Raw genomic sequence first — 72089 nt, forward strand, 5'->3', positions numbered from 1 at the left:
TCTGCAAAAATTCAACAAAAATGTCTAAAGATATCAGAATCAGGTTGATTCAATTTAAAATTCACAACCGCTTCTATTGGACACCCTCACGGTTGCACAGACTTGGTCTTAAAGGAGCATTACACCCCTGGAAGAACTTGCAGTCACTCAATGTTAATCATATATATATTAATGATCTAGTATAATATAGTAGATAACAGTAGCAAAATTTCAAATTTGCACCCTATGGCCAGAAAAATATAGAAGTCTTGACTTTGACTGGATGACTGGGGTTTGGCTGCATTACTACAATGACCACAATGCTTTGGGGCACTGCACTTCCTTGTGGGGAGGAGGCTGCGTGGGGGCGTGGTCTACATTGTAACTTTCCCCTCCCAGTTCTCACTACAACAACATCAACAAACACATACAGCACATTGCATTGGCCAGTGTTGCCATGTCTGCTTATTATAAGCGGCTGGTTTCTAAAATGTAGTTGATATTTGGGCTCGTTTCCAAATGTTTTGATTGTTGTTTAAACCAGTGGTTCTCAAACATGTTCATGTACTTTTCCACGGACCCTCATCTGTGCACTGCGCGCCAACATATTTGCCAGGGAGACCCTACCAAAAATGTGTTGTTAAAATGTTTAAAAAATATTCCACATTTTGCACTTTTTTCCCCTCAAGATTTTTTGGAAAATAGCAGATCTACAAGCTCACACTGCGTCACATCGTTACGCGTTGTGAGCTTGTAGATCGGCAATTTTCAAATAACCCATGTCTAGGTTTCAAGTGCTCTTGGCACAGGTATTTTCTTTTGGGCTTGTTTTCATATACCTGGTTGCTTATTTCTCTCACAAGATCTGGCAACACTGAATGTTACGTTCCAACTCTTCCGACTTTTTTGTCTACCTTTGGATCACAAAACACGACATCGAAGCCATGTTCTTTCTTGGATCACGTGAAATACCCATTGCAAGTTTGCTATATCTATACCAGGATGTCAGTCCCATCATCACCGTGTCTTTGTTGCGCCAGCAAGCCAAGGTGAAACTATTAGTCTTGGCTGCTGTTCTATTGTGTTCTGTATTGATTTCATTGTATCTTATAGTAAACTAAATATATCATGTATAAATTAGCATAGTAACACTAAACGTGTGTGTCTGTGTGCGCGCACGCACGTGCATAATTTTTTTTTCTACATTCCATCCCACCATGTAGACAGTCCGGTGCTGGTGACGTGACGTCCATCTTCTACTTGGGAGTCGGGACATCCATGGAGATGCAGCATAGTAGTCAACAATATCATAATAAAACAAAACGTTTCATACTCATGTCATGTGTGACTCCTTATTTCTGAGAGCATAATGTTTCACTGTCATTTCCAGTTATATTCTTTGGACTAAACTTATAGAAAACATGGGCATTACTTTAGAATGACATGCTAATGTTCAAATACTCTTGTCATACACACAGCCTAATCGTTTTTTTCCTCTTTTTTCAAATGAGACCGTTTCATGCTTTCAATTGGTGTATATGGATAATATTAGGTTTTACTATAGCCTATTGTATCTAAGACCAGTAAAGTTGAATCCAATGTGCTGGGGTCCCCAGAAAAATTATGATTACATGTAGAAGTAAATACTAACAGAATGTACAAGAGTTTTTCACTATTATATCTGTAATGCAATTATGTACCATTCTGCCAAATGAAAGACCATCTCCTATCATGAAACAGTTCAAAAGAACCCTTATAGAATTGGGGTTCACATTTTGTCATTATGAATGCTTATACAATGTAGAATGTACCGTGATCAATGAGTAGAGCAAGCAGGGTGTAAATGTAATCGTTTTATTTAGAAAAAGAATATGGTTGTATCTCAAAAGGCGAGTCCCAGGGGTCTTCATCAGCCGAACGTTACTCCATTTCCGCAGGCAGGCGAAACAACATTCTGTCCTGTTGAAAAGAACACATTAGATTACACTTGTAGATTAAATAGATATCATCCCACGTGAAGCCTAATCTATACTAATATTGCATGCAAGCCGCAAATAGCAGACCTACAAGCTCACAAAGTGTCGAGTCTGACGCGTTGTGAGCTTGTAGATCTGCTATTTTCGGGACCCGGCGACGTAGCCCTGAAACATGACTGTCATGGGGGAACTTCAACCTGGTGTTTGCACTTTCTACATGTACAATCCGTACATCTACATAAACGTTCGGATTTCAAATAAAAAGTGCTTATCCCATGACCACGGATGTTACAATTTGAATCGGGTGGGTCTAAGTACCACCCACTGAGCCATAGTCGTCTATTAGACCTCCGTCTAAAACTGGGTTATAATTGGTCTAACAGTGAAAGTTTTTTAGCGGTCTAGGCTTAGCCTAGACGTTGATTAGCTGTTTTTTAAGCGTCTATATATAGACGTCTATATTATAGACGTCATTTCAACGTCTATAATATAGACGGTCTATAAATAGACGCTTAAAAAACAGCTAATCAACGTCTAGGCTAAGCCTAGACCGCTAAAAAACTTTCACTGTTAGACCAATTATAACCCCGTTTTAGCCTAGCCCTTAGACGTATTTTAGACGTCTAATAGCCCGAAAAATGCTCAGTGGGCAGTATCTTCCGTATTGTTTAATAAAAAAGCATTTTAATCCGATCAGTGGCCATTTATTATGCGACCCTTATGCGATCGGTTGGGAGGTTTATGAGAAAATGACCACCGATCAGATTAAAATGCTTTTATTTAAACAATACGGAAGATACGGGTACTTGCACCCAGCCAATTCAAATTGTAACATCCGTGGCCATGGCATAAGCACTTTATATTTGAAATCTGACAAGAGACAAAGCATAAATTTGGCTTGTCACACAAGTGGTTTAGCTTTGCATTTGGCTAGCTATGGAACGACAATGTAAACAACACTGCTCTGCGTGCATGCGTCTATCAGAAGTCAACTACACATTGTATACTACTACCCTAACTTTATTAATCTCTAACATTAAAGCAATCAAGTACAATTACACTTGGATTATTATGTCAAATTGGCATAACGTTTACAGCAATCATTACTTACTCTATAAAGTAATTAATCCAAGCTGTGTCCAGCATGATTTCAGCATACAGCCTGTTGAATTCCTCTGCGGTGGAGCTGCTCTTCTGTGTTTTATGGTTCAAATAAATATCTGTTGTGTTAGTATTCCTCCCACGGAGTGTTTACCGACGCGAGCAGGGAGAAAGAAGGCTGATCCCAATCTTTGGGAGACACCCCTTGGGGTGTGTGTGGGGTTGGTCTCACTGAGACACCATGTAGTGCGGACATAGGTGAGAACCCGCGGAAAACGTCATTTGACGCTATGGGCAGCAAAATCGGCGAAGTTCCCCTTTAAGGACACAGCTGAGTGTTGGAAGTGCAAGGACCCATCATCGGTGGGCACCCTAGTTCACGCTCTTTGGGACTGTCCCGTAATTGAGAGTTTTTGGAAGCAAATACATAACTGTATCTTAGAAATGACAAAGGTTGATTTTCCCTTCTGCCCCAGGCTTTACATACTGGGTGACCCAAAGCAGGTTGCCCACTGTGATTATGTGGATTTCATCCTGACTGCTATCATGATCGGTAGACAGGTTCTGATGAGGGGTTGGAAGGATGCTGGGAGTCCTTCTGTCCAAGAATGGTTTGTAGAGATTGGCAAAGTTGCTGCTTATGAGCAGATAACCTATAGGAGGTCTGACAGATTGGATAAATACATCCGTAAGTGGGGAGGCTATATAATGTATATTGCTAACAGGACTTGAGATGTGGTGGTAGCGCAACATACTGTTATTCTTTTTTTCCCCCTTTTACCTCATTGAATATAATTTATGTAAAGGAAATACCCAGGATTATTTGGCATTGTTTTTTGTTTTGTTCTTTTTAATTTAATGTATTGTATTGTATTGTATTGTATTGTATTGTATTGTATTGTATTGTATTGTATTGTATTGTATTGTATTGGTTTTTGTTGCATTTGTTGCATTTGTTGTCTATTTGTATGTCTGCTTCTGGTGTTTAACTCATTTTTTCTCCTTTTGTTTATATTCTACTTTTTGTGTATAACAAAAAATGAATAAACATTGAATCATAAAAAATATATATATATATCAGACCAGGCAACAGTGCAGAGAGGGAGATAGGAGAGCATATATTGGATCGGGGATGACGGCTAGCGCAGTCTTCTCTTAAAGGCAATGGCTTCTGGCACGGTGATTGGTTTTATCATTGTAACGCCCAAACCACACCTATGCATAATGTAAGGGGTAGCTCAGGTGTTTGGCGGGTGAGGGGGGTGCCACAGAATACCAAAGTTTGCGGGGAAACGCCTCTTGCCTAGTCCTAAATCAGTAATTAGTGGCTTAATCAACTTGAACCTGGAATAGGGCCGCTAGAGTTTAAGTGGTCGCATGGTATTATACGTCACAGACGCATCCCTTGAGGTTTTCAATACCCAGAAAACTGGCGAAAGTGGCCGTTTTCAGAAGGTCCAATCTGCTCAGTGAAACACATCAACTATTAAGAAAACAAGAAGATATGTTGACAAAGACACTCCATACATTTGGAAACATATTTTTATTTAAATCAATATCGTCTTCATTTAATGCAGTTTAATTTAAAAAGTAGGCTAACTCTCATATCCTCTCATAGGGAATGCATTGGCAGGTGCAGTTCATAGTTCTAAAGGACCTCGAGTAGCGGCGCTGTCTCAAAAGTGGGCGTGAATTTGTAGGCCTTCCGCTTCCGGCCGTGTGTCTCTATGGAGACACTCCACTATATATATATATATATATATATATATATATATATATATATATATATATATATATATATATGATATATATATATATATATATATATATATATATATATATATATATATATAATGATGCAGGGTTCAATGACAATGGAATGACGCAGCACAACAAGGAACCGTATCCACGGTAACGCAGTCAATGCACCACCTGCGTAGCCTGCTTGATAATGTTGACTGGGCGAATCAGAATCTGTAATGTGTAGTAGTATGAGTAGTTGTGCCGAGAGAGGAATGAGTAGTTGTCACTACTCACAATGAGTAGTTGTGCCGATTCCGTCGTAAATTCCCAATGGACGGCAGGGGCGTCAATTGGGTATGGCAAGGTATGGCAGGTGCCATCCCTTGGCTCCAGGAAAGAAAAAAATCTGAATAGTAGCCTAATGCAGGTGTAAATAAGACCATTGAGTTTGTATTGTGTTATAGGTACTAGACCATACCCGGTGAAGGGCGCAGGCGAAAGTAGTTGCAAACTTGGGGTTATTGCACGTCCTGTCGTGCGGTTTCTCCCCCCCGCGCGTCCCGTCGTGCCGCCCCCCCTCCTCCCCCGCAGGCTAGCTCACTGGCAGAGCGTGACAGACGTTGGTGTTGCCATGTTGGCCGTTTGTAAGCGGTTTAGGGGCAATATTGGTGGTAGTGTGTTTTGGCGTTGGTTGTGAAAGTGCAGGTGGGTGTGGGGACGTGTTGTGAGCTTGTACATTGGCTGTTTTCCAAGAGGCAAGGTATATGTGTGAAGGCGCTTCGTTTGGCCTTCTTTTCATAGACCTTGTTGCTTGTTTCTCGCGCGAAACCTGGCAATGTTATCTCCCATTGTTTGACACATAAACGCTAATAAGAAGCTGAGATTTGATGAAATTGAAAAACGGGCTTCGTAGCTAAGTTCAGATGGTAATGGTCAATGGCTGTGTGCAAAATCAGAGCAATTGCTCCAGCCACTGAGGAGAACCGGGCAGCTTCACCATGACCCGACTACAGACAGAGTTAAATTATAGGAGTTATATAGAGATATTATTGTTATATAGAGAAAGCTAAGACTCTAAGATCGATAAAACACATACGAGTCTTAATCTAAGGCTATAAAAATCTCTGAGTAGGGAGGGAGTCTAGGTCTAGCTTTACACAAGTCCTTTAGTTGGGATAGAGTTGAGGGTATTCTGATACTGTTTTCTAATATTTCAATATAATGTCCTAATGTATGCTGATCTCTCATGTAGTTTAGTTTTTGCTGCTGATGTATAATCAATAATGTCCTCTCTGCACAGCCTACCAGGTGTTCTATTAAACTATAAGTACTGTTCAACTTCTGTTTGAATAAACCTAATGCTCAACATATTACATAAAGTAACTCTGTGATTGATTGATTGATTGAATATTTTATTAGGCAAAAAAATATAAAACAGCACAGTTACATTTAAAATACTTTGTCTAGAAGGTCTGTTCAAAAAGGTCCTTGCGGTCTTGTTTCCAATGAGGTCCTTGTTATTCAATTCAAGGTCATATATAGTGGCACCACAGTTCAAATATCAATACAAAAATACATAAAAAGATAACACTATGTACAAACAAAAAATAAAAAAAGCAGGGGAAAAAAATGATAATGCTATATGTACAAAATAAAGGGGGGGGGGGGTCGTCTGTCTAAATGAAGCATAGCGTTAGTTCACGCATGCATTCTGCTAGCTCCTCCTCCACCCCAGCCTCCACCTTTTGATTAGAGTCTGGCATAGGCATTGGCCCCCTGAAAGGTGAATTGTCAGGGTTGTTTTAAATGAGCCCAGCGAACTGCACTTTTTGAGGGATGGGGTTAGACCATTCCAAACCTGGGTGGCAGTGCTGTAGATGGAGAATTTGCCCATGTTTGTTTTATGGGTGGGTGGGTGGGTGGTACTAGAGGGAGCGTTGTTAACGCTCCTTCTAGTTTTGTGACTGTGGGTGTCGCTAACCTTTTGGAGGTATTTACTCAGATATGCGGGTATAGGGGGCATATCGGGCAAATTAGCATTTACAATTTTGAAGACCAATCCCATCTTTAGTTGTTTAACCCTGTCTTCTACCATGAGCCAGCATATAGGCTGGCAAAATGGGTGGGAGAAAGGTGGGTCATGGGCTCCAGTCCGAGGAGTAGCCGAATCAGTTTGTTTTGGGAGGTTTGAAGCTAGTCTTCAGTGACATCGAGATGTTGGAGTACCAAGAGGTGCATGCATAGTCAAAGAGGGGCTGAATCAGGGCGCCTGAAAGGGTCCTGAGGGCATCCTTGGTGACAAAAGAGGAAACTGTGCCCATAAATCTGGTTCTCTGGTTAACTCTTTTGATCACCTTTGTAGCCATGCTTGCAGGCTTTGTAGGCATACCCTTGTGAATTGCTTTATGAGCTGTGTGGACTTCTGTTTCCGGAGTTTAAAAAAATATATGTGAGAATAGCATTCAGCACAATTTGTGCACCATAATACTTTAAAAAATCAATACTATGAGCTGTTATGCCTGAACAGGCTGTATAGTTTATTATGTATTATGATTCACTTGTAATGCAAGCATTATAGACATAATATTTTTTTCTAAAATAACAGGCGTAATAATATAAGCTTTATTTGTATATCACCTTTCATACAAAACAGATCAGAGTGCTTTACATTTAAGACATAAGAATAACAAAAACAGATCAAAACTAGAAAAAGTGCTCCTTCGAGCACAGGTCTCCGCCAGGTCAGGTACGTTATTGTGGCCTCCTGGTGGCGCTATAATAGGCCAATGTGAAAAGGGTGGCATTTATTGTTAGGCCTTTCACGGCAATCGGACACTGCATTCATGATTTGAGGCATTTTGTTCCAAAGATTTGTTTTGCTAAACTAGACCTGCTGGTGGCGCTATAACAGGCCAATGTGAAAAGGGTGGCATTTCTTCCTCGGCCTAGTGGGAATGTGCGTGTGAAATTTCACGGAAATCGCAAGCTGCGTTCATGATTTGAAGCATTGTGTTCAAAACGGACCAATCCTGCAAACTATGGAAGGTAACCTTAGGCAATGAGGAATATGGAAAATCGGACAGATCTGTGTTGATCACATGACTATAGAGATACTGTGTACCGATTTGCATGACGTTTGGATAAAATCTGTAGGAGTAATATAAACAAATGGGTTTTGCACAAATCGGCCTCCTGGTGGCGCTATAACAGGCCCATGTGAAAAAATTGGGGATTGGCATCCAGGGAGTATGTGTGTACAGTTTCGCAGCGACTGGGCCAACGGTGCCGGAGATTAGCTGCTAACGGACGGACAGGACACACGGACACATGGACGGACGGACACATTTTCCCAGATTCCATCCTCATTGGCTAAGGTTGGCTTCCAAAGTTTGCAGGATTGGTCCGTTTTGAACAAAATGCCTCAAATCATACATACATAACGTACCTGACCTGGCGGAGACCTGTTCTCCGAGGAGCACTTTTTCTAGTTTACTTATTTTTTTTTGCATTTTGTGTGCATGGTTTTAATATCCACTGCGGACTGACTTACCACCTTTACTACCTCTATGTTCCTCTTCCTCCATGGTAACTGATTGGCGAGACTCCATGATTGGACCTCACTTCTGTGTATGTCCCCTAGTACATACAGTATAATATGTCTATTCATATTAAGTTGATTTACCTAATGAAGGTCAGTTTACCAAAATCTTCTCTGTTAAATACAGTTTTTTTTAGTGAAGATAGTGTGCAGGACCACTTCTTTTTACTCTAAACTGGCTTCTCTCTCCTAGCCTGGCATGGCCAGACTAATATCACTGCGTAGATATTAGTCTGGAATCTCTGTGTGGAACCTGCATTTACAAGGGGTGGATAAAAAAATGCCTCTGGTGATAAACCTGCCCACATTTGCATACTGGGCCCTGAGTGCCCCACAATCTCGGGATCCATTCACAACCGAGCGGAGCCATGCAGACCAAATCTGCCAAGGGCTATTTGTTATTTTTGCATTGGCATATTTGTTTGGTTTCCAGGCTATCTCTCTCCTACACACACGTCCTTTCTAAGTAGTTGTGCAAAAGGACAGTATCTGCTAACCTATTTAGAGTTTAGAAGACTTTAGAATTTAGGATTAGTAAAGTGTAGAATTTTGGACCACCATTTTTACAAATACTGAACTTGTTTTAAATGAAGCCAATATTGTGATGTATACATATGATTCTACAAATTATGTCCACATTAAATCCAATGAGTTGAATACCATTTTAAAGTTAGCCTTGCAATCAGTCGTTAAATGGATTAAGAATAATACACTTGTTCTGAATGTTAATACGACTTACAGCATTGTTTTTTGATTCAAACCACTCTCTTAATAGGAAACAAGTTTTAAATATTTGCATAAATGTTGTGTTGATTAACCAACTATTATCTCAGACAGTACCTTGGGCAAAACACATAAATAAGATAGATATATAAGATTGCTAGGATGAGAAATAGTACTTCTGTAATGTGCAAAATGTTTGATACAAAGGAACCAAACGGGGGATTCAGGCTTTATTGTCCAATCTGTATTATTTCTCAGCATTATGATCTAGTGCTACAATGAATAAAATAAAGACATTATGAATGGTACAAAACAGAGCAGTGGGAATAGGGTTCCGTTCCGAAATGCTGTTGTAGTGCACAATTGTCTAGCTTGCTTATTTATTAAAAACATTATTCTGTTCATTAAGAGTGCGTTCGGATATGCGCACCGGGAGCACACTCACCTATTGGTTTGTATTGGACCAGTGCGCTCAGTGCCTTATATCCAAACGCACCCTAAATAAATAACTTTTGCAAAGACTCTTGACTCTTGTATAATACACGTTTACTCCAGGAAGAATCATGGTGCTAATGGTGGATCCTAAACAAAACGATCTTCATTCAGGTTGTGATTTGACCTCGGCTGTCGGCTGTGATGCTTTTGAAATAGAGCTGCACTTTAACCCTTGTTTCCATGACGATGAAGATGGATCCGTGCTTGTGTGTAAATCAAATACTGAAGCCTGATTTATACATGGTTAACAATAGCAGATCTACAAGCTCACAACGTGACGTGCTATGTTGCATTGTGAGCTTGTAGATCTGCTATTTTCGGTGCATGACAGTATGTGCAAAATGAGGCATAAGGAGGAGGCGATGAATGCATGCTGGAGTTTTGAAAAAAACAAAGTGGTGATATTATCTTTCAAAATGTTTGTTTAATTCAATCTGTTTAATTCAAAGTGAGGTGCATTTGTGCTCCATTCTGTATGTATTTATTCATAATTGTTGAACTAATAATGATTGTCGACATGGAGGAGGACTGTCAGTAAATAATATCTTGTATTAACCTTAGACCTAGAGTCTTCAGGTCAAATTGATCCATTTTAAAATCAAGGAGAAAAAAAAAGAAAAAAAATTCAGGCCATGGAGAGTGGGGGCTCAGTACACTATATTATTTTCTTTTGACACTTTTGTCACTCATTGTTGTGAAGCTAAATGGAGACATGTTGTAATGGCAGCTTTCTATGTTACTTAATAAGACCATCAAAACCATCTTTAGGGATCAATCCTTTGTTTATTTGTATTCATCATCAGGTTACAGAGGAGCAGCATGCCTGCCTCCCAGGTCCCTCCCAACACAAATGTCCCCCACATATTTATACAGGCAGGAGCAGTACACAGAGGTAACACATGGTAACTCCTTACATGGGCATGGGCCTATTGTATACAGTAGCTGACACCAATAGTTACTTACAGCACACCCCTTATCAGCACTTTGGAGGAACATACAGTTTAGGATATTTTGTTAAAGGTTTCATGACATTCAGTTTTACAACACATTAAAAGTATTTATCATGGTCCTTCAAACGTGTAAAAGTTTTAACTGAAAAATCCACTCCAGTGATCCATGGCATGATTTTTTCTCTAAAGCCTTTTCAACTGCAATGAAAAAATGAATCTTTGCCTGCGGTTGTCGCTGTTGAGGGATTTTGACTGTCAATCATCTCCTCTGCTCTGCACCCCCCCAAGGAATGGATATGGGATGGGAGGGGCGGAGAGGAGATAGGGCGGGATTAATGGACTGTGACATCACAGTCAAGGGGCCAATCACAGATTACTTTTCAGCATTACTGTATCAGAATGTGTTGTTTTCTTATTAAAGGGATATTTCACTTTCAAAAAAACTTTTGGTCATTTTATCATCTACTCAGGCCGTTGTGAGCCCCCCAGACAGTTTATAAGTCGCTTGATTCAGTATTTAGATATTTTATATACATTTTATCAGACACGCCCCCTTCCTATACAAACCCATTGTAACTTCAAACTCCATTTTAACCATGTTAGATTCATCAAAAACACCCGTCCTTGGTTCTGGTGACTCATACCGCCCCCCTAATACGCGAGGGGGCCGTGTTTTTTCAATTACTTTTTTCATTGATTTTAAATATTTTTTTGGGAAAATGAAAAAAAGAAAATACAATAAAAAAATAAAAATAAATAAATGAAAAACATTATCGGAAAAACACGACCCCCTCACGCATCAGGAGGGCAGGGTGAGTCACCAGAACCAAGGACGGGTATTTTTGATGAATCTAACATGGTTAAAATGAAGTTTGAAGTTACAATGGGTTTGTATAGGAAGGGGGCGTGTCTGTTAAAATGAATATCAAATATCTAAATACTGAATCAAGCGACTTAAAAACTGTCTGGGGGGTTCACAAAGGCCTGAGTAGATGATAAAATGACCAAAAGTTTTTTTGAAAGTGAAATACCCCTTTAACTGTATTGTGAACTGTCCATTAACTCTTTTTAAATGTTATTTTAAGCAGTTTGTTTCTTAAAGTATGTTAATACATAACTATGGGGTTCCCAAACTTTTCAGGCCACAATTCCAATTGCTTTTTCCACTTCACAAGTTTTATTCATGTATTTGAAAATAATCATTGTGCTTAATGATGTAAAGAAATATAAATATAAACAGTTCTTGACAAAATGTTCTCTTCATTCAATCTTCATTATTTTAGGATAAACACATAGGATAACTATACAACTACAGGACCACATTAGAAACTAGAAAAAGTGCTCCTCGGAGCACAGGTCTCCGCCAGGTCAGGTAGGTGAGTGTGGACCAGCAATGTTCTGAATTCGCCAATCAGGATGGAATGTGAAAAATCGGACAGATCCGTCTTGATCACTTGACTATAGAGATAATATGTACCGGTTTGCGTGATGAATCAAGTTTTGTAAAAATCTGCCTCCTGGTGGCGCTATATATTAGGGCAATGTTGAAACGGTGGTATTTGTTCCTCAACGTAGTGTGAATGTGCGTGCAAAGTTTCACGGCAATTGGACACTGCGTTCATGATTTGCGGCATTTAGTTCAATACGAGCCATTCATGCAAACTTTAGATGTCAATCGTAGCCAATCAGAATGGAATATGAAAAATCAAACAGATCAGTCTTGATCTCATGACGATAGAGATCATGTGTAACGATTTATGTTAAATTTGGATATAATCTGAAGGAGTAATATCCAAAAATGCGTTTTACATAAGTCGGCCTCCTGGTGTTTTTCCTTGACCTGTTGGGAGTGCACATACAAAGTTGTAAACAGATCGGTGCAGTTACGGGTAAAAACACGAATTGTCCTGTTATAGCGCCACCATGAGGCTGATTAGAAAAATTTGAAGTGGCATTTCTTCCTATACGTGCAACATTTCACGGAAATTGTATGCTGTGTTCATGATTTGAGGCATTTTGTTCAACACAGAGCACTTCTTCAAACTTTGGAAGCCATTTTGAGCCAATCAGGATGGAATATGAAATATCTGAAAGACCCGTTTCGTTTAATGACTATAGAGATACTGTGTACCGATTTGCATGACGTTTGGACAAAATCTGTAGGAGTACTGTCAAAAAAAATGTGTTGCAAAAAGCGGCCTCCTGGTGGCGCTATAACAGGCCCATGTGAAAAATGTCAGGCAGAGGTTCTGAATTGGCATCCAGGGAGTGTGTGTGCACAGTTTCGCTGCGAGCAAGCCACCGGTGCCGGAGATTACAGTAGCTGTTCACAGACGGACACACACACGGACACACGGACGGAGGGACGGACGGACGGACGGACGGACGGACGGACGGACGGACGGACGGACGGACGGACGGACGGACGGACGGACGGACAGGGGGCAAAACATACTCTCTCGCCATTCCTTTCGGGACGGACAGGGGGCAAAACATACTCTCTCGCCATGCCTTTCGGCCTGGCGGAGACAATAAATGTTTCATTATACTGTGTTTATTCTGGGTATGTTATATTGTGTTCAACTTGTATAATTATTGTACCAAATAAAATAAATAATGAAAGCATACAAAAACACAATATGGGCGTTCCACAAGGCTGCAGAGGACATTACTTTCTTAAAAGACCCTTTTAAATGTCAAATTTGGTAAAAGGGATACCTTTTATAGAATTGAAGTACTTTGCTGGGTGTTTTAATTGTGGTGTATATTTATGTATTATCTTGTCTTGAATGTATGCATTGACCCGAGCAAAACCATTTTCCCTTGTGGATAATAAAGGACATAATCTAATCTAATCAATAAGATGAAAATAAAATGCTTTCGTATTCCTTCTTTCAATTGACTGTCAAAACAGTCAGGCAGTCCAGGCACTTTGATGAACTTTTACATAATAATCCAGTAATAGGTACACTGTCACCCACATTAACTTTAATCATATTTATGGTATTTGGAAGCATGTTGTGGATGTGTGTGGGCCATTCCTAGACTACATATTCTCCAAGCTTTCAATAGCGTCCTGTTGTGTATGCTCTTTCCATTCTTCAGGAATTTCTCCAACGCCCTTGAATTCTCTGCCATAATACTTCTCCAGTTGCTTTTGAAAGTGACACACAAACCATTTCCAGTATGTCAGTTTTGATTCATCAGGGGTAATTCTCCAGTTAGCACATTCTGGACATTTCCGATAGTCTTTGTATAGAATGGCCTCCTCTGAACTTAATGTAGGGAAGAAAGAGTCATCACTTGCAACCTGTGTTGTGCAGAAATCAATGTTAAATAACTTTGTACCTCTATAGTAGCCTCCATAAACTGCATTTGGGCGATGAAAAGGGACACTGTGATCATCAGGGCTGTGATCCTCAACAGTGTTGGTACAAATGGCACTACAGAAAGGACACTGTACCCAGCAACACTTGCACAGTTGGTCGATAAGAATTGACACACACACAGTCTTCAACCGGACATCCTCCTGGTTGGTTAAGAGGCTGTTCAAATCTGCCTCCATAGACTTAAGGTGATTCTCAATCTGCTCTTTAAGAAAGTCAAACTTGTTTATGTCCTTAAGATGATCATAGCAGTCGGTGGCAACACGTAGGTCATCTTTTAACAGACTGGAAAACTCCTTCAACCACATGCTGGTGTCTCCACTCTGCTTTTTTACTATTTCTGTTACATCATGCACTGCTTGCTTCAGAAGACGGACTATATCCTCCACATTTTTCTTCATGATATTGAGTACCTTGTTCTGATTGTTGGATATGTATTCCTCAACAGATGTTTTAATAAATAGCTCCATGTGTTTCCTTGATATAGTTAATGTAACTGTCAAAGTCTTCATCTTTTGCCAGTGATTGTAAAACATGTTTCTCCAAGTTCACCCTATTTGCACTGAAGGGAGGGTGACTACATCGTATCTCTCCAGCCAGGGCAAGGGCACTCTTGTCATAGATAGGCTGAACTGCAGACACCTTCAGTTTGCTACAAAGTAGTTCACCAAGCACAGCGGCAGAGGAGCTACCTCTACAAAAGCTACTGAATACATTATAGAATTGTCCCTTTTGGTTTTCCAAATATGCACACGCATCATTGTTCTTTTGGAATTCATTGTGAGCATTTTGAAAATATGCCATTGCAATTGCACAGGCATTAAGTAATAGATCAAGTTTGAACTCCTTCTTGAGGCCGATGAGGGATTCAAAATCTTTCACTTGTTCTTCCACATTTTTTGCTACTTCATGCATGTAGCTATTATGGTAGCCTTCTGTGTCAACAGGTTTCTCCTTCATTAAGACATTGGTTTGTGTCTCAACTTTGGCAATGAGGGCTTTTAGCAGATCGTTATGATTAATCTCTTTTGTTGAACTTGTTGAACTAAACCATGAGGCAACCTTTTTGAAAGCCTTCGTGAAAACTTCAGCTGTGCTCAATGTGTTTTGCATATTGGCTATGCAATCAGAATAATTCCCTTGCTTGGATATGTCTTTACTGCTATTGCGGCTGGCTATAAGACTCCACTCATATCCCATATCTTGAAGGATAGAATAAACATCCTCTTGAATGTTGATCTCCATTATGGGAGGAACATCTGCAGTGAGGTCAGTAACCCAACCTTTCCATAGAGTGTTAAACTCCTTTTCAAGTTCCGTTTCATCATTTGCCTTGCCTTTTAGCTTGCTGGCAAGCTCTTTGCTCTTGTGTAGAAGCTCATTTTCGTAAACTGTCTTCCTATCATCCCATTTCTTTCGAGCTTTCCTCTGCTGAATTATTTCCTCTAGCTTTTGTTTGGCTCCTGTCACTTGTTCATCGCGGAAAGCCTTAATTTTCTTTTCAAATTGTGTTTTCCATTGCACCAGTACATCTTTATCTTCATCAAAATATTCTTTCACTGCTTTTTCCACTTCTTCCCAAGTCTTATTAATTTCTTTGACAAGATCATTCTTATTAATCTTGTCAAGTCTTCCATTTTCAATTCTGTGGTGAAGTTGGTTTTCAATTGTCCGCATTCCTTGCCTTAAAGCCCAGGTCCATTTTGCATACTCTTCTTCAAGTTTTCTGTACAATGAAATTTCCATTGTGTTTTTGAAACTGAAAACAAAGTGTTCATTCAGCAGAGCATCCCAAAGGTCTTTAATGGTGCTGTTGAATTCTGAAAGTGTCATTCCTTTAGACTGTTTTGCTTTTGAGAGTATCAGGTTCTTCAGCTCTTGAATGTTTTCACTATAACCTGGGTTTGGAGGGGCCATGGGTGGATTGCCTTCCCAGAGCTGGGAAATGTATTTCACATCTTTGTCTACATCAAATGCAATGACATCACTGAAGAACTTGGCATCAAACGCTTCCTCTTTGGCAGCTAGTTTGGTCATCTCATCAAGATTTTCTTGTAGTCGTCTCTTTCCCACCTTATTTTTTTCACCAGCTTCAATAGCTGCAACATTCTGGTGAACGAACACACAACTTGGAGACAGTTTAACTTTCTTCATTCTCATGAAGGCCTGAACAGCAATATGAAGAATATCTTGCATCTCAGACAGATTCTCTCCAAAGATGTTGATTAAAGTCATATTTCCTAGACCAATGACAAATGTTGCCAATTCATTGTCATGGCGATAAGTGTCTTGCCCTGCCAGCTCAGGAGCACGTAGTCCTTCAGTGTCCACAACCAGGACATAGTCAAACTTGAAGTCTTCCTGGATCTCCTTTGATACTTTCACTAGCTGCATGAAGGCTCCTCTAGTGCACCTGCCAGAACTTACTGCAAACTTCAATCCAAACATTGCATTCAGCATTGTAGATTTTCCACTGCTCTGGATGCCTAAAACTGATAAAACAAAAACTCTCTTCTCGTCTCCAAGTTTGTTTTTCACTTCATCTAGAACACTAGTGATCCATGTTAAAGGCACATGAGCGGCATCTCCATCCATCAGCTCCATTGGGTGACCTGCTATCATAAGCTCTGCCGCCAGCTTAGGGTAATGAGACCAGTATCCTCTCTTGCTGGTAGATGCCTCTATAGAGGCTTCATAGAGTTGTCCTGTTTCTCTCAAGATGTGCTCAAATCCAACAGTTGATGACTGCAGTTCATCTGAAATTTCCCCCAACTCATTTTGCTTCTTCTTCAACATATCTGAGTTGCCATTATTCTTTTTCAAATGCAAGACCTCAGACCACTTAGCATCATATGCCTGGTTGAGTTCAGAAAGTTTATCTGAGAAGCTGTCATCCAGAAAGAATACAATCCATTTTAGGAAGTATAGTTTTTCATTCTCATCCAGAGACTGCAGGTTTTCAATAAACATCTGCATCAACTCACTGGATGGTTTGTCACATTGTTTCTGTCTTATCTGCTTCAGTTTCATTAGTTTTTCACTTTTTTTCATCTCTAGACTTTGAGCACCACAACTGTCTACTTTGAGGCAGGAGAGGTCTTTCTTTACTTTGCACCACTCATGCCACAATTGGCCATGGCATGGTAGAAATGTGCCTTTGATCTCTGAAAGCTCTTTTCCTTTGAGCAAATTTAGAATCTGCTGAGCAGCAAATTTCCCTTTTTGGCATGCAGGGTCTTCTTCATCTGTTTTGATTTCAGAGACATTTCCCATACTTTGAAGTTGGAAGGATGTATTTGTTGTTGACAAAATGTTTCTAATTACTCTTGTCATTTCTTCAGCCACATTTGACTGACTTCTATCCTTCACACCCATTATAAACTTTCCTGGTTTGATCTCCTTGGCAACAGAGTCATTATCAGCAAGGAGACAAATGAGAGGTTTTGGGCCCTTAAAGATGGAGTGCCATGATATTTTTCAACCCTAAAACCTGATCATAAGGTATTATTATTATGTAAGGATTTTTTTCAACAAAAAAAAAGTGTACAGTAAGTGTTAAAATGTTGTTTTTATGTAGACACACCCACCAGTGCATTAAGTATACCTGGTTCTCACCTTAGCACCTCCTCCACCACCTTAGCACCACCCACCTGTCCTAGTCCCTCCTCCTCCTCATGCCCACACCTGTTGTGTTATGATAATGAGGGGGAGGGTGTGGGCTTTGTGATGTCACTAAAGCGCTGTTTCTCTATTGGCACGTTTGACCCTCAAGGTTTCAGCCTCCAGGAAGAAACTCCAAATAGTCAGAGAAGACATAAAACACCATAAAAACACCACCGGGGGGCTTAATGAAGTTCTATCAACCTCATAGACACATGGAAAACAGAAAAAGTGCAAAAACATGGCACCACCTCTTTAACAAGCTCTGCCACCATTGTATCATCTCTTCTCAGAGTAGGTAAAAGGACAACATTAACTGAAGCCTTATCAATCAGTATTGCACGCTGTTTATCGTGTGTTAGAGCATCTCCATGGAGATTACAGAAGGCAACACAGTCAGAGAAAGCATCATTTGGTTTCCCAGCAGGACAGTACCAGGCAATCTCTGCCATACCATCTATCAGACAGTGAGATTTGGTGGCACCTGAACAATTCCTATGAAAGAACGTGCTGTGGCGGTTGTTGATTAAGGTATTCATCAGCTGAGATTTAGATGATGACACTGAGCCAAAGCGTAAAAATGACACCATAGGTGTCTCAGCTTGGCAAATAGGCAAATCCTTATTTGTTTTGGTACCTGAATGCATATCAGTTACCTTCCATGTTTTTCTTATTTGCCTAAATGTCCACAAAGGACACTGGATATCCATTGTGACAGGGTCAGGCACAAGCAAAGGTAAGGCATACTGACACTGTGATAGTTTGGTAATCATGTCCTGCCTGAGAAAGCTATCAGAGCAGTGAAACACAGCCATCTGAACATCCATTGGATTGATATGGCACTGCTTCATGCTCTGATCAGTGTTTACATTGGTCCTGTCAAAAACATCAAAGAAACTTTCTTCTCTGGAACCCTTGTCAGAATCTTGAGTGACTTTTACATTGTTTTCTACTGGAATGTACCTGGCTCTGTGGTCTAGCATTAACAATTTCTGAAGGAAAGCATGAACTAAATCTTTCTCAGTTATCTCATTGGGCTTCTTCATGGAAGAGCCTATTTGCAGAATGTCAGCAGTTGTTAACTTATCTAGGTAGTTGTCTTTAAGGTGAAGTCTGCAAAGCAGTTCATTAAATTCTCTTGAACGTTCTTTTTCTGGGCTGATCTTTTCAGAAATCTTCACAGATTGCTGTCCTTGGCCGACCTTTAAAACGAGCAATCAAACAAAAAAACGTCTATTAATAAAATCAGATATGGAGCAAAAAGCCCTGAAGGTCTTGTGACACCAAATACAGTTCTCTATCGTATCGAGACTATCTCTCCACCCAACATATTTCATATCTATGGGGACCCCACCTCGCTTAAAATGTGGATACAACAGTCGGACTGGCATGCACAGCCCTATATAAGGCCCAGGTGTGCGTGATTACACAGATTATTTGATCTCCACCGAGCATTCTAAGACGTGGGTCTTCTGAGCAGAAGTGTAGAGCAGAAATTATCAAGAACAGAATCTTTTTGGAAGATTTCTTTTGGAGAGAACTACTTACAAGTTGGCAGCTGTTGGAATCCACTGCAAAGTGCAGTTCAGAGAGCTGGTGTTAAGTCGCTCCTCTCGGGGTTGCTGTCACGGCTCATTTGTAGGCAAACAAACAAATTAAGGGAAGTGTGGACCAGTGGTGTAAAGTAACCAAGTTTATTCAAGTACTATACTTAAGTACAAATTTAAATGTATTTGTAGATCTTCTATTTTCAAAAGATTTGTATACATCTATACATTTGAAAAGTCCCGTCAGTGGAGACACTTGGCGGAGCGCTGGTGGTCTGTCGAACACACCCTGGGGGGCCATTATAGCCCGCTTTACGGTGTATTACCGATTGGGTCGGTTTACACGTGCGTGGCGGGTCTGCCAGGGGTCCCCTGAATCAGTCATTGCACGTTATACAGCGTATTGCCGATCAGGTCGGTTTACGCGGCTGTGGCGTAGTTCGCTGGAGAACCGGGGTCGGTGATACCAGCGGAGCGCATCCGTACTGTCAGGGGCAAGCGGAGCGCACCATATATGGTGTGTTGCACGGTGGGGCCGTCTAACACCTAGGTGTGATTCTGCATGGTGGCGCACATCCACAACAAGGAAAGAGTTTGGAGTGCTCCAGTGAGCTTAATGTCAGAGTGTTTGTGTTGGAGCGCCTCAGTGCGACTGCAGAGTTCATGTGCAACCTCTTCCAGAGAAGATAGAGACACTAGAAACTCTGCTGGAGACACAAAACAAACTGCTGGACATTGAGTTTGATATGGACATCCATCCTAACAAATAAAAAACATACACAAACATATACAACATATATATATATATATATATATATATATATATATATATATATATATATATATATATATATGGGCTGGAGATGGAAACAGCGGAGTGGGGCTGTATGTGGGGCGTATATGCCCACAGAGGATGGCCATGACCAGTGTGGGCCCTGTCCCGGCCCTGGTCACGCCATAGCAGCTCGTGAGGATCCTGCCTCCTGTATGAATTGCTTCATCTTGCCAGCTAAGGCTAGGCAGGCCAGGTGCCTGGTGTGTTGCACGGCGGGGCCGTCGACACACCTAGGTCTAATTCTGCATGGTAGAATCCGGTCATCGAAGCCACGGAGTAAGCTCCTTGCTCATCCCGAGAATGCACAGAACCATGGCTGTATAGACTTAGATAGCCAACATAGGGGCTATTCTGTCACTGTATCAGCGCCCGCTTACACGGCACTTGTGTGACCATATAGCCCTGACCTTTAATGAGGAGCTGCAGGAACATGCTTGCAGGCTCCCTAGGCTGTTGGAGGAACAAGCAGGGCTATGGCTGCTCTCTGGTCGGTGAGGCGCCATTGGTGGCTGTCCTAGTCCAAGCTGCGGCAGGAGGACCGAGCTTGTCCGATGAAGCTGCCTATTGAGCCATCGGCCATGTTCGGCCAAGGGGCCAGTGCCTGGCTACAACGAGCTAAGGAGACTCTTGGATGTGCACGGGAGGTGATGGTAGGAATGCTCCGGCAGCTTGCCTCGGCAGCTCCTCGAGCTGCTTGCCTCTGCAGCTCCTCGGGCTGCACAACCCCAGTCGGGTTTGGCAGTTCCAGGTGACCTACGGGTCTGGTTGGAGGCCAACCGGCGTGGTAGGGCTAGATGTGCTCAGCGTGCTGGGCGGGCCCAGTGCCCCCCCGAGCCCACGCCTCAGTCCTGACGGTTCTGGGAACCCAGCCCCCTGCTGCTGTCTCTCGGGACAGTAGCTGTCCTGGAAGACAATTCAGGTGGACCCCTGGGTGGGTTCCACAGGGGGCTCAACAGGGGTTGAAACCCCTGCGCTCCAGGATGTTGACAGTGCTGAGGGTCTGACAGGCCATCCTCCAAGGCGACTGGCTTGCCATGCTCGACCGGGGGATGCTTATTCTCAGATCCCAAGATCTGATGCACTGACGCTATCTCGGGTTCGTCTTAGACGATAGAACCTTCGAGTTCTGTGTCCTCCCATTCGCTATATATCTAGCCCCCACACGTTACAAGGTGCTTGGACGCAGTCCTGGGACCTTGGCGTCAGGAGAGCCTTTACAACCTAAATTGGATGACGGCTGGTGTGTGCTTGCTCAAAGGTGCAGTGCCACAACAATGTGGCCAGGCTCCTGCAGCACATTGGGCACCTAGGCCGGCGCCTCAACATGAGGGTTTGCAGGCGTCAGCTCTCACAGTCCGCAGGGTTCCTCGACATGTGTTAGAGGCCAAAGCAGGGACTCTGTCCATTGCTCCAGCGGGACGGGCCACCCTCAGGGCTTGCTCGTCCTGATTTTCAGTTGAGGGCCAGGTTGACGTGTAGGCTGTGCCTCCGCCATTTGGGGCTGATGGCAGCCACGGCACACATTGTGCCCCCGGCTCTCCTGAACATGCGGCCAGTGCATTCCTTGTCAATCACAGTCATGCACCATACGGGGCGTATCGCTGGCGGGGTCAGCTAACGCGTTCGGGTCTATAGTTCCGTCTGTGCGGTGACACAGTGGAGCATGCGAGACTGCCAGGGGTGAGCAGAACGCACCATACGGGTGTGCCAATGCATGTCCAGTTACGCAGGGTGGGGCAGCCAGCACCCCTTTCACTGAGTGTGTGCTGGCCTCCGCAGCAGGACATGGCCTTCACCAGTCGCATCTGTAAGGATAATTGTGGAGTTGCAAGCTCTGTCAGTCCATGAGGAGCCTTGCAGGTCTAGGCCCAGATGATGGGGGAGTATTGTTACGCCCCAGCGGCCTTTCTCCCCAAAGTTCATCCCAATCAGGTGTTTGAGCTCTGTCCTCTCTTTGACATGCAGACAGATGGAGTACAAAGACAGAGTCGGTCCCCACTCTGCCCTGTTAGAGCGTTAGAGTCGTACGTCAGGGCCACACAGGCCCACAGAGTAACGGACCAGTGCTTCGGGTGCTAAGCAGGAGTGCTTGGACCACTGCCGAAGGCTAGGCTGTCCCACTGGATCATAGAAGTGATACAGCAGGCATACAAGCATGCAGGAGTACCAGTGCCGCCTGAGTGTGGGCACACTCGACCCGTGGGACGGCGGCCTTCTGGGCGCTGTGGAATGGTGTGTCTCTGACAGAGGTCCGCACAGCAGCGACATGGCCCGACATGGGCCCTTTGGGGAGTCGGTCTTGTGTGCTACTCAGTGGTGTCACCGTCACCTCCACCAGTCAAGTCGGCCTTGCGTCTGGCGGGCTGGCTTGAGCGGCCCATCTCCCCTGTGATCACTGGCCCTGGCGGCGGATGGCGTCTGGCTGTCCAGTCACCCCAGGGGTTGTAAATATTTTACATTGTGCATAATTGTAAATATTTTAAATCGAACGTACTGTACTTGTAAATATTTTAATTGCAGTATGTGCTGGATCGGAGCCCACTGGTGTTGGCTCCTGGGGTCTGGGACTGATTCGCTTCCTCACGAGGTGTCTTACAGAGTTCCCCATACATATGAAATATGTTGGGTGGAGAGATAGTCTCGATGTGATAGAGAACGTTCGGTTTTGTTGTAACCTTTGTTCTCTGAGTGAAGAGACTATCTCTCCACCTCGATGTCGCTCGTCAGCGGTGTAGATCAAAGTAAAACCAGTGTAATCACGCACACCTGGGCCTTATATAGAGCTGTGCGTGCCAGTAGGACTGGTGTGTCTTAAAGAAATATCCACGTTTTAAGCGAGGTGGGGTCATTCCCCATACATATGAAATATGTTGGGTGGAAAGGTAGTCTCTTAACTCAGAGAACAAGGCTACAACGTAACCAAACGTTATCTTACCTCAGCCGTGTTCTTGATGCTAACTTCCTTGAAGGAACCTATTTGTATAAACAAATACAGGTTAAACCATTACAGAACTCAATGCTGTGTTGTTTAAATATAATCTGTCATAACTCATGTTTCCCTGAAGGTCAGTGTAATACATTTTGAGGTCTTCAGTTACAAGTTTACTGGTTTTAATAAGCATTCAGTATGTTCACTTGTGAGAATGTGTTGTATGTTCCTAATTTGCAATTAAATCTTTGTTAAGGGTTTTTACCTGTCTCACTTGGAGCAGGAACAGTGCTGCTGGTATCTGAAGACTTGTTTTCAGGTGTTGCGTTGTCATCTTCTCCAACATCTGTCAACTCTGAGCTTCCAGCATCAACAGCTTTGAGTTCAATCTAAGAAAACAGGACATTTTCTTTAAACATTTGTATTGTACTTAAAGGGATATTTCACTTTCAAAAAAACTTTGGGTCATTTTATCATCTACTTAGGCTTTTGTTTTGCTTGATTCACTATTCAGATATTTGATATTCATACAAATCAGACACGCCCCCTTCCTATACAAACCCATTATAACTTCAAACTAAATTTTTAACATGTTAGATTAATCAAAAACACCCGTCTTGGTTCTGGTGACTCACCCTGCCCTCCTAATATGCGAGGGGGCCGTGTTTTTTCGATTACTTTTTTCATTTATTTTATTTAATTTTTTTATTGTGTTCAATTTTTTTCATTTTCCAAAAAAAATATTAAAAAGAAATGAAAAAAGTTATCGAAAGAACACGGCTCCCTCACGTATTAGGAGGGCAGGGTGAGTCACCAGAACCAAGGACGGGTATTTTTGATGAATCTAACATGTTAAAAATGGAGTTTGAAATTATAATGGGTTTGTATAGGAAGGGGGCGTGTCTGATAAAATGTATATAAAATATCTAAATACTGAATCAAGCAACTTAAAAACAGTCTGGGTGGCTGACAAAAGCCTGAGTAGACGATAAAATGACCCAAAGTTTTTTTGAAAGTGAAATATCCCTTTAAGCTTTGTATAGGGGCTGATAATCTGATTTGTTTTATAAAATAAATGCACAAAAACAATACACTAATACATTTATAACCGTAAACACATGTACTCACAATTACAAACAAACACACACATCAAACACAAATGGACTCAACCACATGCGAGCAAACCAATACAGCACCACATGCATTCACCAGTTGTTCTAGAGTCTTTAACGACTATAACCATTGTTAAACAGTCCACAACGAGATGAAGAGTCCATGATTTATGAATAGAAGGGAAGGGAGTTCTCATACATTGTATAGTCTGATAGCTGTTGGCCCAATGATAGTCTGTACCAGTCTGTGTATTACTAATGGAATGTTCGCCATTGACCCTCCAATATATATAAGGTAACACATATGGAACTCTGTAAACCATTTCCTTCTAAAAACTAAAAACTGTATCTAATATAAATTCAAACCTTTAAAAACAAAATGACCAAAATTGTATGTAGATAAAAGTGGTTTAGTATAATCACATGTGGTGCAAAAAGCCTTTTAACATTCTTGAGAAACCAATAACTTGATCTTACCTTATCCTTGTTTGTGCTGCTATCCATGGAACCTACAGCATTTGTATAATCAAATATGTACAGATTTAATTATACAATTATACATTTACTGCAACAATCTCAATATTGCTTCAATTAAAGGCATTTTGTGATAGCTAATGTTTTCCTGAAAGTCAGTGCAATAATATCTGTACTTGGTCTGTACTTTATTCCCATCTACCCTGAATCTCTTCAGCACAATAACCTATATATATACTAACTCACAACACATCCAGAATATGGATGCTAGGATTCAAGTGGTTAAATTATTCTGTTACATATTACATTATTCTAATAATCGCTAAGCATGTTCAGTTGTGAGAATTTGTTATGTGTTCTTAACTTTTGGAACATCCAAGTAGTGAATTATTTAATGCAGGTTTTACCTGTCTCACCTGGAGCAGGAACAGTGCTGCTGGTATCTGAAGACTTGTTTTCACTTGTGTTGTCATCTTTTCTGATCTCTGAGCTTCCAGCATCAACAGCTTTGGGTTGACTCTAAGAAAATGTATACATTTCACATCTGAATGATCTACAGTACAAGCAACTTTTAACTTTGTTGTGTATCACAACTGCATAATGAATGACAATCTTAGTTGGTCAAGCCCAGTGGTGGGCAAAGTACTCAACCTCAGTACAGCAGTGTTGATTTTGACAGCAAATTTTGATTTAGTTTTAGTCATAGTCTTTTGAATAAAATTCCATTTAGTTTTAGTCATATTTTAGTCATCTGAAATGTTAAAATCTTTGTCTAGTTTTAGTCGACTAAATATCATAAGATTATAGTCATCTAAATCCACAGTTGATTTAGTCGACTAAAATGTATTTTGGAGGTGCCTTGATGGCGTCGTAATGGCTGATTTTACACTTGGTTGCATGCTGCAACGCGTTGATAGCTTGTAGATCGGCTATTTTCAGAGCGTAACACCCGAGCGGAACCAAGCATAAAATGACTTGTCTTTTAGTTCTACTGGATCTCTTCCCCACTAGTCCCTTACTAACATTTTAGTCTAGTTCTTATTTGTTGACACAATTGACAATATGTTTAGTCTTAGTCTTAGTCATCATAGCTTAGTTTTTATTTAGTTTTTATTTAGTTTTTGTCAGTGATAAAAGATTTTTCGTCATAGTTTTAGTCGACAAAATCAACACTGCAGTACAGTAGTAGTCGAAGTATACAGTAGATACTCCTGGTAAAATTTTACTCAACTACTAGTGAAAGTTAGTTGTTCATTCAAATTTGTACTTGAGTTAAAGTACTAGAGTACCTGATTTTAAAAATATTCAAAAGTACATGCTATAAAAAATACTTGAGTATGCAAAAGTGCAAATGGCAAAGCAAATGTTCTTTTTAATATCCAAAACAACTGATCTACAAGCTCACAACATGCCACCTAGCACCACATTTTGAGCTTGTACATATGCTATTTTCACTATTATTAATAGAGCTTATCTAAGTGATTAATTCATAATACATTTTTTAAGTTAGTAAGTAAGAGTCAAAAGTACAATATTTTGTCCTTTAAGTGAAGGGGAGTCAAAGTCATAAGATGGATTTAATATGGACCTCAGTACATGGCCTTGCAATAACATTAGCTTAAATAGTAAAATGGTTTAAATAATGTACATTGGACAAAAGCTTTCAACGGTCTTATGCCACCAAATACAAATTATCTTACCTTATCCTTGTTCTTAGTCATGTCTTTATCAATGGCGCCTATAGATACAGGTTGAACATATGCAGTAAGTACCTCCACTTAGCTTAATTTAAACATAAGTTTATATGTTTTTTTTTTTTCCCTGGAAATCAGTGTAATAATCGTTGAGTTATTACATGTTGAGTTAATGAACACTGCAGTGTGTTCAGTTGTCAGAATTTGTTGTGTGTTCATAACTTTTAGAACATCCAAGCAGTGAATTATTGAATGCAGGTGTTTACCTGTCCGACTTGGATCAGGAACAGTGCTGCTGGTATCTGAAGACTTGTTTTCAGGTGTTGTGTTGTCATCTTCTCCAACTCTATCTGACATCTCTGCACTTCCAGCATCAACAGCTTTGAGGTCACTCTAAGAAGACAGGAATTTGTATTTAAATATTTGTATTGTACTTAAGCTTTGTATAGTGGCTAATAATCAGATTTGTGTCATGAAATAAATACACAAAAACAATTCACAACAATACACTAATGCATTCATATAACACATGTACTCTACTTCAAACAAACACACACATCAAACCCACATGAACTCAACAGCATGCGAGCAAACCAACACAGCACCACACACATTCACCTGTTGTTCAACAGTATGTGACTATAACAATTGTTAAACAGTCCACAACGGAATGAACAGTCCATCCATCCATCTAATTCTACAAAACGCAAAAGTCTGCGCTTCCCTGTGTCCCGGTTAATAGCGTCCCAGTAAATTCTTGGTTATCATTTCATTGTTTCGTTATACAATACAACAAGAACATGTAAAATGTCAGTAAAACGCTGGCCACAACGTTCTTGGCTTATTTAGGCATTGTTTCATCAACTTTTCATTGTTGCCTCTTTGGGGCATATTTATTTTCTTTCCACAATATTTCTGCCCCCTGTGAACCACACCGGAAAGGAACACCGCTAGCAACAGTTAGTCAAAATGGCTAATATCTACTTAAACATTTGCTACTTACTATGTCTTCGTAGCCACCGTAGCCATGTCCATATTCCCACCTTATTCCCACCCCAGCCACGTTAATATGTCCGTACTTTTACGTGTCCTACACATCCCAAAGCAAACTTCATTCACACACTCTTATAATGACTCGGTTTAAAACAACAGAAGACGTTCGACTTCTACCGTTTACAGGGTTGCTCGACTCGTGCAAGAAACAAGCAATCCGGTCTATGAAAATTGCTTCCGGTCTTGCTTGCCCAAAGTTGCTTATAATATGTGGACATGGCAACACTGCCCCTACATGGGTGTCAGGTTTAGCGAGAGAAACAAGCATCCAGGTCTATGAAAATTGCCTCCGGTCTTGCTAATCCAAAGTTGCTTCTAATAAGCGGACATGGTAACCGTCATGTCCATCACGTCACTGCTAACATACCAGGATGCGTCACTGGCGTCACTGTCTATCTCCCAAAGCCCCATAGTCCACAGCGACCCTTGAGGCACCTCAGTACCATTACAGTTCAATTGAAGTGTTGAAGTGTGAATCCGCCCTCAGACTTACGGACCTGTAAGGGTCCATTTGGTTCCATTAGTAGGCTACACGGTCAGAGTTACATACCTGTAAGGGTCCATTTGGTTCCATTTGTACATTCTCACCGTTACAGATCTGTAAGGGTGCATTTGGTTCCATTCGTAGGCTACTGTCCTATCAATAAAAAAAAAAGAAAGAGCCCCCCCAAAAAAACAACACACTTCTGGGGTAATTTAAACATCTACTTGGGCTTCTGTGTGCACCCCAGACCGTTTTTAAGTTGCTTGATTCAACATTTAGATATCTTTCATTTCATCAGACAAGAAAGAAAGAAATACACTTGGATAAAAAAGATGGCTGGACAGACACAGCCACATATTGTAGACACACAGACAGATCAATAATGTCAAAAGAGACTCTTCTTTTAGAAGGAGACCGTGTCTGAAGAGAAGAGAAGAGAAGAGAAGAGAAGAGAAGAGAAGAGAAGAGAAGAGAAGAGAAGAGAAGAGAAGAGAAGAGAAGAAACTGGTACACAGACCTGCATGTCCTCCTTCGGTACAGGCAGGTCTCTGGAATACTGCAGGATCTGGGCCACGTACATCATAATGGACTTCTCATCCGGGTCGTGAACATCCACATCTGCATCCAAATCACAAGCCTCCATAATCCAACTCACACCATATAGACTAAATCGCCCACTGCCATAGGCTAGGACAGTTCCTACTTTAAGCCAGTGCTATAACAGATTAGGCTAATATATACCAGTCTATACATTTTTGGTCTTTCACCAAACCTTCCCAGCACCATAAAACAAGTACAGTATCAGACACCCTGTTGATCAAATAAAGCATAACTGAGGAATAGTCAGGAATAACTGAGACAAACAAGCAAGTGTTTCATATGAAATCACAGCAACCGTCTGCTAAACTGTGAACATGACATATCACTGCTAGGGCAGAAGATCACATACAAAAGAAATAAGGGGATGACCGGGTGTCTACATGGTACACACACTAAATTAGTGGTTCTCAAATTAGTTAAAATCCAGTCTTCAGGACCCTGGTACAGCTGGTTTTCCATCCTAGCCGGCCTAACTAGACCCCGATTAGACAGCTAGAATTACAAAAACACCAGGTGAATGATCAGACCAGGCCTAACTACTCCATAATTATAGAGCTACAATCCCAAGGTCTTGAAGGATCCCTGGTACATAAGAGATAAGAATGTACTCTACTTGTTGTTTACATGCTACAGTATGTGTCAGAATGTGAACAAAGTGGCGTACCGTCAGGTTCCAGCAGTCTGGGAATCCGTAGCTCTCTCTCAGCAGTGCGAAAGGCCTCCTCCAGGTTCTGCTTGTTGGATTTGGTCCTGGTTGTGGAAAGGTCCACCAGGTCTGGTCGCAGGGCATTAAGGATGGCCAGGAACACTACCCCGCTGCGCCAACTGGCCTTAAAGTCCTTCACATTCAGAGTGCAGCCAGCCCTGAAGATGGAGAGACAGGTCGGAGAATTACACTGATGTATTAGTACTACTGGTTGTATATTGCCATAATGCTCTAATGTTACATCTAATATCTGGAAACTTCATCAGTTCTAACCATACCCTATGAGTGGAGCTCTGACCTCAAGTTCACTTGTACTGTATATTTAAAGCATTGTTATGGATCCATCTGTAAACTGAAGGATACTCAGCCAGCGGGTACATACTTATGACACTTATGGATCTATATGTAAACTGAAGGATACTCAGCCAGCGGGTACATACTTATGACACTGTTCTCTGACCCAGAGAAGCAGGGCTTTGTCGGCGGAGTGGCTGTGTAGTGGGGAGCTTCGAGGAGACAACGTGGAGGTGGAGCGACTGTCTAGACCGGCCAGGGACTTCATAGACGACTGACGGGAGCTGAACGACAGACTACTGGCCAGCTCCTCAATCTGCAAAAACAGCACAAGGGTATGGCAATGTATATATATATTTTTTTTTTTACATAAGTTGGCCTCCTGGTGGCACTTTAAAAGGCAGATGTGAAAAATGCAGGGCAAAGATTTTTCCTTGACCTCTTGGGAGTGCAAAGTTTTACACAGATCGTTGCAGTTATAGGTAAAAACACGAATTCGAGTGGCTTTTCTTCCTCGGCATAGTGGGAATGTGCGTGCAATTTAACGGAAATTGCATACTGTGTTCATGATTTGAGACATTTTGTTCAAAACGGAGCACTTCTGCAAACTTTGGAAGCCATTTTTAGCCAATCAGGCTGGAATATGAAAAATCTGAAAGACTTTTTCGTTTAATGACTATAGAGATACTGTGTACCGATTTGCGTGTTGTTTGGACAAATGCTGTAGGAGTACTGTCAAAAAATGTGTTTTAAAAAAAGCGGCCTCCTGGTTGCGCTATAACAGGCCAATCTGAAAAATTTGGGGCAAAGGTTCGGCTTTGGCATCCAGGGAGTGTGTGTGCACAGTTTCGCAGCGACCGGGCCAACGGTGCCGGAGATTAGCTGTTCACAGACGGACACACGGACGGACGGACAGGGTGCAAAACATACTCTTGCCATGCCTTTCAGCCTGGCGGAGACAATAAACAAAAGTTGTATCTGACTTTTAAGGGTATGTAATTCTCTCATAACCCAATAATGTTGAATACCTGAAAAACTGAGGTAAACACTGAACCAACACAGCAATCTCTCTCTTGTGTTCTTTGAATCTTACATGATACTGTCGAATGATGGTCCATATGAGTCCCAGGATGATGGAGGGCTTACCCTTGATGATGTCGGAAGTGTTAATATTGACTAGCTTGATCTGGGAAGAGAAAACATATTCTTTCTTACCAGGAAGACTAAAATGAATAGGAAAGGATTGCACATGTACTGAATGCACGCTCACACACACACGCAAGCACGCACGCACTCACGCACGCACGCACTCACGCACGCACGCACGCACTCACACACATAATGGCACTTACTGATTTCTTCTTTAAGAAGGACAGAGCTGTCTCAATATTGCTCCTCTGATGAAACATACTTCTGCCTCTCTCACGACCCTGGAAGAGACCATGCAATCAATCGGATGAAAGAACAGATGCTGTTTAGTGCTGAGCTGAGCCGGACTGGGCTGAGAAAGACCCACGTACATTTAGACAGACTTACTATTTGCTGCCCACTCATCACCTCCAGCAGATCCAGCAGCCTAGAGCCGTCACGAAAGTCATTGAACAGGTCCTGCACCAATGTACTTGGTGGCTCCCTCTGTCACAATACACACACACACACACACACACACACACACACACACACACACACACACACACACACACACACACACACACACACACACGTATAGTATAATAAATTACACTGTAATTCGCAAAGGGACTAGTTTCTCCAATATACATATAATACTGTACAGTACATTTTTATATATTGATAGGTCATTACTCCTACAGATTGTGTCCAAACATCACGTACATCGGTACACAGTATCTCTATAGTCATTAAACCAAATAGATCTGTCGGATTTTTCATATTCCATCCTGATTGGCCGTTTTGAACAAAATACCTCAAATCATGAACACAGCGTGCGATTGCCGCGAAACTTCGCACGCACATTCCGACTATGCAGAGGAAGGCATGCCACCCTTTTTCACATTGTCCTGTTATAGAACCACCATGAGGCCTGTTTTTTGCTAAACAATTCTTTTTATATTACTCCTACAGATTTTGTCCAAACATCACGCAAATCTGTATCTCTATAGTCATGATAGTTGTGATCAAGACGGATCTGTCTGATTGTTCATATTCCATCCTGATTGGCGAATTTCGAACATTGCTGGCCCACAATAACCTACCTGACCTGGCGGAGACCTGTGCTCTGAGGAGCACTTGTTCTAGTTGTGTAATAGATTAGTCCTATATTGCACTGATCAGAGCAATGGTCATTGAGTTATGACTACGCAGTCTGCCTATTTTAATGGCAGACCCCTGATCAGTGTTTGTGCCAAGTTTGGTGCGGATCGGAGCAATGGTGTGCCTCGCAATTCTGGATATTACATTTGTGACATCCACCCACCGTCGACCCATTATGCTATTTGTATAAGATTCCATTCCCTGAGAGTTCGACACACTGTATGACACACAACATGTGCGATGTGCAGTGTTGGGCGTGTTACTCAGTTACTTCTCCAAAAAAGTAACTGAGTTAGTATGGTATATCCAGGACTAAAGTATCGTTTCAAGCATATTTCTATGATTTTCCATTTAATTGGTAAAACAAGGTTTGTATTTAGGACTGAGTTTGACCTTTGGTCAAATAATGTAAGCCAGAGAGAGATTTCACCCAACTTAGTGTGGGCTCAGCTGTAATGCAATCAGTTCAGAGTTCCTGACCATTGTAGGAGGTGAGAGGCACAACAGTCGTTTTGATAAACCTTTTGTTTCATGGTTCAGAGGCATTGACACCCTCAGTCTTGTTTTGATCAGAAGAAGTCTTTTGTATTCATTTAAACTAATCAGAGTAATCATTGTTCCTTCCTGGGCCAATCAGCTACAGACAGGATATGTGTAGTGAATGGTTGGAAGCCAGGTCAAGATGACAGTAAAATATATACACTTTTATTATTCTTCAGTCTTAGGTCTGCAGTGTGTAGTTAAAATGATTAAAGTCTTGACAACTATGACTTGTGTTGTTAACAAAGAGAAATGTAATTTAAGGAAAATATTCAGTCTTGAAGTAACTGTTGTCTTTGTTAATTCATTGTATTTCTAACTGCTGTTTGCAATTGTGAATGTATAATGTGTGTGGACTTAATTTGAAGTTAATAAGATGTTAAACAAAGATTTCATAATATGAGCTTGTGTAAAAGTGTAGTTTTATAGATAAGGGTTAAAGTAAATTGTCACATGTTTAAAACTAGGCGGATGCTAATTCCTTGTGATGACTGAGAGAGGCTGGCCAAGAAGCCTTTTGTTTCTAAAAGCTTGTTTGTGAGTGGTCAAGACGGAGGACAGAGAGGAGGTCCTATTTCAAATGTCTGTCTGTATAAAGTATGATGTCTGGTGATTTGAGTTACACTCTGTGATTGGCAATGCAGATGTCAACGTCTATGGAAATAAATACATTTCTGTGGACAAACCCTCTTTCAAACTGGATTCTTGTGTATTCTTGCACTTAGGGAATAGTTAGGGAATAGTGATTTTCCTGTCTGATCATGGCCAATTTACGACATTAGTAACTGAATTACTCTATTGTAAAAGTAACTAGTTACTAGGAAAAGTAACTATTTGCGTGAAAAAGTTGTAATATGTCAAAGAATTTGGATTGTTTTTGGGAGCAGGTTTCACAAGCCAGGTGCATAGACAGTGTTGGGAAAGTTCACTTAAAATATGAACTAGTTCAAAGTTCAGTACACAAATTTTAACTAGTTCAGTTCATAGTTCATAATTCAAAACTTTGAACTAAAGTTCATGGTTCAAAAAATGAACTAGTTCAGTTCTTTTTCGCTCTTTTTTTTCAATATATATATATATATATATATATATATATATATATATATATATATATATATATATATATATATATAATTAATAAGGGTCTCTCTCTCAGCTAAGGGGTCCTTGACTTGAAAAACGTTGAATACCCAGGCCTGTGTTATTATATTATATGAATATAATCCAGGATTATGCCATTTGTAGCCATAATGTTTTAATAGCAGACCTACAAGCTCACAATGAGTTGCATCGCGTTGTGAGATTGTATATCTGCTATTTTAAGCACGGGACACCGTCGTGCTGCGAAGTGTAAATTAGGCTCTAGCCCAGAGAGAACAGCAGCAGCAGAGAGAGTAAGAAAAGGCATCAATAGCGAAAAGTTGTGAAAAATACTTTGTTTTAAACACAAGCAGTACACCCGGTCCCAGCAACGTTGTTGTTGTTCATGCGTGTGTGTAGCTAATACAGCGCAGAAGCTTTCTTTAATTACAAAATGATCTTGCGTCGGAGACACAACAACTTATAAACGGACATTTATTTTATAAAGCTAAGTGTTGCTTCTCTTGCATTTTTAACCCGAGGGGCTATCTGTAATCACAGAGCTGCATAGTAGTCTGTAGTCTGCACGTAGATGAGACTGTTCTCTGTTCTCTTTACTGGTCTGGTTGTTGAAGTTAGTTTGTTTGTGTGTGTGCGCCGCGCCGCGCTGGGTTTGTGTGTAAAAAATCACGAAGATATAAATACCAAGGATTCGTCAGTGATGTCATGTCACATGTCACTGCTTAAACAGCATCGAGTCTGTGTTACTTCCTGGTTGCGTAACAGCAAAAAGTAAAAGACTTCACTGTCGTATCCTTGGTATTTTTTCTAACCGTGTCATGTTTGCAGGGTCACCAGAGATTTCGACCCAGGACGATTCGACCCGGACCATTCGACCCGCTTTCGACCCGCTTGGACCTGACATTTCGACCCGGACCGCGAGAGAGAGAGACAGAGAGAGACAGAGAGAGAGAGAGAGAGACAGAGACGTAATAATAATAATATGTACATTGATTTACCAAACAATTATTATTTGTCTGTCAGGGTGAAACAAGCCCAAAGGCTTTCAAGCACAGCCATTGAGATAAAGTATAGTTTTGGACCATGACGGAGGCGCGCCGAATCAGCAGACCTTGAGGCCAAGGAGTCGCGCCCGAGCGCCTCCAGGCGCGAGTGCCCGCGACGACCGGCCGATGGTCTGCTATTCGACTAAGCGCCGTCCGAGTTATGTACCGATAGGCACAGAATCGTAAATAATATTGGTGGGGACTGCGTTACACAAACGCAGCACACTCCCAAAGCTGGCGCCGCCGGCAGCTCCGCGGAGCTGTAAGGCATACATTATTATTTCATTTAGAAAAGAAGGTTTACAAAAAAACTTATTTAAAAAAAAGTATGCAACTGGGGGAGCATGCTTACAATATTTACTCTTAAATATACTCAGGACCTCACCGTCACCTTGTACCTTCAGGACCTCACCACCGTCACCTTGTACTCTACTACCCTCTAGGGGTTACACAGATAATTCGACCCGGTAAATTTGGGTCGAGCTGACTCAAATTCGCGGCTGGGCGAATTGTCCTGGGTCGAAATCTCTGGTGACCGTTTGCAGCAGGACGAGCAGCAGCCCAGCCTGTAGTAGCGCTGCGCGCACACACAGACACACACACACACTGTCAGCCGGCCCGTGGTAACAGAAAGCTTGGGGACGCTTGACATAGTAACGGAGCACATTTCATTGTCAGTAACGGTAACTGCGTTGCAGCGATGGAAATTGTAATTAATTAGATTACTCGTTACTGGAAAAAATAACGGCGTTAGGTAACGCCGTTTATTTAAACGCCGTTATGCACAACACTGGCGATGTGTATATAATAATATTACATATTGAAATGTGAGTTTCCATTATAGTGTCAACTCTACTGTGAACGGGCCACAGCTGTGGTATTTCTCCCCACCATCCAGTTGGCTCTAGTTTGTTGGCTGACGCTCACAGACCGCTTTACAATCATTTCAAGAGGTTTTTGAAAGAAATATATAGTGACAAATAAACAAGAACAATGTAATTTAGTACTTGACTTTAGAGGTACTGCTGGGATTTCAACCCAGGATCTCCTGTTTACGAAACAGGCGCTTTCACCAGCTAAGCCACAGTACCTGTGTCTAAAGGACTGATGTTTGAGATAGGCCTACAAGATGCAATGCTCTGATCAAGTAAATTCATCATTAAAGTTCCAAACTAATGAATCTGTCCACTTTCATGCTATATTTTACACAATAAAAACTAAACAGAGACATCTTTCCATTATGATTGGAACTGTTGCCAACAGCACAACCTAATGGACATGTTCATCCTGTAGAGGGCAGTGCATGACACATTTTCTGCACTTCCTAAACTGGAGAATTAGTACCAGATTGTTGTGTAGAGGGAGAGGACCTCGTGTACAGAATGAAATGATAGGAGTCTCATTGTTTCCAACACTCCCAGTCAATCAAATAGCCATTGTTTGCGCCTGATGTGGGGCTCGAACCCACGACCCTCAGATTAAGAGTCTCATGCTCTACCGACTGAGCAAACCAGGCCTACTTTAGCTTTTACACAGCTTCATTCTTTCACCAGAATCATTTCAAGAGGTTTATGAAAGACATGAACAAGAATGTGATTTAGTACTTGATTTTAGAGGTACTGCTGGGATTTGTTTACGCCTGTCCTGTTTACAAGACAGGCGCGTTCACCAGCTAAGCCACAGTACCTGCCTAGATGCTTCATGTTTGGGATACAAGCTCTGATCAAGTAAATTCATCATTACAGTTCCAAACTGATTAATCTGTCCACTTTCATGCTATATTTTACACAATAAAAACAAAAACAAAACAGACACACAGAACTGTTGCCAACAGCACAACATAGTGGACTTGTTCAACCTGTAGAGGGCAGTACTTGACACATTTTCTGCACTTTGTAAACTGGAGAATTAGTATTATATGTTTGTGTACAGGGAGATGACCTCATGCACAGATTGAAATGTTTCATTATCATTTGAACAACACTGCCAGTCCATCAAATGGCGATTGTCTGCACCCGATGTGGGGCTCGAACCCACGAGCCTGAGATTAAGAGTCTCATGCTCTACCGACTGAGCTAACCAGGCATGCTTTAGCCTTTACACAACTTCATTATTTCACCAAAATCATGTCTGAAAAGCTAAGGTTACATGCATAACTAGGGCTGCAAGATGATGGCATATCACAATTAACAGAAAACTATTGCCATTTCCGTTTCAGTTCTCAGTTCTTGCGTTCTCAGCTCTGTCAGCATTGAAAGAGCTCCATAAACAGTATAATCCTCCTATAATTTGACAAACCTCTGTGGTCGACCGACCGACCGTCGTGTCAGCAAAACTGTGGGGGTGCTACGCGGGGGGGACGCGCGACAGGACGCGCAATAACCCCACGTTTGCAACTACTTTCGCCTGCGCACTTCATCGGGTATGGTCTAGTAACAGTAACTTAGGGAAGAAGGTGCAACATGTAAATGCTTTGACTCATAGTTAAATAGCCTAAAGCCTGTAACCAGATGACTAGGAACACGTTTTTTTGTGTGCTAACTTTTTATTTTATTTATATATGTTTTAGTTTGTTTCTGCCTTTATTGATAGTATACAGTAGACTGACAGGAAATGGGGAGAGAAAGATGGGGAGTGAGACGCAGCAAAGGTCGTCGGGATCGGGATTCGAACCATTAGCAGCCTAGGTGCCCGGACTGCTACGCCAGCCTTTTGTGCGCTTTCTTGTCCACATCTCTCTTGAATAAGGGATTTGTACATTGAGGTAAAATAAATTAAATGTAAAAAAACAGCAATGTATTGATGTCAAAAAGAAAAGGACGAAAAACAACCAGACTAAGCATGAGGAACCATAAGTGTGCAGCACCATGGTGCTGGTGGTGTGATGATGTGGGTGCAGTGGTGATAGTGGTGTAGGTCGGACACTGGTTCTCAAAGTGTCATCCAGGGACCCCCAGGGGCCCCTGAGGGGGTTTCAGGGAGTCCCCAGTTAATAATGATTGATAGGAACCAAATGGGCCCTCATTGGTCTGTCACTCCAAGAGTGCACAAATGGAACCAAATGGACCCTTCCAAGGCCCTGATCAGCGAGTCCCTGTGTGATTCCCAGTCGGCCGAACCATTTGCTGAATATCATTCCCCTACTCTCATTCCACATTTCTCTCTATCCACTGTCTCTGTCAATTCAAGTCTTAAAAAAATGCCCCGAAAACATAACTTAAAAAAAATGGGTGTCCATGCCTTATGCATAATTATTAAAGTGGGGGTCCTTGACATAAAGAAAATTTAGAATCACTGGTGTAGTCTGTCTGGTTGCTGTGAACCTTGCTCCTCCACACTATATGTTCACGACACTACACATCCCCCAGTGATCCCACCAACCCCTGCCCAGTCACCCCAGTCACCTGTACAGCAGACCTCTGGAATGAGCAACAGAGACTCACTGCCCAGCAGTGTCCACTACTGCACATGGTGACTGTATGAAGGACATAGCGTCACAGACACAACAATGATCACATGGTGTCTGTATGAAGGACATAGCATCACACCAATGTCCATGCATGTGAAATATGACCCCTGTATACATGTGAACAGCAGTTGGAAAACTGCTCATATATCAATTATCCAGTACAAGAATGAGTACAGAAAAGCGGGAACATTGTTTCTTAGCTTAGTAGCCTATATGAATTAATTAATGATTTTTTTTATTTCCGTGTCATGCCACCATTTTGGCCCATCCTATATGGGATTATATGACACAATATACACAAAAAGAAAACAACTGACATTAACAATCCTTCATGTTCGTATTATGATCTTCCTTATACCTACCACATAGATAGGCAAAAATAAGTGGCAACATATACAGTACATGTGAAAGTTAGTTAATAAACCAAAAATAACACTAAAGCTGTGCAGACTTACATAGAAGTAAAATGAAAACAGCTAAACACACAGCATAGTGGTACAAGAGGTACACAGAACTGCAAGAAAGTAATCAGTTAAAATAAGCGAGAATTGTGGACAAACTCAGCGCTCTGGCCGAAAAATTAACAATGATCTTTCATTCATGGTGGCATGATGGCATGATGGCATGAGCAATACGTTTTGCTCAGGCTGTGCCTTTCTTTCGCTTAGTGCTTTATCAGCCACTAAGCAAAATAAATACTCAGCTTCAGTGAAAGTGCAAAACACATCACTCATGCCAGCTGGAATTAACGATATTTCATGGCATAGAATTTTTTGGGGGCCAGGGTGTGAAATTAATACCCCTAAAATGTTGTGGCTTAATTTAACTCAACAATGTGTTCAACCTTATGTCTAAAAGCATGTCCTTGTTAACTTAGCACTGAAGTGAGATTTCTCCAATTTGGAGCAGTAAAGTGTTACCATATGTTTGTATCTGAGCACCCATATACTGCTCTACAGTATGAAAACATAGCGAATACAAAGACACAACAACATTAACAATATATTTACAATATACTGTAGATCCCCATCAGATATCTAAACAAGAGCATTGACAATCTTTTAGATCTCTGTAGCTTAATATAATGCCATCTGGCTACTCTGGCATCTGAGCAGGTGCTCTCGTTGGGGGTTTACTGGACCTGGGCGGACTGCAGGAGATCGGGTAGTACCTAGTAGTCACATCCCACACAAAAGCCACCTCCATTCATGTTTACACATTGTCAATAAAAACTATCACTCCATAAATGTTTAGGTAAATGTATGATGCCAAATCATGCCAGCCTTTCCAGGCTGTCCTAGACGTGGTGGGACAAGGAAGGGTGCACAACTCCCTTATTTGGGCAAAATTATTTAGGAAAAGTACGTTTTTAGGCTGCACTGTAACGACCCGGGCTGGTCCTAATCTCACTTTCCACACAGCAGAGTCTTTTCACGGGCGTCGAGAGGGCCGTCAGAAGTTCTCTCTCTCTCTCTCTCTCTCTCTCTCTCTCTCTCTCTCTCTGTCTCTCTCTCTATGGGCCCCATTCTCAGGCCAAAAATTCCCCGTTAAATCGGGATAATGGACCTGCGCCGCCCCAATAGGTTATTCTAGCACCTGCTCTACCCGTCACCATTATGCCGACGCCGTTATTTGCGCGTGGAGGTGTGCCCGTGGGCGTGTTGTTGCTATATCCCCCACATTGCAATTCTACAGACACACATGGGTACGGCTTGGGGACGGGGGATAGTGGATTCTAGAAGCACCCGCTGGTTTATAAAATCACCCGTCAAGTGCACACAGACACTACAATGGCTTTGTGCGTTGGACCATGAGCCGTGTTGCCAGCCTTGGAGAGAAATAAGCAACGCAGTCCGCAGGTCTATGAAAACAAAAAGAAGCAACTCTAAGGCCACATGAGCACTTCAAACTACTAACTAGAGCTTTCATATCCCCTAAATATTTCAGCCCGGCTCGACTAATAATTGACAAATTAGACCCAGCCCAGCCCGTCAGTCATTTTTCTAAAGAAGCCTTATTTCTCATTAAATCTTGGTAATATATGAATGATCTGTGTGTGAAATGCGCTCTTTCTTTATACAAACCCATGCTCGCTCACTCTACCGCAAATGCCTCTCTCTCTTTGTACAACCCCATGCTCACTCTACCGCAAATGTGCTCTCTCTCTTCATATAAACCGATGCTCACTCTACCGCATATGCGCTATCTCTCTCTATACAACCCCATGCTCACTCTACCGCATATGCGCTATCTCTCTCTATACAACCCCATGCTCACTCTACCGCATATGCGCTATCTCTCTCTATACAACCCCATGCTCACTCTACCGCAAATGTGCTCTCTCTCTTCATATAAACCGATGCTCACTCTACCGCAAATGCGCTATCTCTCTTCATACAAACCCATGGTCACTCTACCACAAACGCCACCACCACTCCCAGCGGGGTCATTTTGATTCTATGACGGCTGCCGTCTAGTTATCATCAGTGCCAGTGTTGTGAGGAAAAACAACTAACAAGCAACCAGGTCTAGGAAAACCAGCCCAAAAGAAGCGAGTCAAGCGACTATGGGCCACATGAGCACTCTAACATATACATCAGCTATTTGAAAATAGCAGATCTACAAGCTCACAACGCCTCCCATGCAAACGCTACGTTCATGACCCCCCAAAATAACCATATTTGAACTGGGGACCCCCCCATTTTGTTTGACTCGGTTCCACAGATAAATATTGTGAAAATAGCAGATCTACAAGCTCGCCAGGCGTTGGGTGCTCCATTGTGGTCTCGACCCACAGGTTGAGAACCACTGCATTAAAAGCTCCAAGCAAGTTACATGTCTAGTATGTTGTTGACCACGTAATGTAATGTTTTTGGTTTAGTGATAGGCTACTCCGTGGCGCGCGCGCGCCTCATTGTATGCTGCCCAAAATAACAGATCTGTAACTGTCGACACGACATGACGCAGCGCCGTTGATAGCTTGTATGTCTGTTATTTTGGGTAGGCGACGCACATACGCATCGCAGCAATGTGTCTGGGTTTGAGAGGCTTTGATTGATGTAAACTTAAAGTTTAGCTCTGTTCGGGATTACTGAACAAAGGTGGATGATGAAAGATAACGGGGACAATATGGATGTAAGTTAACTTTGCGTCACTTCAGAGGAAACTATGGAGCAACTTCAGAGATGTTTACACACCCCTGGAATCCATTAGAACGGTGGAAATAGAACGATAACAGCCAACGTGAGTACATAGGCTATAGACCTTTCCTAAAACTGTCCAATTTATTATACCCATGTGCTACTGTTTGTCTGTGTACCACGTAGGAGCGTTGTCGCAACATGATGTAATTAATTATTTGGGAGCAGCCAGTGTGTACCAATAGTATACATATTTTAAATGGCTTTCATATACTATTCCGGATCTGACTAATATGACAAGCTTATTGTGAACACAATAGGCTACAAATTAATATAAAAATGTATTTGGATAAAAAAAAAAAAAAGAAGGAAAACAAGCCCAATGTGGCTTATAATAATCAGACCAGGCAACAGTGCAGACAGGTAGATAGGCTAGAGCATATATTGGATCGGGATGACGGCTAGCGCAGTCTTCTCTTAAAGGCAATGGCTTCTGGCACGGTGATTGGTTTTATCATTGTAACGCCCAAACCACACCTATGCATAATGTAACGGGTAGCTCAGGTGTTTGGCGGGTGAGGGGGGTGCCATAGAATACCGAATTTTGCGGGGAAACGCCTCTTGCCTAGTCCGAAATCCCTAATTAGTGGTTTGTTCAAATCTGGCTCTGAATAGAGCCCTCTGTCTCTCTCTCTCTCTCTGTCTCTCTCTCTCTCTCTCTCTCTCTCTCTCACACACACACATGCTGTTAAGTTCTAACTTTATGGTTAAGTTAAACCTATTTCCTGTTAATAATAACCTGTGTAAAATGCGCTGCATTGGGAGGTAAACGGGAGACACTTTCAAATGAGAGGGCACTTGTGCGTAAAGTTGGCATGTCGTCCAACCACGAATTAACAACAATGCACACGCATTTGAAGATGAAACATCAAACAAACACGGATGCCTAAAGACTTCACAAAAGCTATCCACACTGGACTGTCGCATCCAGATGAAACACAACGTTACATAATCATAAAGGTGGACACGTTAAAACATTACCACTTGAATGGAATATCTCTGAGGAGACTACAAGGAGTCTACAAGACTAGAAGGTTCCCACATGCTTCATCAACTTTCCCCAAAAGCTGACCTAACCAGACGCAGGGACTGCATCCCCTGTCTATCTATTACAGTATATCCTGTGAGTAGCCTATAATGTATTGCCTTAACGGCTCAGCTGAGCCGCGTTATGAATGATTAATCTAAGTACCCATTCCTGTACAGTAGGCTACCCTTTGAATGTTTGTTATTCTGAAGGAAATGTGTTCAAGCACAACGGAATATTGAGAAACCATTACGCACGCTGCATGCGCTCAATGCGCAAATGGTAATGTAGGTAATTAATGTATTTGTGCAAGATGACCCTGCTATAAAAGGTGGATATTACTAATTATGTTCAAACTGTTAAATCGAAAATATCATGCTGTAAGTGTTAGGTTGCATTTATGCACCTGCTTGTCATTAATGCTTAAACATATCTATGACTTATTTTTATCAGATGTCCGATAAATGTCCTCAATGAAATTACCTACTTGTTAAAGGAGAATTCCAGACAAATTAAGTGTTATCTTTCATGTCTCGTTACTCACCTAGCGACGTAAGAAGTGGCGTTCTTTTTTTCCATATATTCCCCTGTCGTCATTTTTTAAACACCCTCCGTTGTTATAATGGGAGCGCGTGGGTTAGTGAAGTTCGTCTATTATAACCGATGCAATGTTATTTTTTTTAGAAGAGAAAAAAATAACATTGCATCGGTTATAATAGACGAACTTCACTAACCCACGCGCTCCCATTATAACAACGGAGGGTGTTTAAAAAATGACGACAGGGGAATATATGGAAAAAAAGAACGCCACTTTTTACGTCGCTAGGTGAGTAACGAGACATGAAAGATAACACTTAATTTGTCCGGAATTCTCCTTTAAATGCATACGGTAGGCTTTATTCAAATCATGACAAACATTTTGGTGTGATTCATGACAAGGATAAGCCTATCCCATCACTGAATACATGGCAATCCACTGGCAAACACTGAATGGATGCAGGTGGTGGCCAAATATGCTCGGTGGAATTTCTTTGGGATGCTCCACTGCTTCGAGCACGGCACTCTACTGTACGAGCCACACCAAGGAAAGTGTCAGACATTATTCTGTGTATGTATGTATGTATGTATGTATGTATGTATGTATGTATGTATGTATGTATGTATGTATGTATGTATGTATGTATGTATGTATGTATGTATGTATGTGTATGTATCAAATCAAGCTTTATTTATATAGCACGTTTACAAACAGGCAAGCTGAACCAAAGTGCTGTACAGGCACTTCAAAAACATCAATGCAAAACGACAGAGCAAGTTCACAAAACATTTCAGAGTAACAAAGGAAGACACTTTAAAATACAATGTAAAAGAGGGGAGGAGAACCCTACAAATAGGCTAAATACTTATAATATTACGTACAAAGACATAATTATGAATAGGCAAAGTAGAAACATGATTAGGAAAGCAAAATATGTAATAAAATGCTATTAAAAGCGAGGGGAAATATTGGGTTTTGAGTTTTTCCTTAAAAACCCTGATCGATTGGGGGGATCAGATGTGGAGGGGCAGGCTGTTCCAGAGTCTCGGGGCTGTGGCCGTGAAAGAGCGGTCACCCCTGGTCTTTTTGAATTTGTAACCTCCAGCAAAAATGTGTCAGCAGACCTCAATTCCCTGGCTGGGACATAGGGTTTCACAAGTGCGGAGAGGTAGGGTGGAGCCAGCCCATTTAATGATTTGTATATAAATAAAAACACCTTAAAATCAATTCTAAAATTTACGGGGAGCCAGTGTAGAGAGGCAAGGACAGGGGTAATGTGCTCGCGTCTTCTTGTACCTGTGAGGAGGCGGGCAGCAGCATTTTGTACAAGTTGAAGGTGTCTGAGTGATGTATGGTCTATGCCGGTATATAGAGAGTTGCAGTAGTCTAGTCTAGATGAGATGAAGGCATGGATAGCCATCTCCAGTTGGTGGCGAGGGAGATAAGGCTTAATCTTGGCCAGAAGCCTTAACTGAAAAAAGCTAGTTTTAACCACAGAGCTGATATGTTGAGTAAATTTGAATGCACTAGCAAGGGTTACACCGAGGTTTTTGGCAGATGGGTATGGTATGGGTATGCAGTTTGGGAATCCCTGCTCTAGATAAAGAGCAATGAATGTTTAAATTGTAAACTGTGTCACCCTGTACTGATTATGCGCTCACCTTGGACAGCTGAGCGTTAACCCAGTTAGTGAAGGTTCTCTTCTGAATCTGCTCCTGTTCCACTGTTGAAAGGAGATAAAACGTATCAGGTATTGATGTTATATCATATTTGTACACATGCAAAAAGAAAATGAATTCACATTTACACTTGTAATACTGGAGCTTTCACCTGAATTCACTTTTCAGTTTCATGGAAATACCAAGTGACCCTAATGCTTTGAAAACCCACAGCCACAGTGTGAGCTGCTAAACCTTCACAAACTCATCTTTCATCTTTAAAGCTTTATTTACTATAGTTTCCAACTTTTCACCCATGGATCGAAATCAAAAGCCCCTCCCAAGGTTGACAACCGCTTTTGAAAAGTGAAGAGTGAAAATGTACAACATCAATGAACCATGCACAATAACAGCATTGGACATAAACATAAAAATAAACATTGAATTCAGTCATTTATCAGGCAACTTGCAAATATGTTCACTTTTTGTTCACAAAATAAAATCGGGTCGGGGACACATCCCAAACCGATTTTATTTCGGCACTAAAAGTGTAGTATGTATCGGCCTTTAAAGCTCTACAATCATTCAGGTCAGCCACAGTGTGCTGAGTCTCATGCTTCATGCTTCCTCATCCACAGATGCCACACACACACACACACACACACACACACACACACACACACACACACACACACACACACACACACACACACACACACACACACACACACACACACACACACACGTTAAAAGAGGCTTTACAAATCATACTGTACACTATGTAATGGAGAATTTGTATCTTCTTCCGCGTCTTTAAGGCTGCAATCACACTAACAGCGACTGAATCGTCACTGAAGTGTTGCTCAAGCCACACTGTAAATGAAAAGGTTAGGGTTAAACAGCACAAACTGGCTAACGGCTGGTTTCCATTGAAAATTACTTGTAGCATGTTGTGTCGTTGCTTGTGCAGCATGAGACACACAAAGTCAGTGATCATTTTCTACTTCTACTTTTCCACTTCAATACTGTAAGGGATCTTTGCAAAGCTCTCTGAGAGGGCCTGTAAGGAGACATGCCTGTGTCCTCACTTATCACTCTGAGACCCACACACACTGCCTGTATTGTAGGTGTCTCATCATACGCTTTAACTAAGTTTGACAAAGAAACCAATTTAGACACAGATACATCGATCAGCTGAGAGCAGAAAAGCACTTCATTGAACCAAACATCCATATACACACTACAACCTTTTCATTCAATGTACAGTACACAGCATATTCTTGTAGTCAAGTCAAATGTGTTTGTCACAAAGTGCCCGTGAGCATTTGTATGAAGTGACCTTTATGTTTACTCAAAATTCAATCTATTTAGGAACATAGTTTTACGCAGTATATTTGGGAGCAGAGCACACATTGTATTCTGTCATCAAAATGCACCAGTATTTCCTTATGAATATGAGTTTATACCCATACAACTGGACACACCTTTGATTAATATCTCACGCTCAGCACATTCAAAGGAAATCACATGTCACATTTCCCTGACACTTGTTCAAGTGAACCGAGAAAAATGTGTGACATTTACGAGTCTCTACACGCCTGCTTAAACAATCACTCTCTGAAGGGGAAACAGTGTTTGATTTGAATCTTTGATTTGGTGATTGCTGATCACCAAAATATGACTTACGGCTTTGGAAAAGCCAGGTGTTGAGGCCAAAATTATGGAAGCGAATGCAAGCCATAATTCAAATTAAATGGCAAAATAAAAAATGCAATTGAAATAAGAGAAATGCTTTTCAATCTTAAGGAAATAAATGTAAAATGCAATAGCATTTGCATTTAATATACAGGTGTGCCCATTCTATGACAGAAATAAAAGATCATTTGATTTGTAATTTTCAAAAAAATAAATAGTGGACAATATTAAAATGAAAATGCAATTTTGAAAATGAAAATGAAATAAGAGAAATGCATTTTAATCTTCAGATAATTAACAAATGTTTTGAGACAAAAATGAATGTATAATCCAATGGCGTTTACATTTAATCTTCAGGTATGATCATTCTATGACAGAATTAAATTAATATATAAAAGGTCATTTGATTTAACATTATCAAAAAATTCCCTGCTAAATAATGGACAATAGTAAAATGAAAAGGTTATTTTGAAAATGTAAATTAAATGTAAATTTCTTCTGCTTTTTCATTTGGTCATAGAATGAGCACACCTGGAGATGAAATGTAAATGCGATTGAATTATTCATTCATTTGTGTCTAAAAAAATGCATTTATTAGCTTAGGATTTAAAAGCATTAGCCTTATTTTTTACTTTAATTTTAATATTGTCCATTATTTAGCAGGGCATTTTTTGAAAATGTTAAATCAGATGACCTTTTATGTATTCATTTAATTCTGTCAATGAGCACACCTGAAGATTAAATGTAAATGCTATTGCATTATATATACATTTGTATCTAAAATAAAATGTGTTAATTATCTGAAGATTAAAAAGCATTTCTCTTATTTCATTTTCATTTTCAAAATTGCATTTTCATTTTTATATTGTCCACTATTTAGCGGGGATTTTTTTCAAATCAAATGATCTTTTATTTATCGTTTTAATTCTGTCACAGAATGAGCACACCTGTAGATTAAATGCAAATGCTATTGCATTTTACATTTATTTTTGTCTAAAAAAATACGTTCATTTCCTAAAGAAGAAAAAAGAAAAAAAGCATTTATCTTATTTCAATTGCATTTTTGAATTTGCCATTTAATTTGAATTATGGCATGTATTCGCTTCCATAGTAATAATGTCCCATGGGGTTCATTTTTAACCCTTTATTACACATATCCTGAACCCAAACCTGAAAATGGAAGAAATAGAAAAGACCACAACTTTTGAAGGACACAACCAGAGACAAATACATTTAAAAAATCCCATACAATTTGGACCCAAGGAATTAATTGAAGTGGTTATTATTAAGATTCAAGGACATCCTGACTCTATCAGGCTACAGGACAAAAACAGCACCAAAAGAACTGATCACATATATATTTCAGTCTTTACTAAATACTTTCTCGTATTAACTGCATTTTTTAAATCCTTGAAGTGTGTTTTTTAAGATTCTGCCATGTACCAGACTGAAATAATGCCCCACTGGTTAATTTTTAACCTTATGCAGGGCTGATGACAGGATTCTTCGGTGGGGGGACAAGATTTCCGAAAGTGGGCCCCATTTGTGGAACAACAGCAGCACCATCATCATCCATAGTCTCTAATGTCGTCATAGACAGTGCTGTGCACAATTGGTGCCCAGTACATTGTGTTGGGTGAAATTGAACATCATGAAGGTAATGGCCAGGTTGAGTTTATAACTTGTGATCAGTGTTACGTAAGTAGTGTTGGGACTAACGCGTTACGTTAGTAACGCGTTAGTCCCTACTTACTTAACTCCCACGTTACGTAATGCAACTACTTTTTGCGGTGACTAATAACGTAACTAGTTACCTTTTCCCACTCAGTAACGCTCTTATAGTCACTCTGATTTAAATGGGTGCGTTACTGCTGCGTTACTGGAGCTATAAAACTAGTGGCCAAAGACCCCTCCGTCTCTACCACCGGTGGTGGTGAGTTGGTGAGGCCAAAATGTGTTCTGCCCGGTTCTCCTCAGTGGCTGGAGCAATTGATCTGAATTTGCACACAGCCATTGACCATTACCATGTGCATTTCACCAAATCTCAGCTGTTTATTAGCGTTTTTGTGTAAAAGAATGTCGCCATGGTTACGGCTGCCCCGCGAGCTATGGGACGAACTGCCTCCCGGGTTGCCAGATCATGTGCGCATATCCCCCCACGGGTATGAATTAGTACAATATAACTTATATAATTGGGGCGGTTATATTTAGTCTCCCTGCTCTTCTATTGAGACATTTAGATTGTGTCAAAGGTCATGTCTCACCTAGACACAGGATCTGACATGAATTTTGACCAGATGTGTTAGTATAGGAAATCAAAGGTTGTGTGTATGGAGACCAAGTCGACTTGTCTCTGTGCCATCTTGTTTTGACAGTGTGAAGTTCGCCGCTGTGCATGTTGGCATCATCTTGTTTTGACCAGATGAAGTTAACGGTTGGGCGTGTGGGTACATATGAAAATGCAGATAACAGCTTCTTATTTGTGACCACATCCTCTGCTCTCATGAGAGCAAAGGATGTGGTCACAAAGAACCACATGCCTTGGTAAATGGTGCATTTATATAACACTTTTATACAAAGCGCTTTACGGGAGCAATTAGGGGTTCAGGGTCTTGCTCAAGGACACTTCGACAGTAACTCTGGGGGAGCCCGGGACCGAACTGGGAACCTTGCGGTTTCCATCCAGCCGCTCTACCAGCCACTCTCTAGCCCTGAGCCACTGCCCCCCTTGCAAACAAATCCTGCCTCTGTGCAACCACCATCTCTGCAGGCATGGATGCCGATTTATGTTGGGTGTGTAGGGTACTCAACAACAAGTCACACACACATCAACCAAGTTTTAACCCCTTAATCAGAAATACCTGATGAATGTCAGTTGGAATCATTGTACTCGCAATAACATACTTTTTTGCTTTTTTACTTTTTTGACGCATGTCGGCATCATCTTGTTTTGACAACATGAAGTTAACGGTTGTGCGTGTGGGAACATATTAAAAAATGCAGATAACATCTTTTCCTCTGCTCTCATGAGAGCAGAGGATGTGGTCACAAAGAACCACATGCCTTGGTATATTTATATAGCACTTTTATCCTAAGCGATTTACATAGATTGTGCATTACATTCACCCATACACTCATGGCAGAGGAAACCAAGCAAGGCACCAACCTGCTCATCGGGAGCAATTAGGGGTTCAGCGTCTTGCTCAAGGACACTTCGACACTAACTTTGGGGGAGCCCGGGATCGAACTTGGAACCTTGCGGTTCCCATCCGGCCACTCTACCGGCCACTCTGCCACTGAGCCACTGCCCCCTTGCAAACAAACTCTGCCTCTCTGCAACCACCATCTCTGCAGGCATGGATGCTGATTTATGTTTGGTGGGTAGGGTACTCAACAACAAGTCACACACACATCAACCAAGTTTTAACCCCTTAATCAGAAATACCTGATGAATGTCAGTTGGAATCATTGTACTCGCAATAACATACTTTTTTGCTGTAAGTCAAGACAGTGTGCGCGATCACCATTCTGTCCTGTCTCATGCACTGGCTGCCTGCTCCTATGCACCTGTCCCAGTAGGTGTGCAAAGGGACATTTTTGAGTGGTGCCAACCACTTTTACATTTGACCGTGTGTATGTCTGTCCATCCGGGTGTCCGTCCGTATGTTTGAGCACGACCTCAACAGCTGCAGCTGATTGCAACACAAAGATGCAACCAGTTACACTAAGTAAACACAAACAGGAGTGCAACTCATGCGCCACTTAAAGACATGCACACACACACACACACACACGCAGGCTGGCTTCATGTGCGCGCAAGCGCACACACACACACACACACGCACACGCACACGCACACGCACACGCACACGCACACGCACACACACTTTGGAGTAAAAGTACTTAAAATAAAGTCAATACATTGAGTAAAAATACTTTAAATTAGTATAAATACTTTAAAGTACCTAAAATGAGTAAAAATAAAAGATGTTATAATGAGTACAAATACTTAAAAGTCATCAAAGTCTAAAAAGTAACTCATTTAGGTAAAACCACTTGAAAGTTACTAAATTGAGTAAAAAATACTTACACACGCACACACACACACACACACACACACACACACACACACACACACACACACACAGTCACACACAGTCACAGTCACACACACACACACACACACACACACACACACACACACACACACACACACACACACACACACACACACACACACACACACACACACTAAAATGACCCATTTACAATTTGAGTAAAAGTACTTTAAGTACTTAAAAGTTACTTCAGTGAGTACAAATTTAAAAGTGAATAAATTGAGTAAAAATACTTAAAATATGTTTCTGCCATCATAAAGTTATTTTAGAGCTGTCTTAGGCTAATATTAGGCACCACTCACTTCATTTTTTTACTACATTTCAAGTCATACAATTTGATTATTGGTTGATGATGAAACCATAACTGGCATAAGGACTTTGCAGATTACAGGGAGAGAGTTTGAATGAGAGAAATCTGTTCACAATAACACACAGTACCAGAGCTTATCATACACACTCAGGTCACATACACTAAACAGAGACAATGTTCTGTTTTCATGTCAACTGTATGCATGCATAATGAGCATGTAAGGTATTGTGTCATAACACCAGATGTTACTTATAATCTGGTGAAAACATATGTGTAATCATGGTAATCAAAACGCCCTTCATGACAGTTACTCTATGAATTGATTTTTTTATTTTTATTTTTTAGAACAGATGGCCTCAGTTTAAAGTTATCTCCATGTCCTAATCTTTGAGGCTGAATATTATTGTATCTTGACAAAAAGATCACAGTTGATGGCCCTGGATCTGAGAATTTGTACCAAATAGATTTCTTTATCACCAAAGTACATTAAGAACTGGAATATAATTAATGTAATCTGAGTGCAGCTTTGTCAGCGATGTGTCACTCATGTGTGACTCCTGTTATTTCCTCATGAGAAAATGATAATCTTTTGAGGCACTGGGGTTCACGCTGGTCCCGAGGAAGACTAAATGGCGGCCCCAGAGCTGTGGAACAATCTCCCCCCACATCAGATCTGCCAAGTCCATCGCGATTTTTAAGTGCTTACTAAAAACTCACCTTTTCTCTCTGGCTTTTAACAACATCCACTCCTATCCAATTTTAACTCCTATCTAACATTTCCTACCTTCTGTGTACATAGGTGTAAATGTACAATCTCGCTCTGTATCTGTGTCTCCTATATGCATACATGTTATGTGTTTTATACATAGTGTGTTTTTGTTCTTTGATTTGATGTATTGCTTTGCTTTTACCTGTGCAGCATCTTGGTCAACTAAGGTTGTGTGAAAATGTGCTCTATAAATAAAGTTTGGTTGATTGATTGATTGATTGATTGATTGATTGACAAGCTAGTAGCTCCCATCATCCCATCAATTCAAGGACCCCAACGGAAACAAGTCCGCAAGGACTTTTTTGGCCGGACCTTTTAGACAAAAGCATTATAAATGTAACTGTGTTGTTTTACATTCTTTTGCCTAATAACAATTTCAATCAATCAATCAATCAATCAATCAATCAATCAATCAATCAATCATGATTACTGACATTGACTATGCAGATGACATTGCCAGAGTCTAGGACACAGCAGAGCATGTAAGGGAACTACTACTGGCAGTAGAAATGGAGTGCAGGAAGATCTGCCTCAAGCTCTATGCCAAGAAAACAAAAGTATCTGCATTTAACACAGAGGACATCATTGCCACTGCTGACTTCAAATTACTTTTACTTTAAGTATTTTTAAAAGCATGTACTTTTGAATACTTAAGTATATTTAAAAGCAATTACTTTTTTACTCTTACTTGAGTAACATTTTGACTGAGCTATACTTTTACTTGCAGTGGAGTAAATTTGACCAGGAATATCTGTACTCATACTCAAGTACTGGGGTTGAGTACTTTGTCCACCTCTGCTAATAAGCCTCTAAAATAAAATACCACTATACCAGTGAAAGCAGCAGGGCCACTACAGTGCAGAAAGACGTTTAATTGTCCCACTACATTTCATAATGACAATTACTGCAATGGTTCTCTCACTGTGCCACAGAGCGTGTGTGTGTGTGTGTGTGTGTGTGTGTGTGTGTGTGTGTGTGTGTGTGTGTGTGTGTGTGTGTGTGTGTGTGTGTGTGTGTGTGTGTGTGTGTGTGTGAACATTGGCACAGGGGAGGTGATCACTGGCACACTGGCTTACGTGTGTGAGAGAGGTTTAGTCAGTTAAATTAAGTCCATTCACATCTATATACAAATTACATCAAATGTATTCAAACTGATAACTCTGACTGGGGAGGGAGTGTGGGAGATAGGTGGGTTATTGCGTCTAATGATCATTACATCCTGATGTGTAACGGCGAACTTCCGAGCACACGATTCCCGGCCAAGCCGCACGTTTTGATGTATATATTGTTGCGGTGGTGTAAACCGTGCGGCAGTTACGGAGCGACGAACTTTTGGTGCGTGAAATAAATAAATATTAATACATATGGAGGATCTCAATAAGTGTTTTGCCATTACATGGCAGGCACACTTAATTATGCACCATGTTGCATTTTTCAAGGCACATGTCAGCAGTTTAAATGTATCCACAGCACTGCTCCATATTGTATTGAAAGCCATTTAAATAACAGCTACAATACCACAAAATCCAATAAATTCCAAAGGCCCTGCATGGATGTGAGTTGCTATTTTTTGCTTATCATGAATTACGACCATAGAAATCATGAGTACAACCAATATTGTATTGACAGTATCTTTAAAATGGCAATGGCTCTTTTTGTACCCTGAACTATATATTTATTTTAACAGCATAACCATATGTTCAGATATTATATCATGCTACAGAGCACACCTTCATCCTGGCATACTGGTGGTGAATGTCAAGTGTATGAAATGGGTCATAAGAACATTTACTAAGTTTATTTAAGACATGACATACTGTATGCTATTGTTAATGGGAGCTGTTTGTATGCTGTCTCCCAAAACACAAATCTAATGTTTATTTTGAATACTGCTACGTACTACATGTGCTTCACTTTACAGGCCTGCTAAGGCAACTGTTGTTCAAATACTTTTACTATAATATATATATATATATATATATATATATATATATATATATATATATATATATATATATAATGTATACATACATACATACATACATACATCATTTGTTGCGGCCTGCACCCTTTGGAACCCACTCCCACCTCACATCAAAGCCGCCCCCACTCTTGCCGTGTTCAAAGCCTCCCTCAAAACCCACCTTTTCAGACTTGCTTTCCCTGCCTAACCCAAACCAAATCTCCCTTTCTTCTTCTTAGTCTTAGCTTATTGTTTTTAGCCTTTAAACGTTTTTCTTTTTTTTGGGCTCCTAATAAAATTGTTTTTAAGCTGTTTAGTAAAGCGACTTTACTACTAGAAAAGCGCTATATAAGTCTGATGTATTATTATTATTATTATTATTATTACTATTATTATTATTATTATGCATGCGCGCACACGCACGCGCGCGCGCACACACACACACACACACACACACACACACACACTCCTTAGGGGGAGGAAAAACTCACTTGCTGATGCCGGAGACCATACCGGAGACCTTCCCCACTGAGCATTTTTCGGGCTATTAGACGTTTAAATGACGTCTAAACGTCACCTAGCCGTCTAGGCTAAATCCGGTTTATGAGTGGTCTAGAATTGAAAGTTTTTTCAACGTCTAAACCTAGCCTAGACGTTATTTCAACGTCGTTTGGACGGCTAGATATAAATATATAACCGTTCAAATGACGTTGAAAAAACGTCTAGGCTTAGCCTAGACGTCGAAAAAACTTTCATTTTTAGACCACTCATAAACCGGATTTAGCCTAGACGTTATTTAGACGTCTAATAGACGCTCAGTGGGTTAAACCCTATTATAGACTATGAATGTTGTTTAGACGTCATGTAAACGTCTATTTAATAAGGATATTAACACATTGAATGCCAAAAACGGTCCGGACCGTTTTTGAGGGTCCAAACGAGAAGTGCCGAAAACGGTCCGGACCGTTTTTGACCCAATTCTATTTTTATACATGTGGGCCACGTGGGGCGCTAAAACGAAACTTTGACATCACCCAAGCAGTTTCTGAGAAGAAGAAGCTGGATGTGGCTCCATGTCAAAAATCCTTCCGGTCGGCGTTTTCAATGTTATCTCCTTGATTAAAAGCTTAATATCTCCATTTCTTTTTAATGTGGTGGAAACGAGCCGTTTTCGATCGGCGATCACGCTGCAATGGAGGGTCGCGTTGGAAATATTATTGTTCCAGGCGTTAGTCGGGACCCTCCGCTGTCTCGCACGCACGCTTTGTTTACATGCATTTCCGCGTCGGGGCTTCTCACAGCACGAAATGTATAACGCAAGTGGATGGAAGAAATGCTGGCACTCAACGTATAATATTTTAATAAACCTCTGGCACCCAATGTGTTAATATACTTATAATTAAATCATATGTTTAAATAACATCTAAACAACTTGTAGGCAATATACACCTTTAAGATCTATCAAATTATTCACACGAAACCTATATTAATGCATTTAAATGCCTCAATTTTAATGCAGATCCAGGTTCTCTACAAAAACTACCTGATGGACCAAATTTTACCTGTTTTGCTTACCTTTGTAGTGGTGTAGACCCATGATGTTCTGATCATTTGTTAACATTATGTTGTTATCTTTCTGGATCTTTTAAATAGGTTGCAGTGTGACACTAATGTCATGCTACTCTTTATTGTACCACTGGATAAAATCATGTTTCTTAATGTTAACATTGATCTACTCTGAACATAACTATCCTTCAACTGTAATTTCAATCACAATACATATTTCAACAAAAAAACATACCAAAGCTTGTACAATCGTTCTTTAATTTCTGCACCTCTTAATGCTTTAAGCCATTAAGACCTGTCATGTTAGATTTTAAACACTTTAACACAGGGGTCTTCAAAGTTTTCAGGCCAAGGACCCCCTAGCTGAGAGAGAGATGAAGCAGGGACCCCCATATCTATAACATTGTGTTGTATATTCATCTTTTTTTCCCCCTCTACACCAAACCTCTTTGCCAAAAATAGCAGATCTACAAGCTCACAACGCCTCGCAGCGCAAGGCGTTGTGAGCTTGTAGATCTGCTATTTTTGGCTAAAGCTCCCTCAGAAAAAGAATGCTAGGGTTCAAGTGGTTAATGTAAAAAATATCATATCACACAAAGATCTGGCGGACCCCCTGTAGTAACTCTGAGGACCCCCTAGGGGTCCCGGACCCTCTGTTGAAGACCTCTGTTTTAACACATCTTATACTTGAGCTATTCAAAAATAGCAGATCTACAAGCTCATAGCACGGCACTCAGCGCTAGTCGATCTGCTATATTTTTGTTTTAACAATCTTGAACATTTTTGCAAATCTTTGAATGTATGTTTTTACGTCAAATCTTTGCTTTGCCTAGACTTGAGTTTAAATGCATATATATATTTATTCAAAGATTTACACTTTTTTACAAGCTCTTAGCGCGGCACCGAGTTCCGCGCTATGAGCTTGTATATCTGCTATTTTTTGAATAGCCAAAGAAATCTTAAGTGACACAGATGCGTTCCCTGTCTTAATGCGTTAAACAACAAGAAAAGACAAGTTTTAACAAAATGTTTTGACCAAATAATAACATTGGATTTGCTTCTTCTTCTTCTTGTATCCCTCTCCACCACTTCTACCAGGCGCCTGCTTGAAGTGGTCAGAGATGGCAGCGCTGACGAGGTTCTCCATTGTCTCTCTGAATGTCTTCTGCAGTCAAAACAATGACAAATAACTCTCAGACTGACAGTAGACATTACAGAGGTTATCTAGTATGTCAGTCACACGTGTACAACGTGAATAAGCAATCAACAAATAACTAGCACTGACAAAGTTATTTTTACCATTGATGACAGATAGAAGGCAGTGCTTTTGAAAGCTCTCTCCTGCTGTCCATGCAAGTAGAAAGGACTCATCAGGCCATTGGTGAAAAGTCTGAAACAAAAAGAAAACGTGAAGCTAAATTGCAAAAAGAAAAACGGCACACTCTGCCAACCTGCAATGAAGACAATTATGTTGATATGAAACAGAAATAATACACTAACACAGTGGAAAGTGATAAATAATACTTCCATTCTTACTTTTCTCCGACATGGGAAACTGAAATAAACAAACCATGTGACAGTCTGCCTGTGATTTAGAATGTGAGGCTATACTTTGGCTGGTGCAGATCTTAATAAACAACATTACTTGTTTTCAAGTTCAACATCATCTCTCCCCAATTAAACTTTTGCCAGAGTAAGATGACTTCCAAACTTTATCAAAATGTACCTTTTGGAATCCTGTGACTTTCTCCTGGGAGTTCTGATAAGATTTCCTGTTGGTGAAAGACAAGGTAATTAGGCTACATGTCATACTTGCAACATCACCATTGAGGATTACTGTTATAGTCAATTGAAAGGTGGAGTAGAGTCCAGACATTTTCTTGGCCCAGATTACGGCTTCACTGTTGGGGGAGAGAAAACCCCCATTGAAACCCATTTTGCTCACTGCTACAGTCAATTGAAAGTTACCTTGTGTATTTCTGGATCTGATTTGGACCGGTGTGTAGCTTCAATGTTCTGCTGGGTGTGAAAACACATTGAAATTACACCTTCTTACACCATCAAGTCATGTATGATATATGCTGTGCTTTATCCACATTTTCATTGTGGAGTCCTAGTTTGGAGGGACAGCGAGTGCATTTTCCGGCAGCGGCGGCGGCTGGAGCTGCCGGTGGCGTCAGCTTTGGGAGTGTGCTGCGTTTGTGTAACGCAGTCCCCACTAATATTATTTACGATTCTGTGCCTATCGGTACATAACTCGGACGCCGCTTAGTCGAATAGCAAACCATCGGCCGGTCGTCGCGGGCACTCGCGCCTGGAGGCGCTCGGGCGCGACTCCTTGGCCTCAAGGTCTGCTGATTCGGCGCGGCTCCGTCATGGTCCAAAACTATACTTTATCGGCGGAAAAAGAAGTTGACTGCCGCTCCTCCACCGGCAGTTCCGCGACTGCCGCTCCTCCACCGGCAGTTTCCGCGGCAGTTCCGCTGCTCCGCCGGCAGCTGACGCTCCACCGCCGGCAGTCACTGCCGGGAGCTGCCGCTCCTCCACCGGAAGTTCCGCGGACGTTCCGCGGCTGTTGCCGCTGCCGGAGAATGCACTCGCTCCTTCTGCTAGTTTGTTCTGTTCAGGAGTAAGGCCCCCACAGTAGATGTACTGTTGTTGAAATACATAATATATTTTAATACATTTTTATTTTAATCTTCCGGCTAAACGTTCTGTTACACTCGTTTTTCCTAGAGGACCTAAAGCATAGTAGTAGTAGTCCCAACGATAATACAGGCGGGTAAACAAACAAACAAAAACTGTCCAAATGTATTTAAAATGTTAATCATTCATGTGCAGTCACCTTGTGCAGTTCTTCCTCTTTTACGGCTGACCAGAGTTTTGTCAAGATCTACAGCAGAAAACGAAATGAAGGAATTAGAAAACTCTTAAGGTTTTGTTTTGACATTAATACTGATACAGGCTGTAATTTCCATCTACAATATATATATATTTAACATTAGGCTTAAATCAATTAACATAGCATTTAAATTTACCTGGTGTTGAGGTGTGTAGAGGGGCTGTCAAAACTGTCTTAGCTATGGGCACTGGGCAGTGATTCACCTGGGGAGGATAATTAGGCCAGATGTATATTATTGTAATGAACGAATATGACAATACTCCCAAAATAAAAAGGACAAAATAACAAACAAATCTAACAGCACAGCTCCCACCAGCATGGGGTTATCTATAGCTTTAAGCCAGTCATCAGTCACCTGTATCAAAGCAGTATAAGTAGAGTGACCAGCTCTATAGGCATGTTGAGAATATGTTGCAAGCTTGTTTGAAACAAAACAAGCTTGAATTTGTGAATGCACCAACTTGTCCATGATTTTGCTCAAAAAAGGTAAAATACTTATAGTTCTAGGTATAACCTAGATCTATAGGAATAACCTTAGCCTCCTTCCACATCTTTGGACATAGACCAACATCCAAACATCTATTAATAATATGACAGATAGGAGATGCTATATTCTCAGCACTTTAACACCCATATTATCTAGACCTTATCTATCATAAGGAAGAGAGCAGAATAACTGCTCCACAAATAGTTGCAAGGAGTTGCAGTCATTGTCGTGGAATAGCCAGATAGATAGATAGATAAAATGTGACAAAAGTCAGCAGTTTGCCACTTTTAGACATCACCTAGATTGAGAGCTGTAAATAAATGTAAATAGGCTACTGATTGATTTAACAATATATTCAACACATGGCCCAACTCAAGGAAAGGTTAATAATGTTGTCTTACTAGTGGTGAGAAATAGCTAGATACATTGTTTTTAAGGCCAGTTACATGTAAAACTCACGGGAAAAAAAATTACCTGTGGTGTTTCATCTGATAGCACCATTATTATTGTTGTTCTTTGTCGGTTTTACTGGTACAGGTCGTTCAAAAAAAAAAAATGAAGAAAAAATAATACATTAATCAAACATTCCACAAGGTTCTGTAAAGTCTTAACTCCAGATTAAACATTACACATATAAACGATTATTTTATTGTTAAAGTATTAAAATTTGTATTTAAACTCAAGTGATTGTACTTCGTTACGGTCCACCAGTAAAAAACATTGAATTGTGTTTGGGCAGAAGCTAGCTGGTAGCTAGTTGGCTAATGCTAACTAGTACATGACTAGCCCTAGAATGTCTGTGATCTTACATACATTTCAAGTATTCCAAATACACAGTCATAGATCTCTCTCGGTCCCCCACTGTGTAGTGCCCATCTGCGCGGCCATAACAGTGCTCTAAACTCCGTCTGTACTCACCCAATAATTAATTCCTAAGACGTGTAGTCATATTTTGTCCTCTAGTTTCATATCCATGTGAAAGTTCTGCCAGAAAACGTGTGTTTAGTCAAATATCTCCACTTTTTCACGAGCTGCACACGGACGTGTTTCTGTACGACGCGAGGGGCCAGGAATGATTGCAGCACTGAATATACGTAACTTCCTTTAGGACGCACAAATGTTTGGGACACACAATTGGCAGGTGATGATTCATTACCCTGCAGCAATCACAAGCACCTGTCAATTGTGTGTCCCAAACATTTGTGCGTCCTAAAGGAAGTTACGTATATTCAGTGCTGCAATCATTCCTGGCCCCTCGCGTCGTACAGAAACACGTCCGTGTGCAGCTCGTGAAAAAAAAACCTAAAATAAAGATTTTCAAACAACATGAATAAAAAATAAAAGTTTAGAAATGGTCTACATTTGAACGTTGATATATAGTTTTGATATAAACGTCTAGATCAAGGCTAAATCTAAACTATACTGTATATTGATCAATGGCTATTCAATTTATTTTTGTCCAATATTTGGAGATCAGTTATGCAACTTACAGTTGTTTTTTTTAATCAATGTTTATGGAATAATTGTTTAAATTCAATCGGCTAGATTTGGTCTAGATATAGACCGAATCTAGACCATCTAATTTAGGTCTACAAAAAAAACGAACGTCTAAAAAACGACTATGGCTCACTGGGTCTGGTTGGGGTTGATGGAGGTCAGGGACGCCGGCTTTTGTGCGTGGCCATGGGGGCTGAACTTGACCACCACTCGCCCCCCCCCCCTTCCCCCCCGCCCCCCCCTCCACCCACTGCGTCGCGGCATGTGCGCGCGCGAAGGGCGCGCGATTTTTTTTGCTTAATTAATTCATTAAATGACCATAAAACAACATTAACAACACTCTACCCATCCTTCAGTGTGTCCCATCCTCAAATGTTTTACTTAAATAAAAGTACTTATTTTAGTAGTAGCCTATAGTTACTTCTACTCCACTACATATAGACAAATATTGTACTTTTACTCCACTACAATTATTTGATAACTTTATTTACTATAGTTACTTTGTAGATTTTGATTATTATTACAAAACCACTTATACAGTATATATACTTTGGCAATTTGAAAATAGCAGATTTGCGACGCGTTGTGAGCTTGTAGATCTGCTATTTTCAAAGAATTTGTATACATTTTACACGTTTGAAAACTTGTGAAATGGGACCTTCTGCATAATGAGTACTTTTACTTTTGGTGCTTTAAATACATTTTGATACCAATACTTTTCTACTTTTACTCAAGTACATTTTGAATACCTTACTTTTACTTGTAATAGAGTATTTTTACACCGCAGAATTGATACTTTTGTTTAAGTAAAACATTTTAGTACTTTTTCCACCACTGGTATTCAGTGCATGCAGTGAGTGACTGTTAGTGCACACAGGACGAGGGAGTCGAAGGACACAGCATAGACCCTTCATTTCAATAAGGGCAGACGGCAGAGCCAAAACCTGCAGAACATGTTTAGCATGGTTCACATGACGCCCGAGTCCCCCTGGTCTAAAGTTGTGTTCGATTTTTTCACATTGCCACTCGAGCTGCAATAGCCCCGCCCCCCCACCGCGAGCCGTTTCTCTGTCTGGGGTATTGTTCTAGGTGTCAACGGCGCGTTAACACCTATCTGCGCCCCGCTATAGTAATGGTAATGGTAGTGGTACTGTAAGTTTGAGCCTGACATCTGAGATTCATTCATTCATGACCAATTGACCGTGGGGGCGCTAGCCCCGAAGCCCCCGCGTCATCGGCGCCCCTGATGGAGGTTGAGGTGGAGGAGAAGAAGCTCTTGCTGCTGCTGATCGTCTGTCTTCCTCGACCTCTGGCTCACACACTCAGTCTCTCTCTCTCTTCATACTCTCGCTGGTCCGTCCCAAACTCTAAACACACACACTCCCTTCCTGGAAAAAGTGGAGCTTCTGGTCTCTGGTAACCCCTCCCCTATACCCGAGACTAAATCTTCGTTAGCTGTCCACAGCAGTGAAAGGCCCACGCAGTGGTGGAAAAAGTACTGGCAAATATTTAATTGCACTTTTTACTCCACTACAATTACTTGAAGGCTTTAGTTACTAGTTACTTTACAGATTTAGATTATTATTACAAAACATACATTAACCACTTCAGCCCTATATACAGCTATATAAACTAAAGTTTTCAAGTAATTGTAGTGGAGTAAAAAGTGCAATATTTGCCTCTGAGATGTAGTGGAGTAAAAGTAAATGTATTGAACATTGGAAATACTCCACTAAAGTAAAAATACCTCAAATGTGTACTTAAGTACAGTACTTGAGTAAATATATTTAGTTACTTTCCACCACTCGAGACAACACACAACACCACTTTAAAAAAATATATATATATCTGTGATGAATTTATAAAATGAGCCTTTAAGTGAAGCCTTGAACGCTCCCTTTTTCTTCATCTGCTGTCTTTTGCCAGCCCCTGGCTCAACTTCCTTCCATCTACTGTATTTCACTCTCGACATTGTGCTTACGCAATCCTATCAACACAAATAAATACTAACCGCACGCACGCACACACGCACGCACGCACGCACGCACGCACGCACGCACGCACACACACACACACACACACACACACACACACACACACACACACACACACACACACACACACACACACACACACACACACACACACACACACACACACACACACACACACACACACACAGCAATTGGTAGCGGACTGTTTTAACAGTTTCTTCACCACAGTTGCAACCCAGTTGGTAAGCAAACTCCCTCAGCATTCAGGTCTGTATGGCCCGGACCACATTCAAGCTCACTATGAGAAACTAGGGGCTAAAAAATATTCCTTCTTTTTCAAACCTGTATTGACTGATGATGTGCAAAACAAACTCCTCGCCCTACAGCCTGGACTGGTCCCATGTCCTAAATTGTACCTCTGTGGAGGAGTCCTGGTCCTGTTTCAAAAAAGCTTTTTTGTGTGTACTTGATAACATCGCACCCACAAAGGTGGTGAGGGTCAAAGCTAGCACAGAACCTTGGATGAAGGGTGACATTTTGAATGCCATCAAACTCAGGAACAAAAGCTACTCCGAGTTCAGGAAAAACAAAAGTGAGCAGCTACTTGAAAAGTGCAGAAATCTACGAAATGTAGTTACTAAATTGATCAGAAATGCCAAAAAGAATTTCTTAAATGAGAACATAGAGGCAAACAAAAGACACCCACAAAAACTGTGGGAGGCACTAAAACAATTAGGCTGCAACGGAAAAATTCAGACAAAATCTACAAACATTTGCATTATTTCAAGTGGCTCGCTCACTACCGACAAGCAATTGGTAGCGGACTGTTTTAACAGTTTCTTCACCACAGTTGCAACCCAGTTGGTAAGCAAACTCCCTCAGCATTCAGGTCTGTATGGCCCCGACCACATTCGAGCTCACTATGAGAAACTAGGGGCTAAAAAATATTCCTTCTTTTTCAAAACTGTATTGACTGATCCCCACCAGATTCCTCAGAGACGCAGCGGTCTCCATTGCTCCCATAGTAGCCCACATTACAAACTTATCCATCAGTCAGTGTCACGTCCCACAAGAATTCAAGTTGGCAAGAGTAATCCCTCTATTTAAAAAAAGGAAGCAAACTAGATCCTGGCAACTATAGGCCTGTTTCCATCCTTTGTTCCATCTCAAAGGTTATAGAGCGATCAATCCAAGAACAAATCAACAGCTACCTCAGCGAGCGTAAACTGTTGTTTGAATTCCAATCAGGCTTCAGAACATCCCACTCCACTGACACATGCCTACTATATTTGACCGACTACATCAAACGTGAGGTAGACTCGGGCAAATACTGTGGCATGGTCATGCTGGACCTCCAAAAGGCGTTTGACACTGTAAACCACGCAATTCTACTTGATAAGCTGAGGGCGATTGGTTTTGATTGCACATCACTAAATTGGATGAGATCTTACTTGGAGGGTAGAGAACAAGTGGTTGACATCAACGGAACCATGTCCTCATCCCTCCCAGTGAGCTGCGGGGTTCCTCAAGGCAGCATTCTAGGGCCGTTACTGTTCCTTCTATACATTAACGACATGAATGCTGCCTGTAACTGCAAACTGTTCGCTGATGACTCGGCACTCCTGATATCGGGTGAGGACAAGTTGCAAGTTGAGGAAGCTCTCAGTAGAGTTCTCAAATTCTGCCCGAACCCGAGGGTACCCGACCCGACCCGACGGGTTCGGGCCGAGCCGGGCTGAAATATATGCTAATTGGTAGGGCCGGGTCGGGCTCTCGGGTTGGCGCTGCTAAAGGGGATTTTTTTTTTTTTTTTTTCTCCCAATAAAAATGATTCTGTTCTGTCAATCTGTCTTTGTGTATTTATTTATTAATAATGAACAGCAGTGCTGTCAGTGTGTTGTGTTGCTGCGCTGACAGTGACTGGATTGGGAATTTGGGATGTAAAACTTTTGGAGAGAGAGAGAGAACAGCACGCGTTGCGCTGCTCGCGCAGCATAAAGTCTGTCAGACTGAGTGAGGCTGAGGGGCGCCTGATTTATACTTCATTGCAATCTGGTGTTGCGCACAAAATAGACATTCAATCTACAAACCCACTGAAGTCCACAATGCATCATGAGCTAACGCTTTTTTAACTTGTAGATCGTTTTTTTAAAAGGGTCATAAATCACACAGTGCGCAGAGAGGATGATGGGGGGGCGTGTCCGACTCAGGTTAACAGCAGGTCAGCCAGAGGGGCGAAGAACTTTAGACGGAGAAGATGGATGCCAAATCGATAAAAAGAAAACTTGCGACAGGAGAATTGAGTCTATCTGCTAATGAGGCTGGGAAGGCCAAAGCATGGGAGAGATTTAAATTGGTCGTGAACTCCGAAGGGAAGGTGTTGGACTTTACCCAGTGCACAAAATGCAAACAGGTGCTGAGCTACAACAGCAAGACAACGGGTACATCCACCATGAATCGTCACATAAAAGATTCGTGCTCAGGATCCTCAGCAACACCATCAGGCTCAGGGGGGCAGCAGTCAACAATGGCCACATTTGTGACAAGGAGTGCCGCGACTGTCCCTCTAAAACTGAAGCAAGCAGTGACAGAAAAGTGTGTCTATTTTTGTGCAAAGGACATCAGGCCTTTTTATATTGTGGAAGGCGATGGCTTCATGGAATTAGCCCAGGAGCTAATTAACGTCGGGGCCACGCACGGTAAAGTACAGGCCAGCTCCGTTATTCCATGCCCCAACACCATAGCCACACACTGCAGGGCCTTGGCTGAGGAGAAACGAGAAGCCTTCACAGACCAGGTGAAAAATCATCTAAAAAACGGATGCACAGTAGGAATGTCAATTAACTGACATGTGGACAGATGATTTCCGAAAAATTAGTTATCTTGCCATTACATGCCATTTTGTAGGGGAAGATTTCAAATTGATCGGAAAAAATCTGACCACAGCCATGTTCCCATTGGAATTGAAAAAGACGGGGGACAACATTAAACGGGAGATAGTCACCAAGCTGGTGAACAAGTTTGGATTTGAGCCAATTTCCCTGAGCAAAATTGTTTGGGTCACTGACCAGGGGTCCAATATGATTAAAGCCTTGCAGTCCTACACCAGACTTGACTGCCAGGATCATGTCCTTAATACGGTCTTGAAGCATGGCCTGGAGCATGACACCGCACTTGTTGCAAATGCCCCTGACATCGCTGAAACCCTGACTGCAGCGAGGGCCCTAGTGAGGTAGGCTTTGTTTGTTTGTTATACTGTTACTATAATTATAGCACTAATGACTACGATACTAAATTAGGCTATAGGCTACTTCGTTTTCTTCTCAGATTATTATAGGCTATAGGCTATGTGTGTGTTACACAATTAAAAAGCAAATTAAATTGTGCGTAATTTGCGTGTTCCGGTTTTTAATTTGTTATTATTGTATTACACTGTCTAGGTATGTCAAGCAGTCGGGATTAGCAGCGCAGCTGAGTAAGACCCTGCTGCAGGTGGCTGAGACGAGATTCAGCTCTGTATACATGTGTCTGAAGTCCATTCAGGATATATACAGAGAGCTGCACGACAAGCTGGAGTCTCGTGGAGAGGGTGAGCGAGTGGAAAAGGTGGGCCCTGACACGCTGGCATTTCTTGTGTCCTTCCTCCAGCCCTTTTGGGACGCACAGCGGGAACTGGAGGGGGACAAATACCCCACTCTCCAACTTGTCTGTCTGTGGAGAGAAAGACTGAGGAGGCACTGTGCTCCCAACGCACAAGACGCACCAGAGCAAGCTTTTGTGCGCCAGCGACATGCGCAGTGGCTGGAAAAAAAACTGGACATTACAGCTCTCCACAAGGCTGCAACTTTTCTGTGGCCAAAATTTAACCAGTTGCGCATGCTGTCTGCTACTGAAAGGGCCACCGTTCACGAATACGTGAAGTCCCGCCTGGCCACACCACCAGAGGAGGACGAGACAGTGGTGGTTGAAGAAAGTGGAGAAGAGGAGGGGGGCGAAGAAGAGGAGGCTGGTGGAGATGCTGCTGCTCCAGAGCCTCCAGCTCCCAAGAGACCACGTCAGTTTGACGAGTGGGAGAACCGCTTTGGAGCAGATGATGAAACTGAGGAGGATGAGGTGGAGAGCTACATACGCCAGAGGCCAACCATGAGTGACGAACGGGATCTGCTGGGCTGGTGGGAAAAAAACGCCACAGCATATCCCAGGCTCGCTAAGTTGGCACGGAATGTTCTGGGTGTCCCGGCCAGCAGCAGCAGCAGTGAGAGGGTCTTCAGTGCGGCAGGCCGCACTATCGAGGAGAGGAGAACACGCCTCAAGCCAGACACTGTGGATGCATTGTTGTTCCTCCACGGCAATAAGTAGCCTAACTATTGTGTAGCTTAATGTCTTAATTTGTACAAGAAAAGGACTGGTCAAAGATCGGTGTGCACTGTCCACTGCAGTTTGTGTGTGTTGTGTTTTAAATGTAGTCTCTAGACTCGATAGTGTGCTTGTCGAGATTTAACTATTTTAAGTTAGAAGTGCTATTTATATCTTTATTCAGACAGTAACAGTATTCACTTTATATTTTGCTTTTACTGTTCTTCTGCTTCTAAGTCACTTTAAGTCAGAAACTCGGTTTCTGTTAATTTGTTTTGTTTCATTCCTTTTATTTTTGGCTGCTGCTATCAGAAACACGGTTTCTGTTATTTTGTTTTGTTTCATTCGTTTCATTTTTGGCTGCTAATGTTTATTGTTAATCAGGATCAGAAACTAGGTTTCTGTTATTTTGTTTTGTTTCATTCGTTTTACTTTTTGCTGCTAATCAGAAACTAGGTTTCTGTCATTTTGTTTATTACGTTTATTTGTTATACAAGTTTTTATCAGAGTCAGAGACTGTTATTTTGTTAGTTTAGTTTATATTATTTTATTTACAAGTTTCGAAGTTTGCACTGCTGCTAAGCCTACACATAATAATAAAGTTGGGAGTATGGAGTTGAAGTATCGTATGCTGTGTGTGATTATTACTGTGATATATGATAATTAATAATAGTCAATAATAATGAAATAAGAAGAAGAACATCAAAGATTCAAAAGTCTATTACTAAAGAAAGTGTGTAGCTGTGCCAGCCTATGTATGACTATGAATATGATTAACGACTGACTACTGCGAGTCTGGCTGGCCTGGTCATGAGGTGGTAAACTGGTAAGTGTTGTTATAGGTGTTATAGCCTTCCCTTTGTTAGAAGAAAGAAAATAATAGCCTGAATTTACATGACTAAAGGTGTTACACTTACAGCCGCGGCAGGGCGGTGCTCAGCAGCACGCAGCAGAGCAGACGCACGGATTCAAGGCAGACAGATAAAGCATTGATTGATTGACTGAATACTTTATTAGCAGTTTACATACAAGCGCAAGACAGTAGGCTACAGTTCAAAATACAAGGTCTGCTTAAGCTTGCCTTGTTCTCATAGAAGATGATTTGTTTTGTACTACTGCTACTACTGCACAGCGCAAGTGCATGCATGGTCAGTGGCGTCTGTCGCTCACCGAACATAGCAGGTCTGCGACTGCAGTAGAACATGTTTTGGGTTTGTAACTTTGTTTAACTTTGTAGACTAGAATAGATCTCTGCTCTGCTGATAAAATATAAATTACACGAGCAGCGGCAGCGCCGTCAGGGAGAGAGAGAGAGAGAGAGAGAATGAGAGCTACAACGGGGATTTAACATTCTAGTACTAAATACCTATTTCGTAGGCCTACTATAACCTATTTCGCGCAGAAGAGAACTTACTAAGTTAACATGATGTTTTCAACAACTGAACATGATTGTGATGTTTCCATTTAGAAAACTATTATAATGTCCGTTGACTCCATTCTCTCTCTCACTCGCGAGTCGCAACATGGCGCTGCCTGCGCAGTGCGCACACTAACAATCTTTTTTTTTCTTTTTTTTCTCTCGGGTTTTGTCGGGTTTTCGGGCTTAAAATGATGAGAACTGTTCGGGCCGAGCCGGGCCTCGGGCTGGCCCAGTCGGGCCCAGTTAGAGCCGGGATTTAATTTTCAGGCCCGTTGAGAACTCTAGCTCTCAGCTCTGAACTCTCAAAAATCCGTACCTGGCTTACTGATAACAAACTGTCTCTACACCTTGGGAAAACTGAATCCATCCTATTTGGGACCAAACATTCCCTCAGTAAAATGAAGGTAGTTGACTTCAAGGTCAAAGTCGATGACACAATCATCACTAGCAAAGAAGAGATTACCTATTTGGGATGTATTCTTGACAAATACCTGACAGGTGAAAGCATGGCAGCAAAGGTGGTCAAAGGAGTAAACCAGAGAACCAGATTTATAGGCAGAGTTTCCTCTTTTGTCAACCCTCAGGCCCTCAGGACCCTCTCAGGGGCCCTGATTCAGCCTCTTTTTGACTATGCTAGCTCCTCTTGGTACTCCTACACCTCAGTGTCACTGAAGACTAAGCTTCAAACCTCCCAAAACAAACTGATCCGACTACTTCTCGGACTGGGGCCCATGACCCACCTCTCTCCCACTCACTTTGCCAGCCTAGGCTGGCTCAGGGTGGAAGACAGGGTTAAACAACTAAAAATGGGTCTGGTCTTCAAAATTGTAAATGCAGATTTGCCCGATATGCCCCCTATACCCGCATATCTGTATAAATACCTCGAAAAGGTTAGTGACACCCACGGCCACGAAACTAGAGGGAGCGTAAACAACAATCTGGTACCACCCACCCATAAAACAAACATGGGCAAATTCTCCTTCTATAGCACAGCCACCAAGGAATGGAATAGTCTAACCCCATCCCTCAAAAAATGCAGTTCGCTGGGCTCATTCAAAACAGCCCTAAAAACCCATCTTTCTGGAGGCCGAAAGAGGAGCTAGTACCAGTTTCCCTGTAGACAGACGACCCCCCCCCTCCTCTTTTTTGTACATATTTTGTATTTCCTCATGCTTTTTTTGTATATCATTTTTATTTTTCCATGCTCCCCCCCCTTTTTTGTACATATATTTTTTAAATGCTTTTTTTTGTACATAGTGGTATTTTTTCTGTATTATCTGTATTTTCATGTTGATTTTTCAACTGTTTGGTTGCTACTATATATGTCTATGAAATTAACTCAAGGACCTCAACGGAAACAAGTCCGCAAGGACTTTTTTGGCCGGACCTTTTAGACAAAAGCATTATTAATGTAACCGTGTTGTTTTACATTCTTTTGCCTAATAAAAATTTCAATCAATCAATCAATCACACACACACACACACGTGTGTGTCAAACTGTTGAATGAGACTGCACTTCCCCTTTGATTCCACTTTCTTAGGATTAGCCACTCATTGTGCTCTGGCTTGAGTTGCATAACCTGGAGACCAAAACTTGTATTTTTTTTCTTTTATAACATTACTACATTTAAAATAACTTGTTTTGGTATGATTTTTTTTTAAGTATCCTGTGTCATAATATACAGTAACTTTACATGTCTGGCATTTATAACAAACCAAACAATTTGAAAATGTTTTAATGATTTAAATTGACCTCCTGCTTAAATAGACATCCATGGGACATGCATTACAAAGCGCTGCCGGACCAATATGGCGGCCACGTTGACGCATCGGCCCTATAAACAGAAGCAGCCAGTATGGTATACAGTATGTATCTATGGGTAACACCTCTGTGACAATGGCAGATTTGGCCATGAGTTGGCATACCCTTAACTATGTGTGTTTCATAGAATAACGTAAGTGAGACTCTCGCTCGACATCTTCTATTGGATTAACAGTGGAGTTATATGGCTCTCAGTACAAGTGGATATGGGTTTGATTTTCTGGGGGTAATGGCGAGAGTCGGGGTCCATACCTCTGCGTTTGAGAGGGGGGGTCCATGCCTCTGCTTTTGATAACCCCCCCATGTTATGGCCGGTGGATTTATGTTTTAGCCCTGCTAATGGTCAGACTGTATTAAATGCACACATTTCCATTTAGGAAATGTAGACTGTTTGATATTTATGTTTGAAAATGAATGGAATGGAACCCCCTCGCCTCTGGAACAGTCCCAGAAATCCTGGGCTTGAACCACCTATGGGTCATTTTATAATGACTTGTAAGGTCAGGTATCATAGTGTTTCATCATTGCTGGACACTCATAGACATTTGTTTTTTGCAGGTAGCATTGGTGTATTATAATTTACATTTGCCATAGTTGTAATACTTTGCCATAGTTATAAAAACGTTATAATGTATTATAATCACTGTTATAATTAATTATAAAGTGATTATAAGCAGTGGTACAGTGCTCATTGGACGCAGTACTATGGCGTCCCGCCAGTCTTTTGAGCAGGAGCATGTGCGTACCAGTGAGAACCATTCACACCTCTTACCAAAGCTTACAAAAGTTGCAGAGTGTCAACAGTGTGAATTAACATAGGAATGAAAAATACTGATGAAGGCCTGAGTAGCCGAAATACACGCGGTTGTCAGATTGCTGCTGCGCTAAATAATAAAATTCACAGGTAACTGAACTATAATTATTAATCAATTTAATTTATAGAACCCATGTTTGTAGTAAAGGGTATTAAATCCCCAACAATGTACTGCATAATAATGTAAGTTTAATTATTTTTTCTTATTCAAGGTATTGGTACACATGGTCATGCCCATGCCTGGAATTTCGTCATTTTAGGGGCACGGCCACTTGGCCTTTGGTGTTGTCTATTTTTTTGAGGCCACAAAAGCCAAATGCCAGGGGAGGAAGGCCATCAAATAAAACAACATTTTAGTCCATTGACAGAATTAATACAATTTAAGGGTTAAGAATGCTTTTAAATGTAATATGTAGACTATCTGCAGTGAAATAAATAAATTATGGTATTTACAATCTGATCCATGCTCAGCCCTGCACCAATCGAAGTTACTGGATTCGTTTAAAGATGGGGACTCAGGGGAGTTAAGAATTCAGAATCTCAACAAAACACACTGGAAAGAAAGAGAGGAGAAAGTGGTGCAGTCAGCTGGGGCATTAAGGCCACTGGGGCCTCAGGGCATGCCAATTTTTTTAGGGGAAAAAGGCAAAACTGAGGGGCAACGACTGCCAGGGCCTTCGTGGCCTCCCTGAATTTCCTGCCCTGCTTATGCCTAATTTCTGCATATTTTCTCTTTAATGTTATTTCTGTTGCTAAAGGTAACTGTTGCTATTACTGCTATACACGATGGTCCTCATTTATCAATGGAACGTATCATCGAACAAATCATCTTACCGACGGGGCTCATGTGCAATTTATCAAGCAGGTGTACACTGTAAATCATAGCGTACTAATGGACGGTGTGTTCATAAATATAACGGCTGCAACCGACCGTTAATGCAATGGCACCCCGTTAATGCAATAATATTAAAGCAACAACCCCACGGATGTCTTACACTTTACCTGGCGTGTTAGCATGTACCTACGGACAGTCGAGTCCCCCCTTTATCCATGTGAATGCATTCCCCCGTGGCCCAGTCATGCATATATCTGGCACACTGTGGAACATGCACTTGGCACACTACATTGTTTGCGAGATTATGTGGGAATAATCTTTGTCAAACTACACAAAATAACACCAAACTGTAGGCTATGTGATTTGAAGACATTTTCAATTTCAATTCACCCAGCACTGTTTATATGACTGTCTTACTGTGACTGTTTACAAAATGAAAATCCGCAGCTAAGTATAAATCAGGCATTAGGACGCCATCAAGGCCTCCTGAAATACATTTTAGTGGTCTAAATCAACTGTAGATTTAGTTGACTAGAATCATATGTTATTTAGTCAACTAAAACTATCCGAAAACTAAAACATTACCGATGACTAACACACACACCATCCATCCATCCATCCATCCATCCATCCATCCATCCACCCCCACACACACACACACACACACACACACACACACACACACACACACACACACACACACACACCTGCAGAAATATAATCAAAGTCAGTGTCGTAAATGTACTCAATATCATAATATGTCCTCTATGTACAGTGATTTGAATATGTATGTAGCCTAATGTATTATGTATTGATTTGCATTGCTGTGATGCAGGGCCCTGCTGGGCTGTGGGAACCCACCTCACAGGGTGTGGGAGTAAACACAGTGCAGTGTCTAATACTGGAGGCACTGCAGTTTAACTGTCTCACCAGAGGGTGCCAGTATATATCATCCCATTAGTGTTGTTTTCCATTTCACCATTCTGATTGTAACTCCCACAACTGTTAATGGGGAACAAAGAAGGACTCAGAGGTTTAATGCCACAGGGCCAATTGACTTTAGACTGGGGGCAACAAAACAAACTGCAAGATGTCCAAATTGTAGCTGTCAGTAATAAGTTACCATGTGTGCAGTTTATGAATGAAGCTGCACAAATCACAATGTGGTTCTGTATTGACAAGTGACTGTTGACTACTGCACTGATGTCTCCTTTGGCTGATATGAAATAGTGATCTTTATACATACTTCATATATAATTATAATGTTGATGTAAGTAAAATATTACCTGAAAGAAATATTTTCTACATGCATAGATGCTCCTAAACCATTA

General features: G+C 41.3%; 3 protein-coding genes and 1 long non-coding RNA gene across 4 annotated transcripts; all 4 read right to left on the reverse strand.

Annotated features, from left to right (window-relative positions):
• Nucleotides 1-13529: 13529 nt before the first annotated feature.
• Nucleotides 13530-17364, reverse strand: LOC308099691 (interferon-induced very large GTPase 1-like). Its single transcript, XM_080448424.1, is given in 2 exon segments — nucleotides 13530-14431; nucleotides 14433-17364. Coding segments are annotated over 2 exon segments (3714 nt in total). The 5' UTR covers nucleotides 17327-17364; the 3' UTR covers nucleotides 13530-13611.
• A 64-nt stretch (nucleotides 17365-17428) lies between these two features.
• On the reverse strand, nucleotides 17429-26584 carry LOC308099693 (interferon-induced very large GTPase 1-like; the record flags this gene model as incomplete). Its single annotated transcript, XM_080448426.1, has 6 exons — nucleotides 26469-26584; nucleotides 26209-26246; nucleotides 24916-25027; nucleotides 22929-22966; nucleotides 17863-18813; nucleotides 17429-17434 (listed from the first exon to the last, which is right to left on the reverse strand). Exons 1-6 carry the CDS (start codon nucleotides 26557-26559, stop codon nucleotides 17429-17431), a joined length of 1236 nt encoding a protein of 411 aa, XP_080304552.1. The 5' UTR covers nucleotides 26560-26584.
• Nucleotides 26585-28142: 1558 nt separating this feature from the next.
• On the reverse strand, nucleotides 28143-49263 carry LOC308099694 (calmin-like; the record flags this gene model as incomplete). Its single annotated transcript, XM_080448427.1, has 8 exons — nucleotides 28143-28159; nucleotides 28253-28357; nucleotides 29004-29203; nucleotides 29486-29655; nucleotides 30433-30525; nucleotides 30692-30769; nucleotides 44214-44275; nucleotides 49188-49263. The coding sequence occupies 8 exons, from the start codon at nucleotides 49261-49263 to the stop codon at nucleotides 28143-28145; spliced, it is 801 nt and encodes a 266-aa protein (XP_080304553.1).
• A 6288-nt stretch (nucleotides 49264-55551) lies between these two features.
• Nucleotides 55552-56734, reverse strand: LOC308098859. Its single transcript, XR_013934324.1, has 4 exons — nucleotides 56600-56734; nucleotides 56358-56403; nucleotides 55931-56021; nucleotides 55552-55796 (listed from the first exon to the last, which is right to left on the reverse strand). It is a non-coding gene; the product is annotated as an uncharacterized lncRNA (long non-coding RNA).
• Nucleotides 56735-72089: the final 15355 nt, after the last annotated feature.

This window comes from Gymnoscopelus braueri, assembly GCF_963280865.1.
Source record: "Gymnoscopelus braueri genome assembly, chromosome: 13".
NCBI classification, from domain to species: domain Eukaryota; kingdom Metazoa; phylum Chordata; class Actinopteri; order Myctophiformes; family Myctophidae; genus Gymnoscopelus; species Gymnoscopelus braueri.